The following is a 54,391-nucleotide window of genomic DNA, read 5'->3' on the forward strand; positions in this document are numbered from 1 at the left end:
GGGCAAAGATCATCGTCCATGGTTATGATATTACATCTGTACCAACTAAAACCGCTGTTCCTTCACGTGAACATCGCGAATGATCTTTGCATCTTTCGTACTCTCAAGGGTGAAATGTGTTAGCATCGGAAGTAGCGTTGCCAGAAAGCAAATCAGCATTGAATAAAAATAAAATCAATAGTTTCGTGTGATACTTTAGCTTATGCACTGTGTTTGTGTACAGAGACGTGCCTAGAAAGTGAAACCGTGAAAATTCGAAACAGATTTGTTTGTTTATTTAACGCATCCAAACTGGTGTAAGTGTATTCGTATTCGGAGTAGCTACGCAAATGGCTTTGGTGTGATCCAGAAACTAGTGTCAAATAACTGTGCAAAGCAAAATGTGTAAAACGGGAAAATCATCAACCAAAAAAGCAACTATGATGGCCGCTGGCATTGACAGTAGCCACAGTTGGATTATTTTTCTTTGGATTGCTACATTCATCCTCGGCACGGCCAGTAGCACCAGTGTGTTGGGTGTTGCACTAGGACAAGGAATTCCGACTTGGATGTAAGTGAAACAGTCCAGAGTAGGTTTATTATTTTCGAAAGTTTTCACGCGACCGAGAATTTTAAGCTGGCTCCATTCTTAACCACCGCCCACTACGTGTTCAAGTATGTGGAACTATTTACAGAAACATTGTTCAAGCAGTACAAGTTGTGACTAAATTTCTTCTGTTTTATAAACTACCCGTGCAGTCCAGCTAGATGCAATGAAACAGTTGAACGGACATAATTGTTTATTGTTTAGTTGTTTGGACAATCCACTTACAAATGAACTTTCAAAATAATCTACATATTGATTGCAATACAATTGTTTGCGTATGCACGTATGGTTTACGAATAAACGCAAAAAGTAGCAATATCCAAAAATAATTAATCTGTATGTGTATGAGCAGTTGTATTTGGAAATATTAATATTTTAATTTACTTTGCAGTCCTTAAGAGCAATTTTTGTCTAGTTGATAAGCAAAGAGAATCAATTCAATATAAAAAATATTAACATCGTTTATAGTAAGGTGCTATCTAATTTACAATGCATCCAAATCGTAACAAAAAGTAATGGTTTCACATGTTTGACACACAGAAATTTAAATTCAACTCCTTGACCAATACTTCAAAATCTTAATTTACAACAAGAGTTATCATTGCCGTAGCAATACGGCCTGGTCGTTCTTGAAGAAATAAAAAAAATATATCATTACCGTAATGTTGTCCAAATAAAAAGTTGTGCAAGATATTAAACTAGATACATTTAAATTGCATTTGTAAAACGATACAATGAACCTATGTTGAACCATTGAACCTATGAACCATTCTAATAGTTAATAAAACAGTAAATATTGACCATTTTTTCTGTTTAATTAATTAATGCTATCATATTTTGATGTTCTTAACTGTATGGTTCGTTTGTACGACTCTTTACTGCTTTAGTTTAATAGCCACTTTAAGTTCATCTAAAGACGATTTGTAAAATTTTTGTGAATCATGGACAATGTCCATGGGAGGATGTTGTGACGATTACACATGCATTTTCAACATTCCGAGTTCGTGCTATGCCTTGATGATTGTATGGCAGATTTGGCTTAAAAAGTGCAGAGGTGTTAGAAGTGCGCTTCCTGATCTTCTCTGTCTCTAAGCGCAACAGTAAGACGAATGAAGAAAGTGATATAAATTGGGTGTAAAGAATGGCTCGCACACGATAAATGAAGTTAATTTAATCCACCGTGCGGAATAGCAACGACTTGACAAAGTTTCTTTCCGACGACAACGGCAAACGTAAACGTTCTTTACGCCATAAGATACTGTATAAAGTTAGGTTTGAATGCGTTTACAATCATTTATTTCGTCAAGTCGTTTCAAAAACATTACAATTATTCAACGTGCGATCTCTAAAAAATCCCGAATCGCTTTGCAAAACAATGCGCAATGGTTTCCAAGCAAAACAACAACGACAAAATTCATATAACGCCAATAATTATCTGCTATTAAGGATTAGCTTACCTCACGGGATACGTGGTACGGCAAGCAGCGTGCTTAGTGTGTGAATGTAGCCACGTACAATCCTTACATTGTTGACTTCTTCCCCTAGTCGAGAGACCCAGAGTGCCGAAGCGTAGTAATATTTTCGGCAAGGCAGGAAGGAGTGGCTCGTTACAGCCATCAGTTTCACTCGGCAATATGATATCGGTAATCCGCTTTCTTTGGCTTGATACAGACAAAAGGCTTCTGAAAGCAACCCTGGCAACAGCTGGCGAGATGACGATATTCCGGGTGGATTTAAATCAGCTTCGCACGAAAACCTTTTTACGGGTCGACTGCTTTTTCTCAAGCGCTTCCGTAAGTTTGTATGGTAAAATCGTGATACAATGCGTTCTGCAACGGGTTGATGATGAATCCCTACATCCCTACGATGGAATAGGTTCTACGTATACGGCGATAGGCGAGCCCTTAAGTTACAAAAAGGGGTTCCATCAAATTGTACACTGCACTATTAACAAATACACAACAACACAACAATATCAAATAATATATGCGCATTTAGAGAGCAAGGAATTAAAAATACACACTAACATCAAGAAACAACAAGAGTGGTAACAACGACAGAAACTATCTTCCCAGATGATATGAAAATATCATAATCGATCAATGTATGGTGTGAATAACAACCGAATCACGAACAAAATTGTCCAGAAGAAAACGACAAAATAAATTTAATAACTCTTCGTATTGTTCATCATTTTAATTGTAATGAGGTGTAAACACAACGGCAAGATACTCCAGCGAGTGGGTTGTAATTCATTTAAATAATTTATTTCAAATATGCACAACGTGGATAATTTTTATTTGCTATACGTAAATTGGAGGAAACCTAAGAAACCGAAATAACACAAAAAATAATCTAATTTAATCCTATTTTGCATCCTTTGGCGAAATGCCAGAAGCAGTAAACAACCCACTGTAATATTGTTACGAAAAACAATATCTGGTAGATTTGCAGAGAGAAAATAACCAATTAAAATTGAATTTGTGTTACATACTGATAGGTTCTCCTATAGGCTGAATAGAATGTAAAAAGGAATATTTTATGATATTTTTTATGAACATATTTCTGTTAAGTATTTCAATAGATTCACAATTATGCATTTACGCAAGCAGATCTTGTTTAGGATCGTAGCAATATACTATGGTTTAATTGTGGAAACTAATACGTTTTTAATATCTTAGTATCCATAAAACTAGATAAAAAACCTATGGGATAAAGATTTTTGTTCTATTAGATCATCGTTAAATGTGGTATATTTTATATTATTTGCACGCCAGCACAGCCACAAACCTATATTGCGCAACTCGATGAAATTGATACCGTACATTTTAACGAAATGGCATAAATTCCGCTTACGGGGAGAAACTTACTATTAATAGGTATAATTTTATTTCAATTTTCAATTAAAATGTGGTTTTATCTACTGTTTTTTCAGATCCTTGGGAATCAAGTCTCCTTTTATTGTATTCCGAACGGAACAGGAGGTGCTATCCAACAATAGCGTGCTGTTGAATCTTACAGACATACGGAACAAGCTTAAATCCGTACATAACCTCGATCACTTCATCCGACCGATCGACGGTAATGCTGATAATAAAAACACAAAGAAAGATACGTTCGCACCCAAAGGGGCCGGTGGTAGGATAGGTACTGTCGGCAGCACTAACTCACCACCTGCTGCGCCACCAGTCTTCAGCGCCGAGAGTGCGTTCAGCAGTGGCAACGTTTCAATAACCTTCCTCACCACCGTAGCCCCGTCGTTTGTGAACCACTTTGAGAAAAGCAACGGCAATGACGGTGAGCACGGAGCTCGACCCATATTGTCCATGAGGAACAAACCTCACATACCGAGTGTGCTAGGTTCTGGAGATCATATGATTTCGGACGATGATGGAGGCGGAGGAAATGGTAAAAAAGAGCGCAAGTACATCATTCCACTAGCACTGAAAACGTCCACGAACGAAAAGGAGAAAACTTCATCCGTATTCCATGGTTCGTCCACCAATATCGACGATCTGAAGCGGCATATATTGATGTTACAAAATCTGACTCAATCCGATAAAAACTTCCAAAGCAAATTTGTAGTATTTCCCTCGCTGCAGAAAAACGGAACCGAACGAACCGGACAGACGACAGCAACCACTACGCCGGCAACAGTTTCACCGCATCATTTATCGATGGCAGCAGCTGGATCTTCCCCAAAGGACGTGAAGGAGTATCGAAACTTTGCACCGTCGTTGCGCGGCCAAAGCACGAAAGGGGACACAAATGCCACAAACAATCGATCGTTGGTCCGGCCGCAGATCTCCTCCTCGATCAATGTGCCAAAGAAAGCATTCCCGGACTCGCACGACATAATGTCGGACAAAAAAGAGGAGGCCCTACAGGCGTTCAAGGCGGAAAAAATCACTATAGTGCCGCAAGTATTTTTGCAAAACGATCAAACAAGTGAAGCTGTCACCGATAAGGAGAACAACTTGAACGAATCTGCCAATCGTGCTGCTGCTGCCGATAGCGCTAAGATGACGGCTATATCGCAGGTCGAGAATGGTCCACCGTTTTCCCGAATGCGCGAAACGAGGGAAAAAAATGTTGTTAGAAAGTTTGGACATAAATCAACGACATCTGGTAGCAGCAAGAGCGGGCCTAACCCGGAGGGTGGCATACTGGGCAATGCTAGAAACAATCAAACGGTTCTTACAACTCCGCATGTGAAAACAAGCAGCTCGACGAATATAGGAAAAGGATTCCCAAACCGTGCTGCATCGGTCGAGATCGAAGCGCAGCGGTGGAATATGAATGGACCGAAGTTAAACGGAACGTCATCAGCTAAACCGACCGCAGCGAAGCGGGATGGGAAAAAGAAACAACGTAAAAATGGTAAGCGTCGAGGAGGGAAGCAAACCATCAAACTCAATGGGTCAAAAGAACAGCCAAAAACGGTAATATTGAACGACGACGCTACGGTACTACAAATGTATGATATCGAGCGTACCAGCAGTAGTGACGCGCACCGACAAGAGATGGGTGGTATGCGACCCACCAAGCCAGGACGTTCCACCGGAAGCCGGAAGCGGTCTCCTTCATCCTCTCGCGTGCGGCGCAACGAGAACGGTGGGGTATTGCAGCAGGCAGCCAGCAAACAACAACAACTGTACGCTTCCACCGGACGACTGCATGGCCAGATTGGCCGGGATGGACGGTACGAGAGCCGTATGGTGGCGGCCGCAGGTTCGATGGAGTCGTTAGCCGGCACAATGGACCAGCTCACGAGTGAAGGATCCGGTGAGAACAGCAACAATAGAAGTCACAATTACCGTAATCGGACTTTATCAGCGGATGGCAATGAGAAAGATATTTTGGATTTGAATCCGGATCTATGCTACACGCTCAGCGCGCTAAGTGGCGGACAACAGAAACTGTGCGCTCAGCACACGAGCATTATGCCAGCAATCAGTCGTGGAGCACGGGCAGCCATACAGGTGAGCATTTGAGCTGGGTATCTCCGAAGAAAAAGGAATGCAGTTTGAAAACGAATGCCGATCCTTTACCTTCCACGACGCGACTGTGTGTGTGTGTGTGTGTGTGTGTGTATTTAAGGGAAGCAAAAGATGATGAAAATGCTGTGAAAGTGGTTAGCTTAAGAATGCATCAGTGTAGAGCGTAGATTGTAGATGGGCTTGTTGCAATTTGCTATCTTGTTCTGTACTCTAACCGTGCTCAACCCGTTTTTCGCTATCGTTGAAGGAATGCAAACATCAGTTCCGGAACCGAAGGTGGAATTGCAGCATCGTGAATGATGATACCGTATTTGGACCCATATCAAATATAGGTAAGTCACAAACAACAGTACAACGTTTAAGCTTAGGCAATCGATTTCTGGTTCGGCACACAATAACTGTTCGTTCGTGTGCAACAAAAGCGCAATGAAAAGGAAAGTAATTGAAACAAAACGTACCACGGATGAGGTAACATTAGCGTTTACACAAGGTCTGCAATCCGACAGCAAAAGGAACCCACAGATTCCTATAGAACACCTGCGTAGAAGTGTTTCAGTCTTATTGAACATGGATGGCCATGGTGTGATGAAGATGAAAAGCAAATAGCACTGCTGCTGAAATTCATTTCATCGATTTTTTTTTAATCGCAAAGAGCAATTGTAAGATATCCTTATCCTAGTCAGGTATGCAGCGTGGTACTGGCTAGGCAGTTGTGTGCAACTAGAATGACTGTCTCCAGGAACGGGGCATGAGTGCTGCTGTTTCCTTAACTATTAGCTTTGATTTATGTCCTTTCTGCATTTTTAAGCCTTCATTTGTAGTATCAGTAAAACCAGCTCAAAAGAAGACAGCATTCGAAGCAAGGTGGAATATAAACCGAGAATCTAAACTGCATATTAAATTTACTTAAGTTAGGCCCACATTTAAATGGCATAGACTTCGCTTCATCGTGCACCACATCATTATCTCACGAAAGTTAAGCATTGTCCGTGTACGTGTGTGTATTATTATTTAATGTTGCAGATGTATTGTTTCATCGAGTAATGTTTGTAGTATTTTATTATCTTTAATATAACATATTGCATGGTCTGGCTATAAACTAAAATCATTTGTTGATGCAATGGCTATCAAAATGCGTGTACAAAAGAACAAAACATATACCGGCGATTGCTGGTGGTCCACGACCACCCATGAGGGAGAGAAAAAACACAACACCAAAGTTACCACTAAGTACGACGAACCTACATGGATGTTACGCTACATTACCAGAAGAAAACTACCCAGGAAAAATATGAACATGGGACACCCGGTGTCCCATTTGTTCGTTTCTAGAACAAGTCCGTAACCAATTTCCAATTTTCTACGCATGAAATGGCGTGACCAGGGCCTAAAGTTGCAATGCCTTGCCGCCTGTTGTTGCCTGTCCATGACCACGGGCATAGCCTGGATGTTCTAGGTAACGGACTAGCGGTGCAAAATTAGGGACACCCTTCGTTGTTGTAAGCAATTGATAACACAGTAAAAATGATTCTGCAGTGCCCCATGTGCCGTGTCGTACATGCGTGCGGTAGGCACAAAGCCATTGTTAGTGTTTTGTGTCTAAAAATGATCCGGCGAAAAAAGGGTGCATGCATAACTGATGTGACGTTTTAAGCTGCGGCAGCACTCGCTGCACTGGCGTTTTGTTCGCTTGGTGTGTTGTGCGAAGGAGGCGTTGTAATGTAAAATGTTTTTTGTTCGCAGCGAATCACATTCGTACAAATGTTTCACGTACATTTCACTAACTGTTCCTTGATCGTATGTCTCGTTGTTTCGTTTACATCTAAAGTGTACAGACGATAGAAAGCAATATCTCGTATCCTTCGGATGTAAGATGTACACAAAGAGTACGTACGATACAGGTTCGAGCCATTGCAACAGGTGGTCAATTAGTAACGAAATCACGTTGTCATGAGCATTCAGTGTCCGTTTCCATTCCCCAAAGGGATGCAGCCTGTGATTCGTTGTGATTCAAACGATATTGAAGTGTAAAGGCTTCTGGTAATTGTGCGGGTTTTTACAAAGTTATTTTTCTTCATTTTTGATGATATTTCACCTTCAGCGCAGAAGAAAGGAAACGCCCCTATTAGCTTCGTCTACCCTTGGATAAGGCAGATACAGATGCCGCCGGTTTTGTATATTTAAATTTACTTGTGGAATGATGAAGAAAGTTCGTCTTTCGCTAGCTTATGCTTAACCCAACCACCTGTTTTCCTGATGGTTGTTTTTTCGGCTCTTGTAATCTTCTGCGGCTTTGCACTAGACGCAGACTTGTTCTTGGTTCGGAGATTCATTACAAATTTTAATGAGGTCTGGGTTAGATACTATAATATTCAATTAATAAGATACGAGCCACAGAGAACCCCCCGAACGCAAGGTATGAAAAGGTTTTTGGTTGTACAATAAAGCCCTGTGCATGAGTTTTTTTTACTGAAAAAGTTCAATGTTTAATTGGATCCAAATGAATTTTAAATTCTTTTAATTTGGAAAAACACATATAATTTTACGATGGCAAAAGTAAACATTGTGCAGTTTCTAATGTGAGTCTAAGTGTTTGAAAATGTTTGAAATGTGGTTTGTTTTGCAACAGTTCAACAATATACTGCTCTCGTATCGAAAAGCATATAACGTGTTTTGTTTTGCTTATTTACTTCAATATGTGGCTAACATTATGGCAAATGCCAATTGAGACGCCCATACACAAAGTACGGTTAATAAAGAAGCATCATTGCTATTTCATAGAATAATGCAAATTTAATGAATTCCTTGGAAGACCGCGCTTCGGCCACCACGGACCGTTTCATTCCTCCAAGCCCACCCACCCCATTGTGGTGCGTTCTCGTACAAGGATAATATTGTGGAAAAGCAAAAGAATGATGCGACTGAACGCAAAAGGCAAAAGCTCGGGGCTGCGGTAGAAACAAACAATGTAAAGGAAAGAAAATCCGAACCATGGCATATCACTCCAAGCAGCCAACCATCCAACCGGAAAACGGCTCCCGTTCGTTACGAAAATGAGATGAACTTCATTACGCTTACAAAAGATTTACTCACAAATATTACAATAACAGTTGACTTGCTTGGGTTCGCTTACGAAATTCATAGTGTTTTGGAGAGGTTGATGAAGTTCTGCTTAAAGGAGCAAGGATGAAAGTCGACTACCCTTCTGTTTTTAGAATTTGATTTGAATTTCCGTAGTACCGCTTGTCCCTGCTCGCGCGAGTTTAGTGTTAATCAGATTTGGCTCAGTACCGAGGTTTGTGTATCATGTTTTAACAAATCAAATAGAGCATTACAATTTGATTAGCACCCGATGATGGTAAGAACATTTATGATAAATGTGTTGAAATCAAGACAAAATGATGTGCTCATAAAAATGTGATGGATATTACAAATTGCGCAGTCATAAATAGGATTGAGATGATTGTGAGAAACGTGTAGTCAGGTGAATCTTTTACATTCACACAACACAGCGGCAACACAACATTCTGATGTTTTGTATCGTTTTTTATTGCATAATATCTATGTTTGCAACCACATTCCAGGCGGGCAATAAAGCCAATGATCTATAAAATGTAAAGCTAAATGTTATCAGCTACATTTGAACCCGGGGAAAACATAAGGGTTTTGAAGACGACCTGAAATGAGCTTTTTTTGTGTGGAGTGTATGCGGAGAAGGATCACAAAGGAAGACCAACGATAACGCACGTATTAGCAGTTTAATGAACGGTTTAATTGTCTATTAATTTAAAATTAATTTAAATGACATCCAGCTGATAACGGTGAAATGAACAATGATTATATACTGTACACAGATGTTACGTAGAGTCACACTGCAACTTCAGCCGTTCTTTCTCTTTTTGACTTGACGATCTACTAGCTTGGTTTATGGTTTACTATATATAATTATTCTACTTTCCTAACCCATTCGTCCATTCTCAGGGAGACCCGAATAAATTATAATCGTATTATTCCTTTTTGGGATTGGAAGTTTAGTAACGTATATACGAAATTGGTTCAATAACCTTTACTTTGTAGTTCTAAGATTAGTAGAAGGAAAGATATTGTTTTACAAAGTGTTTAATATGTACATTGAATAGTTAAAAGAGATACTGAAGTTAATATTATTTTAGAAACATTTTTAATAAGATCAAATTACAGGATTTGTCTTCTTATGTTATTTGTTATAGTAAAAAAAATAGTAAGTTCTCTTTGAGACCGTAAAAATATTATGAATGTACGATATATGTAACATCGATTTTAATTTTTTTTTATGCTACCTCTCACCAATTGAGAAATGTGTTAAAACTGACCTTTAAAGCATTGTGGTTTACAAAATGTGGATGACAAGTAAAAATGGTAACCATTTTCCATCCATGTGATATACCATTTTTCAGGATCTCCAGAGATGGCGTTCGTGTATGCAATGGCCGCGGCTGCAGCGTCTAGTTTTATTGCACGGGCTTGCCGTGATGGCCAACTAGCTTCCTGTGGATGTTCCCGAAGCAGCCGACCCTCTAAGCTCAACGAAGACTGGACCTGGGGCGGATGTGGCGATGATATGGAATATGGTTACAAGTGAGTACAAGCTAAATGTACAAATCGCACGGATCTGTTCTTGGCACTGGGGCAGTGCGAACTCGACGAGAGTGGTTATTATGCATGTAATATTCTCATGCAAGAGGTGCACGTTTAGTCGTTATTTTGTAACACCCTTGCTGTAGGCCTGCGAAAGATCTGAAATCGAGGAACACCCAGTTTGGTTTATGCTTATGACGCACCATATTTCAAAAACACACGATGACACTCGACGTCGAAAACAGCAGCGTGTGTGCATATGTGCCTGTATTATCTTTTTGGCAGGGATTTACATATGCTTGTCATAATGATAGTGTACGAGAGGTTTGATCTTGTGAAACGTGTTTCTAAACACCGCTCTGGGTGTTTTTCTTCATGCTCGTGACCACTTCGCAGAACAACTGGGATGAGTTGTTGCTAATTGTGGGCGATTAAGGTCAATTTTTGGCAGCTGGTCAACAGGGAAGTCTTTTAAGGGCTAGGGTAATCTGTGCCGCATGGAATCCGTTCAGCACTTTGAACATTCAGTCGGATCTATTCAAAGGGGCTACTTCTCATATAGCAATTTTCTCAAATGTAATAACTATGAAAGTTCATGTGACAGTACTACTAAATACTACTCCATGGTTTTAGTAGTAATACTACTAAATAGTGCGGATCAAATTTGATTATTATTTTATACTTGATATAACCTCATTTAGTTACGTATTTTACTGTAAACATTGTTTTTCTTCCCTAGCAAAGTGACAACACACATTGCTTGCAAAACACGTTTCTCACGTACACGTTTTGGCCGTAGAATAAAAATTAGGTGCATTTATCGTCGAGATTTGTCAAGTTAAACATAATCGGCTCTGATTTATTCGATAACAACAACAACAAAAGAAACCCAATCATTTCCATTACGCTACAGTACACATTTAGGATATTTTTCACCGTAAGTGGCGTACATAGTTTTTAAGCGAGAACTTGCGCCTTGCTGATTCCCGACTGGTAAGGCGTACAGTAGCATTACAAATTGCAATTCATCTGTCATTTTGCGAACGCTCCAGTTTCTTCGCCAGAGTAGCTGTATTATTTGACGCTAATGGTATGCTTTCTTGTTTTCCCTTATCAAATTCTGACTCATTACGCGCGTTAGATTTACGCAAACTTTCATCGACATTCGTGAGAAGGAGAAAAAACGGGGCACACGTGGCCTGGTATCCATTCCGGCCAAGTATCCGAAAATAATCGAACGTCTGTTGGACGCACTAAACGATACCACCAAAGCGGGCGTAATGCTGAACGAGACGGACACGATTCTTCGACCGGAGGACCTAGAAAAGCTGCAGGACAAAATAGCGAAAGAGATCGCCAACTCGAATCTTAATCCGAAGGAAATCAGCGACCTACAGGTAAAAGCATATATAGGTGCTAAGAGTTTGCTTATCTCGCAATAAAGCAGAGTTAGCTTCCCACACTCCGATGATGCTGTGGAGGTTTTTGGCCATGGCCCTTGTTGAGCGATAGCACTGTCGTTCATTCCATTCCACTGTGGTGATGTGCCAGGGCCAACCGGGTCCGGGTGGTGTTTGAAGATCTCATGCATTTCTCATGGTTTGTTTTCCTCTTTTCTTCTCATCTTTTGTGATTATGATTAGGAACGGATTAACAAGGAAATCACCAACTCCGAGGTATTCAACCTGAAAAACGTCAACATTTATGATAAATTGAAAAAGATATTCCGAAAACCCGAGAAAACGCTCAACGGCGTACAGTTTAGTGCGTCAGCCAAGGCACGAGCCCTGATGAATTTGCATAATAATGAAGCTGGTCGTAGGGTAAGCAAAACACAAATGGACTTCCCTTATATTGGCTACACAGTTAACGGCTTGGAAGGGGTGTGTGTGTCTGTGTGTGTGTGTGAGAGTGTGAAAGGATACGTTGGTTATTCAACTAGAAATAGGGCCCGTAGCTCGTAGCACTAAACTAATACGATTTATTCCGATCCCACAAAAAGAATGGAGCCGGCAACATGATTACAAATTTGGTTGTTCACTATTTTCTTGTGCTCAAAAAAATGTGATATAATTTGAAAGGGATTAGAAAAAGAAGAAGATAACATTACCCTTATCCTATTGATGCGGTGTGATCGTTGTGGGGATTGTCGATTGACTTTAAACTGTAGAAATGTAATATTGTGATTTTTTTGTCCATCATTGTCTAGGCCGTTATTAAAAAATCACGCATCATCTGCAAATGTCATGGAGTGTCGGGTTCATGCAGTTTGATCACCTGTTGGCAGCAGCTAACATCGATCAGAGAAATAGGTAGGTTGCAATCGAATATTATTGATCTCTTTTATGTTAAGATGCAATAAATAAAACAATAAAATAATTCGTTGAATGAAATAGTAATAATAAAAATTAATCTTACACACTTCAAATAAATGACTTTTTCGGACAACATTCCACAGTGAACGCAAGGAGAGATATTTTTTTTTCACTTTCAATCTTTGAAGCATTTTTTTAAAGTAGATGCATAAACATTGTGGTAACCAAAACTGAGGTATCGTATCATCCGAGACTCGAAAAAATAAATTGTTCAATTGAAAAAAATATGTTTCCAAGCCCATATAATTTGCAACTGAAAAAAACATGTTGGAACAATAATTTTTCCTATAGTTGCGATTTCAACGAAGCGAGTTTTCAAGCTAGTTGTTTATTAGGTTTTTTCAAATGTTTTAGAGAGAGCTATGTCACAAACAACAAACGTGGTCATTGTCAAGATCAGGGTTTGACCAGGATAATCTTATATGAATAAGTGAAATAACCTTATTTCGAAACTCGCTATTATTGTAGATTATGTTATATGTTATATTATCTTATATTTTATGTTTTATGTTTTACCCTCCATGTTGAAATGCTAATCTTGTTACGAGTTTAAAATATCGTAACATTCAGTCCATATTCACATATCGTAGCCTCTTTTCACTATTGCTGTAAATATTGATTTACTCGTAGTTGTCAGTGAAATGATGCCAATAATGTATCGTTATTTTTATTTCTTAAAAGGCGACTTTTTGAGGGAAAAGTACGACGAAGCAACGCAGGTTAAAGTAAACAAACGTGGTCGATTGCAGGTAAAAGATCCACGCTACAAAATACCATCTGCTTTAGATCTCATCTATCTCGACGAGAGTCCAGATTGGTGTCGGGTCAATCGACAGCTCATGTGGCAAGGTAAATAGTTTTAATATAGTATTATCATTATATAGCTGCCATTCGGTCATAATCCATTATATCATTTCGTAATGAGCTGTATAATGTTTCTTTATATATTTCATATCATAGGAACACATGGTCGGGTGTGTAATAAGACTTCCTCTGGGCTGGATGGATGCTCCATACTATGCTGCGGCAGAGGTTATAACACAAAGAAGATTATCGTGAAGGAACGCTGTAATTGTAAATTTCAGTGGTGTTGCCAGGTAAAATGTGAAGTCTGCACAAGAAGCATCGAAGAATACACGTGTAAATAATAGAATAAAACAAAAAAACACGAATGCGAAATTTGCAGAAGCTCTAGTGTGAAATGAATCGAAGGTTATGGATCATTCGCGCAGAACAAAAGTATACTCGTTATTCAGGTATATAAATCCTCTCCATGTAGGTTTTATCGTTAGATTAGTACAATCGAACCGTGAAAAGTTTGATAACAGGTCACCGGAACACAATAGAGACAAATTGTCTCAGACTGACTACACAAAGCCGACAATATTATTTGCATTCCTACATTCCGTGAGGCTTGTTACACGTTTCTTACCACACATGCTTCAAACTGAACGACAGTGAGTAACCCAGTCCCGATTCATTCTCCATTAGCTACTGCCGGTGCATGATAGTCAGTTGTAAATATCAGTTATTTCAGTGCGTGTTAAGAATATTTCTAAAGCAAAAACAAACACACAGTATTATTAGGTACAGTTTTACTTAATGCATTAATTTAATATGCTAAGGTAAGATTCTCGATGGAATTGGTATTGATATTATGAGCAGCGCAACATTTGGCAATAACTAACTCATGAACTTGCAGAACGATGATCCATCGACACTTGATAATTTTCTTCTATTTCGTGTCTCGTCAACATGTAACAAATTCTACTGTAGATATTAAAGTTTTAGTAGCAGAGATTGAAGCTCGAGCACGGTCAAACTAGCTTTTTAACATTTAATCTATTTAAGCAACAACTGTCGTGTAGATTTCACAGATTTTGTAAAACTTGAGGCCCGCTATGGGATAGATTTTCCGGAAGCGCGAAAGTGGAGTAGCTGCTCGGAGGTTCTTATTTCTTCAGTATTTGCTTGCTTGAAGATTCGCAGGCGTGTGCTGGATACTCTTATTAGCTACGAATGAATGAATAACCTGCCTATTTAAGTGATATAAGCAAAGGAGCACTTTTAATGAATTATTATTGTACTTTTCATTCCAAACATGTTACAGCCGTAAGCATGAGCAAAGAAGCAATAAAAATCATAATACGGAAAAATCTTCGGAAAATCTACTTGTAACCTTAATGTTAAATATTGAAATATGACAATATGGTGTATAGTTTAATGAAAACTTCTATATTCAAAACGAAGCTGTTGCGAAGAACAGCATAGACATAAACTTTGTCCGAAACTGATGAAACCCTCTTAGCGGCGTATGAGCGGAAGAGGCGCACAATGTTTTTAGACCCGCTACAATGACGATCTCAGGAGCCGCTACAATGACGATCTCTACGAGTTGTTCGACAAACTCACTGTCATACAGCGGATTAGACCCGTCAAGCTACGGTGTTCTGTTTATGTCATGAGAATGACACCGGACATCCCAGCTCATAAATTCCTTTTTGGTCGTCCACAAGGATAGAGAAGGCGTGGTAGGGCCAAATTGAAATGGAGTGATGGCGTTGATGTGTCCGCCACAAAGAGCGGGATAATGGATTGGCTAATGACGACGCTCGACCGTAAGCGGTTTATAGAATTTCTATAAAGCAATTCTATTTCTAATTTATAGCAAGAAGAGAGTAATAGGTTGTAGCGCCGGTATGTAAGAAAGTAGACAATATCATACAGTTATTGACAACACAGTAACGTTACATGATAGCAAGAGAACATTAGGGCCATCACATTTGCTAGTGTTTTATTGACGAACGACAATAGTAATCCTAGTAATCCTGGAAGCCAGACCATTCCAGCAGTTTTCTGGCGGGATTCTTCGTATTAAATAACAAAACAGTAAACCTTGTTACTAATATACACTCCATTTCATTTAGTAGGCTGATAGAAGTCTGGGTTTGTCACATTGTATTCTACACTTGATTGTATTCGTCTCTTTAATTACAATACCTTCTGCTGCTACCTCTGCTTTTTTCTCTGAACCAAATGTAATAACTATGGCTATAATAATATATCCTACATATTAGTAGTAATATATTCAACATCTATCCATCACTAATCTATCCTTTAGTATCCACTAACCCAGCTCATCACATATGATCTCTGCAGACTCAAATCAAAAGGTTCGACGCACATCACTTTTAAGTAATTCAGTTCAGTTCAGAAGAGATCAGTTTTATTTAGCAATGGCGTATCGGGAACAGTTTCGTTGAAGAGATTCTAATCTATTCACCCATGTCGCTGTATCAGGGCACCAAATGATCGAACAAAACTGAAGGATGTTCCTAACTAGACTACAGTATGGCGTTTTTACATTTAGTCTTAGGCCATTTAAAATTTTTTTAACTATCGTACTTTTAGTCACATTAACCATTGAGAATTGGAAAAGGAAATATTAGTACAATGATGAGACAATGTTTAATTCGTAAGTAATGGTTACGATTAAGTTTCAAGTAAAAGACATGATACCAAAGTGTGTTGTTAAATACGCCAACCTTATTCTCCTCCATCCCTCTCTAAGTTCCCAACTGATCTATCCATTCCCGAGTTTCATTTATTCTTCCTATGTGCCGCACGCTTTATGATAGTGATGAATCCTGTTTATTAGCTTGAGCCTTTTTTATAATTTTGCTGACCTATTTGATTTCACCTTTTCACTTTCTTCCTTTTGTTCCCTGTGTCTACTCCTACGCCCTAGAAATTTATGCTCGGATGCTTTGTACTCCTGATTTAGCTTTAGTATCTAAGATTAGTTTAGTCCTAAGTTTGCATTTGCATAACTAGCAAGGCAAACAATAATAAGAATAAATAACAAATTAATACTTTGCCGAATAGGAAAGAGAGTAGTATCGATTAAATCGTTATTGGGATTTAAATGTTCGGATGCTTATAAAATTATGTCAAGACACCATGTAATACAACGTGTATATTCTGGGTACATGAACAATCATTCCACCTAGACAAAATTTATTTTAAAAAACAATCAGCGTGTTTGCGCTCACTGATAAACGATATCCATTAGTAACAACTATTTTACGGTTTAATATATACGTTTCTTTTGCGTATAACATTCGACCAAAATTTGGACATCCAACTTGAAAGTCGGATTTAGTAAGTTATATTTCTTTTTGCAGTTTTTGCTTTCATGAAACTTTTCTGTTTTGTTTTTTTTATGCACATCAAACAGTAAAAGCACATATACACATACACACATTATTATATTTTATGCAATGTTTTACATTTTCAACTCTACTCATTTGTGAAAGCACATTGTGTGTCTCCTTTCCAGTGTTATCGGTTCTGCGTCATATTTAAAATATGTTTAAAATCACCCATTTAAAATTAAAATCCTGCCTGATGAACTGACAACCGTACGAGGAATAGAACTTCCTTGTTAACCTTTCATTGTAATGGCATTATCCGCAGCAGCCTGTTGTATATGTTTTTGTTATTGTTGCATTTTCTACAATTACGTCGAAAGTTGTTATTTTTTTCTATTAACATACTGATATAGCTTAAAACAACTTCTTGAATGTAATTCAATTATTCAACATTTCTCCTACCATACAGTGAACATGGAGGAGGTTTCCATTTCATTATATTCGATGTAAAGCAAAAGTGGAATACGTTTACGACAATGTTTGCTTTTTAATAGATCCTCTATACCTCACCGATTACGGCTGGCCGTACATATTCTTTGGGGAAAAATCCAACCTTAAATAAAATTAACTTGGAAAATATAGTAACCATATATTGTAATTAAAAAACAGTTTAATGCAACTGTATATTACCTTTTCCAAAGTTTTGCCGCGCCACCAACCTTTGCTGTCTCCTTCTTTGCCGATTACAATTACCTGGCAACCTTGTCGCATTGGTAACTGGTTCAGCTCATTGGGGGCAAAATCATAAACAGCAATTACTATCTCTTCTTTGAAAGGCCATTGCAGGAGTTGATTTAAGCTGAAATTGACGATAAACAATACAGTTAAACACCATCTACAAGGAAATACTGGAAATAGCTATTTACCCAGCAAAGTTTTCTCCCAAGTCATTTCGTTCGTAAAATGAAACCAGCTCGATTATGGTTTTGAAATATCTCCTTGTCGATAGATAATAAAACACGTTTTGGGGTTCTTTCTTCTGATAAATTTTCATGTGTTTAATTATTTTCTTGTCAGTTCTGTAAAATAGTAACAAAACCACATTCGTAAAACGAAATAACGATCGTTTTAATAAAAACAACAATGAACAACTGCAAAAGCAAATGATAAAGATGGGAGTTACTTACTTCAGACTAAGCGCATATATGGTTTCACTTTCATGGGAGGCACCTTGCGGACGGACGCGTAGCAGATAGGTTCCAATCTTTTTGTTTTCTAGCCGCTGTGTAGCTGAATCCCGATTCATGGTACCCACGAACCAATTGAATTCCGAAAGCAAACGATCACATACCGGGGGCGGTGTTTGTTGCAATTGTTTGCATCGACCAGTTGATGAAATGCAACCTCGGTGTACTATTATTTCGCATACCTTGCAACGATAACCTTGGTGTATTTTTCCTTTCAGGAACTTGGAGCAATGGCGGCAGATGACGGGTGTATCAAAGGTGTGTATTAAAAATTTGTGATCCGTATTCTTACATCCCACGGGTTCTAATGTTTCCCTGCGTTTTCGAATATACATAAATGTGGAAAAGTAATATGTTCATTAAATCGTAGCTTACACTTAACATTTGTACATTAGGGCTATATCTCACATTGCTGTTTCGAAAGCTCTTTTCCATTTTTCACGTTCTTCTTCAGTTTTCATATAGAGTGTAAAAGCAGTCGCTTGGGTTTTGCGTGCTAACAGCAGTGAATATTTTAAACGTCCATCGCGACCCAAAGTACGACGAGAGTTTAGTATCTCTATCCTATAATCGAGCAAATTGTGTGCTTCTCGAAAAGAATACTGGGCTTCCTGTAAAGAAAAGCAGCATTAGATGGACATTATCCTTGCGTGCGGCGTATGGCTACAGTAAAATCTTACCCCAATCTTAGTATTAGAATTTTTCACAAGTATCATCACTTTTTCGAACACGAAAGCATATCGATGTTTCATTTTTTGATCTTCATGTGCTTTTATATTAAGATCTCCATCGAGAAGTAATCGACCGTACTGTTCGAGATTGTTGCCATTTGGTAAGTTCAGATCTGAAATACTTTCCTGTATTGTTTGAATTAAACCAAACGAAAAGCAATACATTTTTAAACACGTCCCTTTCCATTCACTTTTATATTAGGGCATGGCATACAAACCTTAACTTTTTGTATTACTATAAGATGTTCCGAGTCTCGCTTCACTTCATTGGAATACTGTGCAACATCTACCATTGCTTCTTTGGCCCTTTCTAATCCACGAAAATCGTCATGTGTCTAAAAAAGGTCATAATTAAGCAATTGAGCAACATCATTCGTAAATATGGCTTATATGCGATAAACTCACTGGCACTGTTTCTTGTACAAGTTTATCTAACAATAAATGATACTTTAAAATCCGTTGCATCGGAACAGACAATATATCTCGAAGCTGCAATCTTCCATCGCTATGTTCTTTTTGGCTTTGCTAAAAGAAATAATTATACAATGTACAAACATTTGATTAAAGAAACGTTTTAAACAATACTAATAAACAAATGAATGCATAAACTGTTTTGCTATGTTTTGTAGTACAAGTGTTTTGTAGTAGCAATTAATTCCAAATGTGTTTGACTTGTGTTTTGAAATAATTCGCTTATTAGGTTGCCAGTAGGTTTTCTTTCTTATCGCTTATTTTCATATTTAAGCTACGATATTAACTCTAAGAAAAACAATGAAGAACGGAATCTACTTACCAAAACGGTCTGCTCGACAGTGTTAGATTTTTTACACACTTCTCGTAATGTTTCGACCGCGCTGGTCATACTGGAACAGTATTCGCCGTAAATTAAAAATGGTTCTCTGAATTCCAGGAACGTTGTGCTGAGCTTGAGCTTGGAACCCGGGCAGACAGCCTCATGCAGTCGATCTAGAAATTTGTTATGAATTTCTACCAGCTCCCTTATGCAAGGGAAAATTGCACGTATCTCTTCTTTGGAGAGTAGTTTCTCGAGGGGCTGCATAAAAACGTATTTTAATGCGTTCAAAGCTTCCAGATAATTTTTCTCCGTATCGAGCAATTCCTTGATTACGAAATCACGTTGCTCCAAGTTGTTAGTCGATGAAGCTAACTGTTGCAAGTTAAATAAAATTAAAAATTATTACACACACTTCCAGTCTAGTTAAATTTCAACGTGTTACATATTACTACACTTATCATTAGAAGATATAACAAAAAAGGTTAAGTTTGTTTCCTTTATCAATTAATGTATCAAAACAATTTTAAAACGAAAAAAAACCGTACCTGATTTCGCGTAGCATTCTGTATCGAGCATAAATCCTGGTAGACTTCTTCTACTTTCATATCATGCTCATCGTGACTGCAATATTCTACTGGATTGGATGTACTACGTGTTGTCGATGCGGAATGCAACGCATGGTACAATAAGCGCACAATAATAGAAAGATAAAATAACAAAACAAGTATGACAATAATTTGCGAACCAAAGTAATAGAAAATAATGTCTAATCAACTATTTTATAAGATGATAAAATCAGATGTCTGGTTGTGTATATCATTAATGCTTTTCAAACATATTTTATTTGAATAGGTTGAATAGATAAAATGCATTTTCGCATCGTTTATAACAAACAAAGCTCAATATAACAAAAACTACGATCGCAATCGGTAACACTATTGTTTGATGTGCAACAACATTGAGATTAAGGTATAACAATACGTTCCGTTCATAACAAGCCAAAAGGATTTTATACGACAAAATGTAAATACACAGACTTTTGTCAATTTCTGTTTGGCGAGAAAATCTTTTGCGGTTGGTCATAATTTTATTTCTATTAAAAATCCCTTGGACTTGCCACAATCACTTGGACTTATGTCAAGATAAACATTTAAAAATGAAAAAAATAAAAATAAAAAAAACGGTACATGGGCACACAGCTGTGTGGTTACAGTGCTACCGGTCATAGTATTGTATCAAAACGTACTACAGTATCATATATTTCTTTGCTAACCTGTGGCAAAGTTGACGAAAATGTTACATAGCAAAGATCTTCGTAAATTTTTTCCTCGTCGTGCGCACAACAATCCGGATAATTCGTTAATTCGTTGTAATGATCGTAGAACGTACTTTCTGTTGCATTACAGTTTCCAAAAGTAGATGTTTTACAGGGGTAAATAAAATGAAAATAGTTATTATTTTACTAAATTAAATTTTATCACATCTCCATATGTTTCAAACCTTGATAGCAGCAAGGAAGCGAACCATTAATTAACACGACCTCTTTATTATCACATCCTAGTTCCGAATCCAACAAATTTTGGCTAATGTTGTATGAAAACAAAGAAACGGACAAAACATTAATGTGCTAACTTTGGATGGAAAACAATCTGCTACGATAAAAATATAGGTTACTAGAGTATGTATGACCTTACGTAGGCCAAATATATATATATAACCACTATATGTAATACGCAGTTCACATATCTTGTTTGTTTCATAAACCGTAGACATTAATATATTTGTGGAAGGTAGTGGTGTCCATTTTTCACACGATAGGACCGGTACCAAATCACATACTCCTTGCCCCGTAACAAATTCCGAATATATGAGAATCCGGCTGCGTGATAAACAATTACATCTAGTTGTGACCAGTTATGATTAGACATAACCATTCGTCATGCCAAGCTTAGCACAAGCTTTGCAATCAATTTGATATAATTTTATTGTTATATTACACATGCATGTGTAATGGAAAGTAAGTTTAACGAGTTTTCTACCTACCTTGCATGCAAATCTTTGTAGATATCATCGTCTAAACTGGTTCTTTCTGTCTGTACCGAGTGCGCAGCGAAACCACTGGAAAGCAAATCAAATATATGTGATAAATTTAGTTAAATGTCTTGAAGTTGCATATAATATATTGTTGGTCTGTATAGTCCTTGCTGATTGCGTTGCTGACACAATAATGTTATCAAAAGTATCACACATAGATTATGCATGTACGCAAACGAATACAGACAGTTCCTGCAATACGCGGATTCGGAGACACGCGGTTTTTGGAAATTTGTCAGCTGAGTTAGTTTATAGCACAACATCTGAGCAAAAAGGTGAAAAATTGGTCGAAAATACCTTTGTCATATAAAACATTTGTTTTTATTTGATCTTAATGTATTCCTTAAAAAGGTTGCCGAATTTTTTGATTAAATTAAGTGTAGAGAAGGAAGTTGACTCTGTGATTTTGAAGTATTGACGGAATTGCTCCACGATTCGACTTACGTGGATTTTACCGGGTTATAGTGGTTCGCTATAACAGCGTATCTCGCTCAGGACTGCCTGTGCATTTTAAATCAGTCACTCAGTACGAAATTTGGTCTAAATTATTACATAGACCATTGCTAATACTAGCATTGGGAATTGGTATAGACTTACGATATGCTGTGTGTAGTTTGCACTTTTCTGCATGTAGACAATTTCGAGAGAGTTAAGAGCACCCGATGAAAGTTGGTTAGGTCATATAACATCGTTGGTTCGAACAAATCAGATTCCTTCAGCCCGAAGTTTGTTTTACATGCTTCCAGGAAAAGTTTTATGTTTTGTATGCAAAGAAACTAAAAAAAATGGTTTGTATATTTATGTATATACACTTGCAATGGAATATATTTACAGAAAATATGCATTTTGAGTTGAGTATGCAAATATATCTTCATTATAAGGCTGGAACAATACATACGTGAGCCATCTGGGGCTTCCTATTAAAATCTTTTCTGTCGAATGACGATGGATCAAACAGATTGGCTAAATTACACAGCAGCACCCCATCGCGGAGAATGGTGGCGAGAACCTTGATATCCGAATCCGGATGATTAGCACGGTGGTCATTGGGAATGATGTTGCAGCGGGTTAGCCAGGCCGCGCAATCACGCCACAACTCATCGGCCATGGTGTTAGATGCGACGGTAACTGTGGCCATCACTGGAGGAAAAGAAGCACCGTAATTTTTTTTCGCCCACGCCCAGATATGTTAGGATATCAAGGCTGAGCACTTTCACAGCGCTGTTGAAATACCCGACGGGGAAGAAGATTGTGTAAGGAAAACTCAACAAAATGTAAACAACGCACTACTTTAGATGTAGATTAGTAAAATCCATAATGTTATGGATGGGAGAGCGATATGGTTCACATTCCCATTTGTTTCTGCTTGTTTTTTGCGATCTTCTTCTTGATGGCTGCGTTTTGTTGTTTTGCTTTGCACACAAGAGCAGCCATCGGCCATGTATGATGATAGATAACATTCGGATCTACGCAGACAAAATATTTTGTGAAAGAAATCACTGTTTTTTTGAACTGTTTTCTTTTGATTTTCCAAAACATTAAAAAATCATGGTGTTTCCTATTTTTCACCTTTGTAATGAAATATGGTGCACAGCGCTGCTGATATATGAATTTGAGAGTGGAAAATAGCTTTAGGCAAGATTGTTTGGCAACCAAGTCAAACTGACATTTCGTTGAAGTTTCAGCATTTCGCTGCATCAGCTGAGGAAAAATAATAACAAATCTTCTTATCACAGATCCCAGTGTTGTCACACTAGTTCCGCAAAAAGTATGTTGAGAAAAATCATTAGTAACATATATTTAAAACAAATTGAAAGTTCCTTCGTAAACGTAAGCAACAACTGAGTTCCACCCATTGCTCAGAGTGCGAAGAGTGGTTCTAACACACCGGAATCGTAGACGTGTTTAACACGTCGTCCAAGTTCCATGAAGTTCGACAGTCCTGAAGCATCTAGGATTCTAGGTGCGGTGTATATAAATACAAAGTAATCAAGCAGCCTAATTCGCATTCAGTTTTGGTGGAGTAGTCCTGCTAAATTAATCGCGACCTGTTTACAGCTGTGTGTTTGTGGTGCGTGTGTATGTATTTTCGTAGCGGGGATAGTGCGAGAGTATAAAGTAAGTCGAAATAAACATAAAAATTGGCCACAGAAGCAGAGGATGGCAGTATTTGAAGAAGGAGGGGACGAATACAATTTTGATGTCTAAATACAATATAATATCAAATTAACCAAGCTACGAAACGACGAGTCCAATATGATCCCAGCTTATTGATGATATTCCGATTGAGAGAATAATTGTTATATAAGAATGCCGCATATCATGTCCAAGCGAATGCAAATCAAGTGGTTTGATGCACGACAAGTATATCGATTATACTGAGGAAACAGTTTCAACTGATCATCGTGAAATGCAGTGTGCGATTAGACTAGTAGAGTTAAACACTAAATTTAAACGGTGTCTCCTACAGGACCGGGGTTAGCAACAGCTTGAGCAACAGCTGATCATAAAAATCAGCATCAATAATGATTCTTATTCCTATTAGGCTGTGTTTATTTATATTTTCAATTCATACGGATCGATGATATTTAGTGCTTGATTGTTAATCGTCTCGTTTCGAATCCATATTTGCCATCCTCTGCAGAGTATTTAGAATAGCACATGAGCTGAATGTTTGTTATAAAAGAAGTTTATCCAGTTTTCAGGTGTCAGGTCTTCCACTATGGCTAGCAACGGCAACAAGACAACTTCTGTTACCCCCAGCGGAACAAAACAGTTTGCGTAAGTAATTTGCATTATCAGTATCAAACGTATGTTACAAAACGGTGAATGATATTTACCAGGCACTATTGTAGTCAAACATCGATAGCAGCATCTTGTTGTAGCTGATAATTCGAGTAAGATTATTGTTGAAGTAAGCAGTCTGACATCAAAATCAGTCAGTAATAAAATAGAAGGAACAGATAAAGTGAGTTCGACGATGAATTGAAATTCCAGGGCCTTCGCGACAACCCACTTGTCTATCGATGCTGTTTGATAACCCAATAAGTATATTGATATATGTTGATAACGATACAGACGATAACGATATAATGAAGCATACATTATGGAGCAATATGTTGGACTGAATTAATTTATGCCGGAAATTATGTACTAATTACGTTCGGTTATCAAAAAGTAGCTAAGCATTAACATACGTAATCGTTGTTATTTATTTTGTAGTATTTCTATTCCATTTTATTTTTCAAGTTGAGAATTAATAATGTGTTCATAGATCGACTTAATTCATATCAATCAAAGGCATAGTGCAGACAGACGATACAAACGAACAGAAGACAAAATGTTTTACTATGATGCCGGTTTATTACGTTAGTCCTCTCAAGCAAAATTATCGTCCAGGAAAGTCAGTTGAAGTTTGAACAGCTGCTAATTTGCAAAGTTGGTTCGAATAAAATCTAACGTATGAATGACCGATATTTTAATGAAAGCCGTTAGAGTTGAATGCATTGAATAAATTATGTAGTAGTGTATGGTAAGTTTTGAACCTTTCCTAGGACGCCTTCGGAATACATTTACCATACGCCGTTTGTACTAAAAACTATGCTGGATTGTACTGATTCAATAACATAACGATAACATCTCGTATACTGGTTAGACAAAATTGGAGTAAAATGTACACAATTTTGATAAGTAAGTGAAATAATCTTTACACTAGTTTATATATCTGCTAATATATTAAAAGTTGTAATTATTTTGCAAAATAATTACTTACATTGCCTTTGTTACATCAACTACGTGACTTCTTGTTATAATCATATTTCATAAGTAATCATATTTATACTACTAAAAAGCTAACAAAAATTTATTTTTCATTTGCTCTTTTACAGATTATTACCAAAAATCGTCAATGGCGGCATTGCTGGCATAATCGGTGTATCGTGCGTTTTTCCTTTGGATCTTGTTAAGACCCGCTTGCAAAATCAACAAGTTGGACCAAATGGAGAGAAAATGTACAATTCTATGTAAGTGATTACGATTTACGTCATTCATTTCAAGGATAAAACAAGTCTTCATTCAACAAGTTGTTCATTGATTTTGCATTATATAAGGCCTACAGTTCACATGTATTAAGAATTTCAGTAATAGAGAGTGTTCTTTGTTTAGCATTCATTCATTTTATATTATTAAATGTTCAGTCCATCTGCCCATATCAATAGGCTTGTATAAAAATTACTACGGTATTATGTTATTACGTTAGGCAAAGGTTTAGTTCAATCAAAAATAGTAAAAAAAAAACTTTTTAAGCTAAACGTGAACTGTTTTATATTTAGAGTACAGTATGGTTTGGTTACACTAATTATATCATTTATTATAAGTGAACGTATATGCAGGTGATTGTTGCTTTGATATGAGTCACGGTTATTTCTTTGGGGATCTTTTACGATGTTTCGGTACTCGCCTCGTCGGTTAACACTTGCGGGTCTATTCCGCTACATTCCAAAATTCTGTCTTATATCTGTTTATTATGTCCCTTATTATGTTTACTGTGTTGTTCTGCTATTTGTTTCGTTTTTGTTTTTTTATTGTTTTAAGTTTGTTTTATTTAGTTTTTGTTTTTTGATCATTTTTTGTGAAAGCATGATGCCATATTGACTTTGTGTGATTAAAATGTAACTTGCTTGTTTACTATAAGTCTAAATGTTTTCCGACCTGTCCTTATCGATGTTGTTTGAGTTTTAGTAAATAAACTTCTACAAAAATAAGAAGTCCATAACATGAGATACATGTTTAATGATCAGTACCTAAATTATGTTATATTTTAGGCTAGACTGTTTTAAGAAAACATATCGCGCAGAAGGATATTTCGGTATGTATCGTGGGTCAGCGGTAAATATTTTGCTCATTACTCCAGAGAAAGCTATAAAATTAGCAGCTAATGACTTTTTCCGACATCATCTAACCACATCAAATGGGTAAGTAATAGTAGCTTCTTCTGTAATTACATGGCTAAGAGTTAAACCAACGGAACTATATTTTGGTACTACATATTCTTTAGAACTCTACCAATAACTCGCCAGATGGCAGCAGGTGGGTTGGCTGGTTTGTGTCAAATTGTAATCACAACTCCCATGGAACTTCTGAAAATTCAAATGCAAGATGCCGGTCGTGTTGCTGCACAGGTAAGTTCAATAAACGTAACATGTTCTCTCATGACAGGTGCAAATCGTGCAGCAATTGTATGAATGGTTATTTTGATTTACTTTTCTCCTCTATATTATTTTAGGCTAAAGCAGTAGGAAAGACTATGCCGAAAGTTTCCGCAACTTCCATTGCAATGGAACTTATCCGTACGAAGGGAATCACAGGATTGTATAAGGGGACTGGAGCAACGATGCTCCGAGATGTTTCGTTTTCTATTGTATATTTTCCGTTGTTTGCCACACTGAATGCACTTGGTCCACGACGTGACGATGGCAGCAACGAAGCCGTATTCTGGTAAATGAATTGTAGTAATTCAGAATAACAGGAGACTAATCATTGCTCTTATCATAGGTGTTCATTTTTGAGTGGTTGTGCTGCTGGTTCCATGGCCGCTCTGGCTGTAAACCCGTTCGACGTAGTCAAAACGCGTCTTCAAGCTCTAAAGAAAGTAGAAGGTGAAATGCAATTCAACGGTGTTGCAGATTGTATTGGGTATGTTGTTAAAGTGGACCAATTTCAACGCGCACTTCAATTAAATGTTTTGTGTGGATCTTTCCGCATATTTACAGCAAAACTTTGAAGCATGAAGGAATAACTGCATTTTTCAAGGGAGGATTGTGTCGTATGATTGTCATTGCACCTCTATTTGGTATAGCACAAATGGTATACTTCTTGGGCGTCGCAGAAGCCATTCTTGGTATTAAATCTGGTAATAAGTAAAGCTGTAATTAACGTCATATAGTGTCACCGTCATGTTTATGCTGTGTATTAATCTGTATCGATTTGATGCAATACTCAAAGTTTTGGTTGATATCCCGTGAACAGAACATTCAATTACAAACGGCATTACAACAAAATTCAACAATAATGCAATATCGATACCTAACTTAACTACTATTCACGCCCTAATCTGTTTCTTAACTCAACATTGAAATGGATGTTTGTTTTTAGCTAAAGGATTTAGTTTTATGTTTAAACAATTCTTGTTTTCAGTATGTACATTACTTTTTGTGTAAATTACTTTACATATTCCATTATTTTTTGTAATTGAAATAGTTGTTCGTTGTTTTGAAACGATTGCTATAATTTTATATGTTTTGCAGTGAGCATGAACTTTGTTCTAATACTTGACAAAGTCAATTAATCGTTATAATGCAGAACCAGAGCTTTGGTTCCAAAAGTAGTTCAAGTTTAACAAACGAATGAAGCAGACTATAGATAGTTGTATTCCGCTACAATACCATGTAGAAGGAATAATTTTGCGAAAATAATGTTATAGAGAAGCTCTGCAATTGTGTAAAAGCTTATAAATGTGTTCAATGCATATAATCGCTAAGCTGTGGTGAACCGAATGGTCCTGCTGAAGGTGTTTGTTCTAAAAGTTGATCGTTCAAATGCATGTTATTTTGTTCTATACTGGACCTTGTGCTCTAGTTATGTAAATTATTAGTTAACAATTATAAACTGCAGTAACTAAAAAAGTTTAAATTCAAAGAGAACGATCTGAAAATACATCGATTGAACTAGGCATTCAATAAAAGAATGAATTGGCACACTAACTAGCTGTTAATAATTGTGGTATACTTGCTATCTATTGTGAGATACATAGCTGATGACCCATCGAATAGTGAACTTTGCAATAATTGTGGATTTTAGCAAAAAAGAGCATTATGTGTGTATGATCAGTAACTAAATTAGTAATGAGCGACATTAGCGATTTTATTTACATTTGATAAACATGCACTTCAAGATATCTTCACGCAAAGCCTAAATCCACATATCGTTAGCGGCAAGCGTAGACATCGAGATAGAAAGAGAGTAAGGGAAATGCTTTAAAAGAAACTGATGACAATAACCATAAGTAGGAAAAATGTGTGCTTAAATGATGTAAATTGATTTAAAAAGGTGAAGAATTAAATATGATACGGTATGTAACCTGAAGCATGGATTAATGCATGAATGTCAATACCATATAACAATTATCATTCAATTACATTACTCCGTCTAACATAGCACCAAAATAGCCAACCAAAGCTTGTTTTACTGGACGTGTATAATGACTTTTCATGTAACAATAAAAATATGACTAAATATGACACTACAAATTATGACAGTATGTACACACCTTCTTTGATTGAAGAACTTTTTTACTGGTAATGGACAATATTTCTCTGTTTTTGTCATCAAACAGCTCATGTGGATCTGTTCATTTGCTTGGAATTTTGCGTATTGATGATTTGTTCCTAGTCTGAATATTAGCCTTGGGTCAAGATTAAAATCGGATTGAACAAGTTTATTTACTATCGTTAGATCTAGGTGATCGACTTACTTATTCGGCATATTTTTATTGCTGTGAATATTTATGTCCGATCTGCCGTTGATTCACGGATTTCAATTAACGTAATAAAAATAATAGCAAACATTGTTAACCAATTTTTGCGTAAACATAAGATTAAAAAACAGTTAAAAACTCAAATTTCGTCCGCTGGGCAGTAATAGATCCAATTAAGTTAGTTGAAAATGTTTTAAATTTTGGGATGTCGATATTTTTTACTTATTCTGTCAAACTGTATCGCGAACTGGGATTTTCCCAGATTAAATGAGATTAAAATCGGATTGAACAAGTTTATTAACTATCGTTAGATCTAGGGGATCGACTTACTTATTCGGCAGATTTTTATTGATGTGAATGTTTATATCCGATCTGCCGTTGATTCACGGATTTCAATTAACGTAATAAAAATAATAGCAAACATTGTTAACCAATTTTTGCGTAAACATAAGATGCGTAACAGTAAAAAACTCAAATTTCGTCTGCGGGGCAGTAATAGATCCAAATAAGTTTGTTGAAAATGTTTTAAATTTTGGGATGTCGATATTTTTTACTTACTCTGTCAATCTGTATCGCGAACTGGGATTTTGCTATAGCACTGAAGCACTAAACAAAAGCATTTTTAGGATGCATCTTATCCCGGGTGTGCTCGGTAGACATTGTTCTCTTCTTTCGGGATCTCAAAGTTTTCTCCCTATTACCGCTATTTTTCGACCGTCGAAACATACCTAGGTGAAACCTAGACAATAGCATTAGAAAATATAACCAGAATGATAACAAAAATACTGGACAAACATCTGCAACAAGAACTGAACAAAAGGAAAAACAAACAAGAACAAACGATAGTGCGTACTACCTATATGATGGGGAAAGGGAGGGAATCATAGAGTGATTTTGATCTCTTTGGTCAAGGCTAACAGAATCCGTGCGTACACGTAATCCTTCTGACCCAGAATGTCGCGCATAGGTGCAGCAGGGGATCTTCATGATGCCCGAACGGCTGCTAGAAACCCTTGCGGCATCGAATTCCCCACATGGTCAGAGGCTGTGGTCGATGCCATGGAATTCAACGCTTCGTGTACAAACCTTGGAGTCGGACATGCTAAGATGCGCATTAAATGCATAATGGTACGACATAAGTCTAGACATCATACGAATAAACACACCTATCGGGAGTCTGTGAAACCAAGGACGCAGGGAAATTCGTAAGGGGAAATCGACCTCTCAAAAAAGCTGCCTTCAGAGGCACCTCGTTTGGCTAATAGATCTGCCTTTTCATTTCCGAGGAAACCGCAATAAGCAGGGAGTCAGATAAGCGATATTCGAAACGCATAGTTAAACAGAGGGCTTAGTATATCCAAGATTTTTCGGATAAAGTAATCAGAGCTCTTTATAGCTTCAACTGATTTAAGTGCTTCGACAGCCCTGAGACTGTTTGTGAATATGAAATACTGATCCGGATGACTCGTACTTATTAGTAATAGAGCGTAAATAATAGCAGCCTTCTCAGCTACAAAGATTGAGCATGGCTGTCTAAGTTTGTGGTGGTGCAATGTATGAAATACACCAAAACCAGCATCCATATCATATCTCGTTTGTACCAACCTTCAAACGAATTCTGTCCAAATTTGACAGCACTCGGGCCACAACCTAATGAGCTAGAGCATTTTGTATAACGCAACTTTTGTGCTTTGAGTAATCATGGAAAAGAAGGAATTTCGCGTGATGATAAAATATTAGTTTTTGAAGGGGAAACATATAGTTAAAGCCAAAAATTGGCTTGATGAAGAGTCTGTGGACACTGCTCTACCAAAATCAACCATCAGATATTAATATGCTAAATTTAAAAGTGGTAAAATGAACCCTAAGGACGGTGAACACAGTGGAAGCCCAAAAGAGGTGGTTACAGTAGATAACATTAAAAAAAATCACAAAATTATTAAGAACACCCATAATGTAAGCTGATCGAGATAGCTGACACCCTAAAGATGTCTAAGGAACGTGTTGGACATATCTTTCACGAGTATTTGGATATGCGATAGCTCTGTGCAAAATGGCTGCCGCGCGAGCTCACATTTGAACAAAAACAACAACAAGTTGATGATTCGGAGCAGAGTTTGGAGCTGTTTGAGCGAAATAAATCAGAGTTTTTGCATCAGTTTGGAATCATGGATGAGTCTTGGCTTCTCCACTTCACTCCAAAGTCCAATAGACAGTCATCCGAGTGGATTGGACACGATGCCACGATGCGAACCTGCTCCAAATCAAAGGAAAACGCAACAATCAGTTGGCAAGGTTATGGCGTCAGGTTTTTGGGATTCGCAAGGAATAATCTTCATCGATTGTCTTGAGAAAGGAAAAACCATTAACAGCGACTATTATATCAAGTTATTGGAGCGTTTTAAGGACGAAATCGCCAAAAAACGACCACATTTGAAGAAAAAAAAGTTTTGTTTCATCAAGACAGCGCACCGTTCCATAAATCAGTGAAAACAATAGCAAAAAATCATGAATTAGGCCACGAAATTCTTCGCCACCCACCGTACTTTGTAGAACTGGCTACCAGTGACTAACTCCATTTCTCAGACCCCAAAAGGATGTCCTCTGAGAAGAAATTTTCCTCGGATAAAGAGGTGATCGCCGAAATAAAGACGTTTTTTGAGGCAAGGGACAAATACTACTACAAAAAGGGTATCGAAAAATTTAAAGACCGCTAAAATCGGTGTATCGCCCTTGAAGGGACGTATGTTGAATACAAAAAAAAACTGGCAAAAAAAAAAGTGTTTTACTGTCATAGGCCAAACAATTATCAGCCCACCTGTTATTGCAACCCTCCATCAATCGCACTAGCTTCCTAGAGAATCTGTACTCTTGCTTAGTGTCCTACAGTTCCGTATGATATATGGTCGCTTTAAAGTCGATAGATAATGTGTGGGTTCCTGATACTCATAGCATTGCTATTAGCATTGTCAACATTTATTCGTTGATGGCTTTTCCTTCAACAAATCTAGTTTTACACTGTGTGAAGGTGTGCAAATCTGCAGTACAGGATTTTGTAGTCGGTATTTGTTGCATTGAAACATTTCATGACAGTACAATCAACGCTGGTGGCAAACTGGATTTTTTTCATCCATGTTTCACGGGTTTTTGAACGGATTTCTAAAAGAAAATTTCGTTGGGCGTTTACGAATATAGCATAAGCGGTTTCTATAATTATCCTCGAAGTTTTTAATAGTTTTGTTAAGGGGTTACAACACGTTTTGAACATCCGCAGTTTTCCATTGGTCAGCACTATTCAATGATGATTTACTTAGTTTTCATGTAGATATTTAGGGATTTTTTCTAAGTTTTTACGAGTTTCTTGTGTTTATCCAGGTTTTATAGCAGGCTCTGTTTTAGAAATAAATACGTTGACACACACATACAACTTTTTGGTCATTTTGTTGGTCGGTTTGTAGTTTTTCAAGTGAATTTTCTCCAAGTTGTAAACAATATTTCTTAGGGTTTTCCCAAAATTATATGCAGCTAGTCTCGCAGTTATATTCAGGGTTTCCAAAGTTTTTAACTCGCTTTACAGAGGGTTTCATTGAACTTTCGAATAATATTGCTTACATTTTTAAAAAGTTGTATACAGAATTTCCTGCCGCTTCTACAGGGTGTTCAAAATTTTTCATGGGCTTTCAAGTAAATGTGTCTACTAGTTCCATATGTATTTTCCGTAGCTTTCCAATATTTTCTTCTTGAAATTTCGAAATTCAGCAGAACTTATCTTGTTTTTGGCACCTGTCTTCCTGACACGACAGGATCGAAATCCCATCCGGACCACTCTCCTGTATCTAGGAATGACTATCCGGCTTACCTAATTATTTATCATGCGCTACAAACCGCTCACGGTCAAGAACCGTCGTCAGCCAACCCGTGACCCCGGTTGTGCAAAAAACTTTTTATTCGAATATCGGTATTTTCGGTTATCGGTATTTTATGCGTGGAGCTGATTTTTTTATTTAATTTATATTATGACGGCAGTGCCGTATTTTCAACGTGGAGCTGATGTTGCTTTAAAAAAATTAATCCTACCCCCAGTGTTCAATACGCTACTAACCCATGTCCAGTTTAGTTCGTTCTGTGCTTTGTCGACGATATAGTTTTCGCAACTTTTGCCTTATTTGGCCATATCAAATCAATCGACAGCCGAGCATCGATCGTTGACCCTTATGCCGAACATAGTTCTGCTCCTAGTGCTACCAAGAGTGCGGTCCGCTAAACTAAATCGCTGTGTTCAGCAACACGTATGGTTAGCAAATTGTGCCAACATCGATCTTTCTGGCGGATGCATCAATGCCATCACTCCATTTTGGCCCTACCATACCACCTCTGTCCACAGAGGACCTCCTCTGACCACATATGTGGCCAAACATCCTTCTGAACATCTTTCTAAGATCGAACGTTGCTAAGAGGGTTTCGTCAGTTGATTTGAGTACAAAAGTTTCCTCAGACTATAGAAAACCCGGTTGGCAGCCAGCATCCTAGTGCGTATTTCAACATCTGACTTTTTAGATAGGATAGGTGAAATTTTGGACGACTTTGAAAGTGCGCTCACCTATTTCTATGTTATGTACGTGGTGTCACCATGAACTTGGCCTTGAGATATGGTCTCTGCTCAAAACTGAAGAAAAAGATGCTCAGAAGGATTTTTAACCTCGTGTGTGTTTTGTTGATGTATAGTAGAGGAACCGCTACAAGGACGAGTTCTACAAACTGTACGACGAACCCACTTTCGTATAGCAAATTAGACTCGGGCAGGCTCCGATGTCATGTACAAGCAGTCCTCGAGATACGCTATTATAGCGAACCGCTATAACCCGGAAACAATCCGCGTAAGTTGAATCCTGGTGCAACTTCGTTTATACTTCAAAATTGCAGATTCTTCTTCCTTCCTTCTTCTTCCTTGCAGAACTTCTTTCTTTGCACTCATGTTATTCAGCAAATCAGGCGACTTTTTGAAAAATGAAAACAAAATTGAAAAAAAAGTTTTATATGAGAAAGGAAGATATTTTCGACCAATCTTTCACCTTTATGCGTAAATTTTGTGCTATAAACTAACTCAGCTGTCATATTTCCAAATATCGCGTTTTTGCGAATCCGCGTATCGCGGTGACTGCCAGTAATTAACTGGGGCGGGACATGCTATTAGATCGACATCGCACAACTCAGTCCAGTATCTTCCTTTTAGAACGCCCATTGCACAGATGATACGTACATACCATGGAAGGCCTAAGTTGAGATGAATTGATGATGTGGATGCGTCCGCCAGAAAGACCGGAATGTTAGATTGAATCATGCAGCAGGCCAAGACCATAAAGCTGTTGTACCGCTGGATAAGTATGTAAATAAGACCCTTGGTTCTTTAGTATGGTTCAGCTGAACCATGTTGAACATTGGAGTGATCTAACTTTGTATCTTATAAGCTGTTGTAAGTTTCATAAACCTAAATCGATTATTAACCAGACGCAAATATTAATTACACCATTAAACCGCATTAAATCTATGAATACGCTTCCCACGTACGTTCCACCTGGTTCTTTCAAAATTTTCAATCGCTATAAATAAGTAATGTTTTGTTGCGCGTCGCAATATAATATTTTATATCTAAATACTATAAAGGAGTATGTAGTAGTAATATATCTATACAAGTAAAATCAAATCAAAATACCAAATCAAATCAAAATGATTACAAAGCACTCTTGATATAGCAAACAGTTGGAGACCATTTTCAGACAAATTTATTTATTTTATTTCTTTTATTTATTTTATTTATTGAATTAAGGACTTCGTCCAACTTTCAGTCTATATTTATAAAGGGAATTTTGTTTTACACTGCATTTTGTGGGATATATTGTAAAGGTTTTGTATTACTGCAAATATTGCAATAACAGTTGTTATTCAACCAGCGACCAGCTCAACTATTTGATTACACGAAGCACTTATGAAATAGCAAATACAGGCAGTCCCCGAGATACGAGGTTCCACTTATACGCGGATTCAGAAATACGCGGTTTTTGAAAATTTGACTAGCGCATCAGTTTATAGCACAAAATCTAAGCAAAAAGGTGAAAAAGGTCCCATAAAACATTTCTTTCTAACTTATTTTAATGTGTTCTTTCTAAAAATCGCCTGATTCGCTGCATAAATTAAGTGCAGAGAAGGAAATCGACTCTGTGACTTTGAAGTATAAACGAAATCGCACCAGGATTCGACTTACGCGGAAATTTGAGTTACGCGGATTATTCCCGAGGTATAGCGTTTCGCTATAATAGCGTATCTCGGGGATTGCCTGTAGTTTGAGACCATTTTGAGACGAATTTAGATAACATTCAATCCGGAATAAATAGTTTACTACAGCATTTTTTTCCTTTTAATAAATCTAAATATTAACAATATAAATGATGGTTCTACAAAAATTAACAAGATACCAGACGAGGTACTAGACAAGGGAACGCGACAGAACCAGAGCATGCACCATGTGTTTTGTTGTATAATTCATTAACTAATTTTTCTAGACACGTTAAATTGCTCTTCATACGTTTCCCATAGCTTGGAAAAGAAAATCATTTCTGTTGTTCCCTTTTAACCTCGTGACTAGTTAGTATTACCGGTCAACGAACTAAAGTTAACAGAATAAAAAAAAAACAACATCGTGCACACCAAAAGGGAATGTTAAGCCTAAAGATATAGCTCCATTGTGAGAATTGTTATTTGCAATTCTCAACATTCTTTTCTCGGTAATTACAGTTAAGGTACAGTTAGAAGTGTTCTTGCATATTTTTCTGCTTCTGCATTTGCACGCATCATCCAGCACATAGTCATAAACAATCAATTAGCTCGTTTGGTTTGGAATGTTTTTTTTATTCTATAAGTAATATATTTCATTCTACAAGTAAACGGACCGAGCCATGCCAGCACGACGTGCGTAACTGTAAGCGGGCCAAGAAGAAGAAGTAATATTTGTCTGATTTTACAAAAAATATATTCTTTATGTAGCATAAATCATTAGTTTCTCTTGATTAGAGCTTTATAACAAATAAAGTACATTTATGTTTATATTGCTGTTGATCGGAAGATATTATTAGTTCTCTGTAATTTGTAAACGTTTATGGACATGCAATTATTTATGTTTAATTTATGAAAAGAAACATAATTTTTCATAAAACTTCATTCAACATTAACCTTTGCATACTAAAATATGCGCTTGCATACGTACAAGCCAACGAAAACATATTTGTAGGAAGAAAAGGAAATATTTGTTAAGCTCATAGGCCACTTTTGATTCACCGATAATTACTTGCAAATTAGATTCAATTAGTGATAGGTCAGATCGGTTTTAAACTGTACAATTTTTAGAGTGTCTAGAGCCTTCATTCGCCACACGACCGTGCAGCTGTTATTATGTTCGCTTACCCGTAACGTATGTGCTACTCTCGGGTAACATCCAGCGGTTCAGAAAAAATGGAACGAGAAATATCAATTATGGTACAAGCGAGGAAAGCTACTGGGAGATCGTTTCTTATTCTTTCGAAGATCTTCGTCCCCATTTGGAGCTATGGTGATTTTGCACGGGTTCTTATGGAACTATGCTCAAGTACTCAAAACTCAAATTGAAACAAACCAAAAATACAGTTGTTTCGTGAGAGCTTCACTTCAGTTCTGAGCAATGATCCCTCGCGTCAAACAGCACCCGTGAGCTATGATTGTCCGTCTTGGCTAAATAGAATGTTTTCAGCATAACAACATACAGAAACATACAGATGCAACATAATTTCTAATAAACCCTTAAGCTGTAATTTTGCACTTTGCAATATGTGTATATGAGCGTTACAGGAAATAGCCCAGGAAAAGAGGTAGTACTGGTTGGGATTACCTGGATGCATAGTTGAATAATTTAGCCGGCTTCGGAATGGTCGGTGGACGGGTGGATTAACAGTAGGGAATTGAGATCAATCAGTTTACTTTTACGTACGTTCTTCTTTTCTTGCTCGCTTTGATGCATCTTCATCGTTATCTATCTATCTGGTTTCAAACATGCTGGTATATGTGTGCCATTATCCATGTGTACGTAAATGTGTGTGCATTTTCCAAGCTTCTTCGTACACGCATTTTTTTTCTCCTGCGCGCTCTCGCTTTCTCTCTCCAGTTTTATGCGCATTCTTCGATCCGTGTGGATCGCAGTATTAACGTTGCTGTTGATGCTGTTGTTGCCGTTGATGAGAGGTCGAGCGCCTTGGTAACTGTAAACACGCCAAGAAAGAAGAAAGAAGAAAGCAAACCAAAGAAGTGGGTCATGTTATAAAAAGGCAAGTTCAAGGCAATGCGTCTCTTAGACGTGCTGTGAAGTTCGCGTTGAAAAGAACCAACATTGGTGGTGCATAAAACGACAGTGCATCGTGCTATTATTGCGATCTAAGGAAGCGATCGTATTGCCGAAAACAAAAAGAAAATAAAAGGTTTGTTCTTACTTCGACCCAGAATTGCTAAAGTGTGCGTTGTCATTAGTAATTAGTACGTAATGTGTATCCAAACGTCTGCTATACGGTTTTCCATGACTAGGAGAAAGTTTTTCGAAAGCATCTTGTGTTGAATAGTGCGCATTGAACGTAGGGTCGTAAAGACGACTTCGGATTCGGACATGCAGTGAAATTGATAGGAAATATTTTTAGTTTAATGTGGATTTGTGTTGTTTTGTTGAAATTAACCTCACCTCTCTATACCCCATGGGTTTGTTTGTTGCTCAGTATTCCATGTTACTACCAAGGTCCTTTACCGGATTTGCATCAAACATGTGTGATCAACCGTGCTGTGTGTGACGAACCGAACAGTTTTTTTTCTTAGGTCCACGTGGTAATTGTGAAATGCTTTGATAGCGACTTTACATTCTAGACACTGGAATAAGTTTCACACATCAAATTCGGTAAAAACGTGTATGAATCCTAAACCGATAGCCGTCTACAGTTATGGGAACACGGGAAAGCCGTTTACAGTTATCTCTTATTTAGGTTATAGAACGGGGTTTCCAAGCATGGCATTCATTCAAGTTGCTGCTCGCAGCTTTATCCGAAACGAAAAATGCAAAATTGCTACTGGAACGGTGTTAATGTAATCTTTCATTTATTTAGTGTAAATCAGTTGGTTAAGTAAAACAAAAAAAAACATTCAAGCGCATGCGAAGAAAACTGTATAAACAGTGAGTGGAATTTGTTAACCGAATGGGATCCTGACCCTTTTTTCTTTTGCGGAAATTACGGTGGTCATAGATTGAAACTTTCTCTTTTGCTGGCAGTGATATTTTGTCTGTTTCTTTTGATTCGTTCGTATATTCGTCATGCATCAAAGATCCACGTTATTGTGGAACAGCGTCAGCCTCCAAAAATCACACATGGCTTTTAAGGTGTATAACTTATGCTGTCCAAGAATTCAGTTTACCAGTGGGATCCTGTTGAGCCTGTTGATGTTGATGCTTGATTTTAAAAACATTTATTTTATAGTTAAATGAGCATTGTGAAAAATTGTAGCTTTATATCCAATAGGTTAGTGTTAATGGTAATTGGTAATGTTTCCAGTAATTTTTCCTTTGCCATTAACATAATTATTACTTGGTTAAAAAATATTAAACATCAGTTCTATCTTATCGGTGTAATAGATAAAAAATAATGCAATAATAACTCTTTTAAATCTTCACTCGATCACTGTTCTGCGCTAGGGGTTACAAAAATTCGACCCAAAAATAAAAGAGTTCAACAGGGTGCTAACAAGCCCCAGGAATTTTCTGGGGCACCGGGTTTCATGATAATTTCTAGGTCGTGTCCATTCTAAACCTTTGACACTATGCAACAAGTAATGAGGTTCAACTGCCCGAATGGGATGTTCGAAATTATTTTAGTGATTTAACATTTTAGATAATATACTTAAATTCATCGATCAGCTACATTGGGTATAGTAGAATGATTGTACGAAAACAATCGGGATTAACACATACCTTGCTGATCGTTCGATTGTGGTGCTTCCGAAAAGAGAAAGTTTTACTTATGGATATTATATCATGCTCGTCGTTTTGTTCGTTGTTGTTGTTTCTGATTTTTTAGTGTCACGGAAGTGAATGTGCTTTTTAGGGACTCGTTTATGTGCCGTGACGTAGTTTTATATTTTATGGGTTTTATTTGCTTTGCCATTTTTTTTTACAAAACGAAAACATTAAGTACAAGTACTGTCCGTAAGCTAAACTAACTTCACGCTGACTTACATCTATGATAAATTCACATCAATTCAAAAAAAAATTAAGTAACACGACTAAGAAGCCCCTCGAGAAATTGCAAAAATGAATGGAATGTAACGAAATGAAATATGGAATATATACTAGTAACAACAATGACGAATCACTTTTTTCTTTCTTTGGTTTTCAGAAAGATGAATCACAAAATGGGACTCAACATGCTTCTTTTGGGGCTCGTGTTAAGTAATTTGGTGATCTGTACCTGGGCATATCCGCAACAGTACCAACAGCACACGGTGGAACAGAGAAAGTTTGCGGAAAAACCGAACGCCATTAAGAAAGTTGCTCTCGACGATATCGATGAGATACAGACCAACCAGATACAAGAAGGTGGCTTTTCGTGGTCCAACATGCTTGGACTGCTGATGCAAATGATTTTCAACGGGGGAGGTGGTGGCGGCGGAAATGTTCCGACCAAATCTGACGACATTGACAACGGTGTGTCATCGTTCGGCCAGTCACCATGGGCGAATGTGATTTCAGTTGGTTTGAAGATTATCACTACCCTGCTTGGCGGTGGCGGTGCTGGCGATGGTATTGATAAAGTGGACAATGGTGGATCTCCGATGCAGGTAAGCTAATGAATGTTGTTCAGGAAACAATATTACAACAGAGGTGATGGATGATATTGATAGTGTGATTAAGCTCAATTACCATTTACATACATCGTATAAAAAGGCCAATAATCCCTTACCCTTACGCTTTACTAATACATTTTCTGCGCTTCGTATATCCATCACAGTATAGTAATGACAACATATTTTGTTCATACAAATTTATGCTAAATTTCCTAGGATAGCTTCTAAATGATGATTTTATTTGCTTTTGCAAGCAGACACTATTTTGTACAAAGCATCTTGTAAGGTGTGCTATTTCATATGGCAAAAGAATCAACTAATTAACCGTTAAAGTGGAGGACCCAGAAACTGTATCTAGTTTAAGGGCACCGTTAACTTTTTAAGCGCATCTTCCAATTCATTGATCATTGTTATGTCATTGAAGTTGTTCATAAATATGTCTTCATGCCAAAGCATGTTCTTCATCTTGATCTAAAAATATTCTCCCCATATTATAATTATGAAGTTATTCATTACAAGTGAAAATTTTGTTTTTTTTTTAATTTTGTTGTGACTGTTCCTATATCATATCATGTGCTTTGTAAATAAAAAGCACTAACGGTGCTTTTTTTAATGTGATGATCCACTGTATTCATTAACGTAGCGCATAAATTTATTATTCATTCTCGTAATAATTTATCGTTTTTCCATTTTAAATTTGATTTTGTAAAATTTGATATCCGATTCAATCATATGTTTTATACATATACTGTGCTCTAATATTGTTTATCTACATATACTGTGCTCTAATTTGTAATTGAATATTGAATTCATCACATTCACATCTATCACATTAGTCATTGTAGTTGCATTATCATGTTTTTTTTTTGTATCATTCGCTTGCCAATTTTCTTGCGTAGTAAGTTCAGTTTTCGGAAAGTGTAGTTTAATTTAAATTGTTTCCTCTGAACATTTAGAACGTTCTAGCTGCAGTATTCACAGCCATGTTTGGCGCCAAAGATCCGGACCAAGTAAATACGATGGCAAAACAGGCTGGAGAGGTATGTATTTGTACATTACGTAGTGTTTTATACCGCATAGTACATTGTAATGCTCATTTGTACAAACGAATCCTTTTTTCTGTAAAAAAATATTACTGTAATTTAACTTACTTGGAAACATCGGTAATGATCTTGAAAAGCTTCAAATAGTGTAAATCATCGCTCACTAATACTAATTTTTCGATTATAGTTATTGGGAAAGGGGAGGAGGGTTGGGGTTGTAAAAACAGCACTTTTGAGTGGTTGAATATTTTGAGGTGGAATTATGTAAGTTCATTAAAGTCATCAGTATTGTCAGAATCTTCGACAACTAATGATATTGCAACTTGACAGCTTTTGCTTCAATAGTTTCTTCTTTATGCTTGTCATTTGATTATGTAGTGGAATTATGTTAATCAATACAGAATCAAGACATCTAAATCAAAACAAACAAACTGAAGCTATTTGCATTGAACCCCATCTGGCTAATGAATATACACTTTGTTCGAAATGTACATCACAATATAATGCGTTCAAAGTACACACTTTTAAACTCGCTCGAAATCATTTACTCAATAGTGTGGGTCTTTGGGAAATTGTTACTGCAGTGGAATTCAGTAAATTTGATGTGGCTTAAATGTTTTTTTGTTGTTGTTACAGTTCATTAACATCGTCGTAAATCTGTTGGATGCTCTGAAGACGTCATTTTCGCATCGCTCGTTAACCGCACGGAATCTAGGAAAGAAGGACGTGATCAGCGATGCCACAGTGGCCAGCTTGAGCATGATGAAGGGCTACGTACGCAGCACACGCAACGCCGACGATCGTTGCATGCAAAAGTTTCTCTGTGAAGCAAATATTGACTGCATGGGAGCGATTGGCGGCTCAAGCATATTCTGTCAACTAGGCTCGTGAGTTTTGTTCACTATTTACATTTAACATGAGTGAAATACGCGTAGTGTTACTCACACCGTCACCATATTCTGTTTCAGCTATGCTACCAGCTACATTCTAGAGCGACAGACAGGTAAATCGTTCGAAAGCTTTTATGAGGCTGGACGGAATGGACGCTCCGGTTTCGATTGCCGACAGCTGTATCTGGAGTGCAACGAAGTATAAAGTAATGTGACTTGCTCGAGGACTGTTAGTAAAAAAGACAATCACTAGGTGAACGAGGAACATACACACTTGTTTTTGATCTACACTCATAATTAGACAAAACTTCAATTGTCTGAGATCGATGGCAAACACATATTACGTGGATGCATACCGTTGAACTCGATAAGCCAACACGTAGCTTTTAACTTTATATAATATGTAGTGTTAATGTGAAATTTTTGTGTCCGTATTATTTATACTTATTTATATTTTCTGTCTTATTTATTTGGCTACCAAGCAACTGAGTATTCAAGGTTTTTTTTTGTATTTTCAATTTCAATCACTTTCCTTGTCAAACTGTCATGTATGTCAAACTTTGTTGTGCCGAGGCACGGGTAAAGTGCGATTACTAACTTAGCATTCGTTAATTCGTTACTTCATATACAGGAATGCTGATAAGTGATAAAAGTATGATTTAAAAATGGATTAATTCACACGTACATTTATCCATCCGTCACAAGACCCTATCAGAAACAAAGCGACACTTTACTGTACCACTTTAACCTGACGAAATGTACTGTAGAAGGAATGGCAAATGTGTCTTTAACATGCAAACAAACATGATTAGACTGTGCTACAATGGAAACGAATTCCTGCAAAATAAAGACACACCAAGAAGATTGAATCAAAAGACTTTTACTTTCAACTGAATCCGAAATCATAACTCGTTGTTCATTCGAGAGATATACATTGGAACGCCGATTGTTCGGATACCTGCTGGGAAATAATATGTGTTTTTGAATTGTAGGTAAAAATATTGATTCTTAAATAAAATAATGACGACTATTAACGCGGCATACAATTTAACTATTGTTGTATTTTTGGTATACAAATAATACTTTTATTACACATTACAAAAACACATTAATAGTACAAACGTAAAATAGTACAACGCTAAAAGGACGGATACCCGCTCGACGTCCGCTCGTTCCTGGTTTGACAACTATTCAACTCATTTAAGTTTCCAAGGTATTTTATAAGATGTAGAATATGTAATAAACTACAGTGCCTTCGCGTTGGCCACTACACCGTACAACACTACGGTCTATCGCAACAAAGTACAGTCTATCATCCAGGTGATCGGTGAGGTATCTTTTACTATTTGCGTTGGAGGCATAAAGACATTCTCTAGGTTAGGAGGACACTCAAAGCTCTTGAGATGAGATGTTTTCCCATCCTACCTTCATTTTGTTCTTGGAGTAAAGCAATTTTTAAAGCAAAGTGCCCACTGCTTGATTTTTTTACGTTGTTGCCATTGTTGCTAGAAGAAATTTTTTTTAATGTTACTCTTAACGTACCCTATCGAATTCATGAACTAAATATAAGATTATTGTTTTATTTTTTCTGACAAACCTGTTTAAAATAGTGCCAACTTTATTATAGGTTACAATATATATTTATTACACCAATAACAAAAATTAACTATTTATTTATTTATTTATTTATTTATGGAAAAAAAATAATTTGTCCGCCCATAAGGCTTAACAAAAGTAATCTTATAGTCTAATCTTAAGTCTAATAACATATCAGAGGAGGAGGAGGAAACAGACTAAACATACAGGATTACAAGGAGTCATTCATTAGTCGAGTTCGAAAAGTAGATACCGAGATGTTATAATCGAAATGATAAAAAACGCAGTTAAAAGATTTCATAGCTCGCAGAAAAGGATCATTTTGGCCGAAAGAGGTAAGGCGAGCCGGGATGAATAAAGGAGGACGGGAACGGAGACGACGACAAGGAACATATAGGTTAAGCTTGGATAGTAAGGATGGGGCATCAATATTATTGAGGAGAATCTTAGCGATGAGGAGAATCTTAGCGATGATAATATTTTATACGGTCCTTTGGCTTTCAGAACCTGCTGAAGTCGGTTCGGCATACTTTCAATGATTTTTTTTAGATGTTGTTGTTTTTTAGAGTCGAGGTTCTCCCCGACGTGTTCGAGGGTTTTAAAATACCGTATTTTAGAGTGTATAACGACCCCCCGTGTATAACGACCCCCTAGATGAATTATCCAAGATTTTTGAAAAAAAAAGAATGTATTTCTATTTTTAAAACAATTCTAACATTTTTTTTTAATATCGTTAGAACGGCCGGGCCGTATATCTTATAAACTACACTTAATATCTAGTAGTTCACAAATAGGGGGTGGGACATTTCCTTCTCTCACCATTGCGATGCACCTTATCCCGGGTGAACTCGGTAAGAGTATCAGCATCGTTTTGGAGTACCTCGTGTACTCCTTTTTCTGTGGTTTTTAGCTCGTTTGTGGTTTCAGCTCGTTCCGACATTCAGACAGGCCGTCCGCGGTGTCCTTTGGTCGGAGATGAGCTCCAGTGGTCATATGATCGACGTCGTGACCAGCTTGCCAGTCAGCATCTTGGGGGCCTTTCATTTGTTGATTTCGGTGAGGGCTGATGTCCCAGATAAATATTATTTGTATTTGTAATCGGCTTGCCAGACTGCGTCGTGGTAGCGTCTGTCCCAACCTATGAAGGTTCGACTGTCAAAGCCCCCCCAATGTATCCTCGACAACAGCAGTAGAACATATAACAGTAATGGCAACATAAATGAGGGACAAACATCTGTAACAAGGACTGAACAAAAGGAAGAACAAATAAGAACAAACGATAGTGCGTACTACCTACAGGATGGGGAAGGCAGGGAATCATAGGGTGATTCCGATCTCTTTGGCTAAGTCGAACAGAATCCGTGCGTACACGTAGTCCTTCTGACCCAGAACGTCGCGAATTGGCACAGCAGCGGATCTTCCTGATGCCCGAACGGCTGCTAGAAGACCGGGTCTTGCGGCGTCGAATTCACCACATGACCAGAGGATGTGATCGATGTCATGGAATCCAACACTACAGCTACAAACCTTGGAGTCGGACATACCTATACGTTGAAGGTGCGCATTCATTGCATAATGGTTCGACATGAGCCTAGACATCATACGAATGAACGCACGACCTACCGGGAGCCTGTGAAACCAAGGACCCAGGGATACCTGAGGTGAGATTGAATACAAGAACCTCCCGAGCTCATCGTTATCCCACTCGCTCTGCCAGCGAGCCATGAATAGCTGCTGTGGGTTGCGAAGAAACTCGTGAGGGAGAATCGACCTTTTAAAAAAAGTTGCCCTCACAGGCACCTCGTTTGGCCAAAAGATCTGCCTTTTCATTTCCGGGGATACCGTAATGAGCAGGCAACCAGATAAGCGATATTCGGAACGCTTTGTTGTACAGAGAGCTTAGTATATCCAAGGTTTTTCGTAAAAAGTAGAGCTCTTTATAGCCTCAACGGATTTCAGTGCTTCGACAGGCCTGAGGCTGTCTGTGAATATAAAATACTCGCACTCGCACTTAATAGTAACAAGGCGTAAAAATAGCTGCCAGCTCAGCTACATAGATTGAGCATGGCTGACTTAGTTTGTGGAAGATTTCGGTGTATGTGTTGAATACACTAAAGCCCACCTCCGATGAGGATCCATCAGTGAAATACTGGTTATTATAGGGTTGGCCATACTTATCCACAAAAATGCTGGGAATTGCCCTCCAGCGAAGTTCATTTGGGATGTTCTTCGTTTCCTCCCTCATCGAGGTGTCGATTACTAGACGGGAATTGTAGGACTCCGGTAAACTGGCGCAGTTAATTGCTCTTATGGCGCTAGGGTTTGCCTGTAAAGATACAAAATCACGATATACATCCATGATTTTGCATTTCGAACCTGCCTCTTGTACCGTTTTGAAATTATCAATCACTAGAGGATTAGATACTGTGGAACGTAGTAGAAGGCGAAGCGATAGCTGCAAAAATCACAGTTTCAGCGACATCACTCAGGACATCACTTCTAAGGACATTGTATGAGTGGACTTCATACTGCCCAGCGCAATTGTAAGACAACGATATTGAATACGTTCTAGTTTAAATATATGCGACTTGGCTGCCCAATGGAAGCAGATGCATCCGTATTCCAAGACGGATAAGATCGTTGTCTTGTACAGCCGCAGGAGATCTAATGGGTGTGCACCCCACCAGAAGCCTGTGACTGTTCGGAGAAAGTTGATTCTTTTGGCACACTTAATTGCCAGTTGATCTACATGTGATCTCCACACATTTTTGTAATCAAACCAAACACCTAGGTATCTAAAAGTTTGGGCGATGGTGATCTTTTTTCCATATAAATATATGTCAAAATTAGGTTTGTACACGTTGGGAAGCCTATTTGTCAGTGTGTCGTAATGAAACGAAAAAACAGGCATTTCAGTCTTCTCTGGTAAAAACTCGATACCTAGGTTGTTTGCCCACAACTGTAAATTGTCAAGCGTGGTTTGCAAAGGGCTTTGGAGACCTACGATGCTGTGCTAGCGACTGAGACAACACAGTCATCTGCCAATTGCCTTAAGCTGCAATTTGGCTCCAGGCAAGAATCTATGTCATTGACATAAAAATTGTACAAAATGGGGCTCAAACAGGACCCTTGTGGGAGTCCGAAGAAACTGATTCGTCTTGTTTGAAACAGACCATTATCGAAATTCATTGCCTTTACGGAAAGGAGGTTGCAAAGGTAAGTGTTCAACTTTGGACTTAACCCCGCGTTTTGAAGTTTTTGACCCAATATATTTATAGATACTGAGTCAAAAGCCCCCTTGATATCCAGAAATACAGAGGCCAACATCTCTTTACGAGTATGTACCAACTCTATTTCTGTAACCAGAAGCGCTAAGCCATCGTTTGTACCCATACCCTTGCGAAAGCCAAACTGGGTACGGGACAACAGTCCGTTGGATTCCAACCAGTTGTCCAGACGAAAAAGAATTATCCTCTCGAGTAGCTTGCGCAAGCACGAAAGCAAAGATATAGGTCTGTATGACCCGTGCTCTGATGCCGGTTTGCCAGGCTTCTAAATTGCGACTACTTTTACTGCTCTCCATTCTTGCGGGACGACATTAAGTTCCAACTTCTTGTTGAAGATACTCAATAATCGTTTCTTCGCCAAGTCTGACATGTTTTGAAGCAATTTGCTTGTGACATTGTCCAGACCTGGAGTAGAGTTTTTGCAAAAAAGTAGAGCATACTGAACCATACTGACAACCCCGACCATACTGAAGGGCGAGTCCATGATAGGATCATTGCATGGCGCATGTTGTTCAAATTTTTGCGCAGGAACTCAATCTGGACATACTCTACCGGCAAATTGATAGAGCCAATTTCCCGAAAATTTCTCGCTCTCGTTGGTGAATTTGCTATTTCGCATCCTTTTACCCATGTTCCACAACGAACGGAGCGAAGTGGAAGGCGGCGACGTATTTCCGCCAAAAGCCTCGTTTTCTTGCTTTTAGCAGATTTCTACATGTTCGTTCCAATGCTTTATACTGTTCGTATATGTTGCAGCCTGACGTTGCAGCCGCGACACAGCTTATCCGCACGCTCGATGTTGTCTTGGAACTGACAGCATCCGATGCGTAGCGGATATAGTCGTCTCTGTCGCTAGCTGTGGTTTAGCTCTCTCCCTACCGGTACAATTACGTCCTGTGATGCGGCGGGAGAAGATTCGGTTCGTGATCGACAGGCTGCAAGGACGTGGATCTAGCGCGCGGCACAATCGTTGTATTCGTTTTTGATAAGTGTTTTTATGTACGGATTTGTTTAGTGTTAATAAATAAGTTTTATCCACAAAAAGACACAAAAGTGGCGACGAGGTTTAGTGAAAACGTGCAACGAAAAGCAGTGAAACGCCGCAGAATGTCCAGCCCTGAAGAGACGCAAATCATCGAAGAGCAACGCCGTCTCTCTCAAAATGGGGTCCTGAACGCCGGGTTCATCCACCTCCAGCCAACGGACGCTCCGTCGACGCTGCAACAAACGCTGCAGCTTTTGCAACAGCAATTGGCACAGCAACAGCAACTACTATCGCAGCTCGTGCAACAGCATCAACAGCAGCCGCAGCCACCGAACCCTGATCAGCAACTAGTTCCGAAACCGAGCAATCCGGAGCTAATACTGGAAGCCCTTGCGGGCAATATAAGTGAATTCCGTTACGATCCAGAAGCAGGATTGACCTTCGAATCGTGGTACGCACGGTACATTGACCTGTTCCAGGAGGATGCATCACGTTTAGACGACGCCGCCAAGGTTCGGCTCCTGGGACGCAAACTGGGAACCGCCGAACACGCCCGGTTTAGTAACTTCATTTTGCCTCGTGTACCGCGTGATTTCAGTTTTAGCGAAATGGTGGAAAAGTTAACTGTCCTTTTCGGCAAAATGGAATCCGTGTTAAGTAAGCGCTTCAAATGCTTTAATATTTCAAAAACGCGCACCGAGGACCTGCTAGCATTTACATGCCGTGTTAACAAAGCGTGCGTCGAAGCGGAATTTTCTTCGATGACGGAGGAAGATTTCAAATGTCTCATCCTTGTATGTGGGTTGAAGGACGAAAGCGTACGGGACATACGAATGAAATTGCTAGCCGCCATCGAAGACAAGAAATACGCCACCCTAGAGCAGCTAGCAGTGGAATGTCAACGGTTAGTGCGTGTGAAAGCTGATAGTGCCATGATCGCCACGGATACCAGTGAACGAGTGCATGCAATGCACGCCAGAAGCAGCCGCCAGTGGCACCGGAACAACAACGGCAACGAGCGCCATACCAAGTCAGCCCCCCGAAGTGAAGCCTCCAAACCACATACTCCGTGCTGGCTTTGTGGTGCCCTGCATTGGACCCGTGACTGCACTTATAAAACCAACAAGTGTCGAGATTGTGGACGTATGGGTCATCGAGAGGGTTTCTGCAACTCGTCTCAGCGACGCAAAGGACGACCGCGGTTCGATCATCGTCGTGCAGTAGCATCTCGAGTAGTACGAGTCAACGTGTGTAGCATACAACAGAAGCGGAAGTTTGTCAACATTTTTATCGAAGGGAAGCCGGCTCGACTACAACTTGACACCGGGTCAGACATCACTGTGATCAGCCAGCGGTTATGGAAGCAGCTGAGTAAGCCTCATCTTAACCCACCGAAGGTAAGAGCGAAAGCAGCTTCCGGCGAAGTTTTCGGCCGTGTAGGTGAGTTTGAAGCCAACGTGCGTATGCATAATATCACCAAGCAGACGACAATTCGCGTTTCAAAGGCGGATCTGTCATTATTCGGGGCAGACTCCATACATCTTTTCGGCTTGGGGACGATCCCAATGGATAACTTTTGTAACCACATAGGAACAGCGGAAACATGTTCCTGGGAAGAGAAATTTCCAACGGTTTTTAGCGGAACGGGCCTGTGCACCAAGGCACAAATACATCTACAGCTGCGACAGGAAAGCAGACCAGTTTTTCGACCGAAACGTCCGGTCGCATACGCCATGGAAGATGCTGTCAACAACGAATTAGATCGACTTGAAAAGCTGGGGATCATTACTCCCTGCGACTATTCGGATTGGGCAGCACCAGTCGTAGTAGTGCGCAAAGCGAACGGCAAAATACGACTATGCGGAGACTATAGCACCGGACTCAACGCAGCATTACATCCACATGAGTATCCGCTCCCGTTACCGCAAGACATTTTTTCGAAACTAGCCCGTTGCGTCACATTTACACAAATTGATCTGTCCGATGCATTTTTGCAGGTGGAAATAGAAGAAAAGAGCCGACCCCTGCTTACCATCAACACGCATCGAGGCCTTTACTATTATAACAGGCTACCTCCAGGTATCAAAGTAGCCCCTGGTTCTTTTCAACAGATCATGGATAAAATGCTCGCCGGTGTAAATGGAGTCTCCGCCTACATGGATGATGTGATTGTCGGCGGAAAGACGCAGGAAGAGCACGATGCCGCCCTAAAAGAAACCCTGCAGCGAATAAAGGACTATGGGTTTACCATCCGCAAAGAAAAGTGCTCATTCAACAAGCCGGAGATTCGATACCTAGGGCATATCATCGACAGCCGAGGCCTACGACCCGACCCTGCCAAGATCGACGCCATCAAGAAGTTACCTTCTCCAACAGATGTCACAGGCGTTCGATCGTTCATCGGTGCTATAAACTTTTATGCGAAGTTCATTCCTAACATGCGTAAATTACGCTACCCGCTGGATAAGTTGCTACTAACCGGAAGTGCGTTCCAGTGGACTACCGAATGCCAAAAAGTCTTCGAACAATTTAAAGCCCTATTATCCACGGAACTGTTACTCACGCATTACGACCCAAAGCGCGACATAGTTGTGTCTGCCGATGCATCTTCGGTTGGTTTAGGAGCAACGCTATGCCACAAGTATCCGGACGGATCTATGAAAGTGGTTCAGCACGCATCCAGAGCGCTCAGCAAAGCAGAATTTGGTTACAGCCAAATCGATAGGGAAGGGCTAGCAATAATTTTTGCTGTAACAAAATTTCACCGCATGATTTACGGTCGTCATTTCACGCTGCAGACTGACCACCGACCACTAGTCCGCATATTCGGCAGTAAGAAGGGTATTCCTACATACACAGCAAATCGGCTGCAAAGGTTTGCGCTAACCCTTCAGCTGTACGACATGGACATTGAGTACGTACCAACTGGCTCATTCGGAAATGCCGATGTATTATCTCGTCTGATACAACACCACGCGAAACCTGAAGCCGAATACGTGATCGCCAGCTTGGAGCTAGAGGAGGATTTAAGGTCAGTTACTGTTAACGCGCTGAGCTCATTTCCAATTTGTTTCAGAGACGTTGAAACAGCTACGCAGGCTGACCCCTTGCTCCGGAAGGTCCATAAGTACGTGCAAAACGGATGGCCTCATGACGGTACCTTCGGAGCAGATTTGGCACGGTACCACAATAGGAAGGAATCTCTCTCAACCGTTGAGGGTTGCATACTTTTCGGGGAGAGAGTGGTCATCCCGGAGAAGCTGCGTTCCCGTTGTTTGCTCCAGCTGCACAAGGGACATCCGGGAATGCAGAGAATGAAGGCAATCGCGCGTAGCTACTTGTACTGGCCGATGATCGACGACGACATTGTACACTACGTGGCCTCTTGTGGATCCTGTTCGGCAGCCGCAAAAGCACCCCCTCGAGCTACGCCAGCGGCATGGCCAACACCTACGGGCGTCTGGCGTAGAGTTCACATCGACTACGCTGGGCCATTTGAAGGGTTTTATTTTTTAGTCGTGGTTGACGCTTTTTCCAAGTGGCCGGAAGTCTACAAATCATCAGGTACAACCACTTCTGCCACCATCGCCATGCTGCGTAATATATTTGCCCGCTTCGGTATGCCGGAAACACTGGTTAGTGACAATGGTCCCCAATTTACAAGTAGCCTCTTTGCGGAATTCTGCAACAGTTACGGGATCGAGCACATTACCACAGCACCATTCCATCCGCAATCGAACGGACAGGCAGAGCGTTTCGTTGATACGCTGAAACGAGCACTGCGGAAGATCCAGAGTGATGAAACATCCCTTGATGAGGCGCTGGAGCTTTTCCTAATATCGTACCGATCGACTCCAAATGCTCAGTTGAGCCAGCAGAAAACTCCAGCAGAGGAAATGTTCGGTCGCCCCATCAGGACAGCATTGGAGCTGTTGCGGCCCCCTTCATCACACTCACTATCTTCTTCCTCATCAATTTTAGTTCGAAGCTTTCAGCCAGGCGAGCCAGTTTCAACAAAATCCTTCCACGGTAACTCGTGGAAGTGGATACCCGGAAGGATCGTTCGCAGCCGCGGACGAGTTATGTACGACGTGATTGCACAAGATGGACGTACACTCAGGCGCCATGTAAACCAAATTCGGCGACGTGTGGTTGACCGCGCATGTGAAAGACATCAGCTGCCGCTCGATCTGTTGTTAGAGGATTGGTCCTCGGGTTTCCCTCCAGAGCCAACCCAGCCGATTCCGGAACCCAGCACAAGTGAACCAGCAGCACATCCACCATCATTGCCCGATCGTTCATCGCCAACAGCGAGTGCCCGGAACGACATTCCGGTGGCGAAATCGGTACATCCTTATGTTAGTACTAACCGTCATGATGGTAGCACCACCCAGAGCCTGATGGATTTGCCACGCAGGTCTTCTCGTGTAAGAAGACTCCCGCGTCGGCTCGGATCCTATCAGCTCAATTAGCCGGGGGAGATGTTGCAGCCTGACGTTGCAGCCGCGACACAGCTTATCCGCACGCTCGATGTTGTCTTGGAACTGACAGTATCCGATGCGTAGCGGATATAGTCGTCTCTGTCGCTAGCTGTGGTTTAGCTCTCTCCCTACCGGTACAATTACGTCCTGTGATGCGGCGGGAGAAGATTCGGTTCGTGATCGACAGGCTGCAAGGACGTGGATCTAGCGCGCGGCACAATCGTTGTATTCGTTTTTGATAAGTGTTTTTATGTACGGATTTGTTTAGTGTTAATAAATAAGTTTTATCCACAAAAAGACACAAAAGTATAGAACATAGGAACCATGGCGTCTATATTGGCCAAATGCCTTCCACTTCGCTACAAATGCAGCTTGACAGTCTCTGTCCCACCAAGGAGTAGGAGGTTTGCTAAAGGACCTTGCTTGGTGGGGTCCCCTTGTTTGGGCTGCAAGGGCACACTCGTTTATACATTCTACGAGTTTTTTATATTCCACGAGATGATCAAAACTGGAGTTTATAGATGGCAGCGAAGCTGACATTAGTTCGCTGTATCTTGCCCAGTTGATATTCCTTGTCAGGTCGCATTTGACAGGAGCCTTATCAACCTGACGATTCCTACCAGTGAAGACCATTTCAATCAGTAAGTGATCGCTGCCATTGGGGTCCTGGATAACCTTTCACGAAGTATCCAGAGCAAGCGACACTGAACATAGAGACAGGTCTATTGCACTTTCACGCGCCAAAGGCCCTGATACCCTAGTAGCTTCACCGGAGTTTAATATTGTCAAGCTATGTTTGTCGTAAAAGTCCCTGATGACTGGAGCACGAAAGTCGTCTTTGGTGCATCCCCAGTCGTGTCCATGGGAGTTAAAATCTTCCAGGATAAAAATGGGCGTTTTTACTGCCGTTGCTATATTTTCAAGATCCCTTGTGATCGTTTCTATTTCAATCCCGGCTTCCGGAGGGATATAGACAGATGCAAAAGATAATTCATGATCGCCTAGCTTTGCTTGTATTGCGACACATTCAATAACTTGTAGTGAGGGGAGGGGTATCCGAAAAAAGGGTAAATTTTTCCGGACACCAATCAACACACCGCCACCACGACTATCCCTACCTGCAGTAATTCGATCTTGACGGATGATGTTATATCCGTGGAAGGTTATACTTTTATCAGGGGTAAGCCAGGTTTCAGAGACGGCAAACACATCTGTTTTGTGCTTGCCGACCAGGGTTTTAAAAAGATCTATTTTTCCAAGAAAACTTCTAAAATTCCATTGGAGTATGTTAGCCATTGGAACTTTAGTTGTCCAATTGAACTAACGTACTCAGTGCGGGCCATTGCCCAAGCCACTGCTTTAGAGCGCCTTGTATTAAAGGACGCGCCATGGTAATAATGCTTTTCAGTGGCTCTGGTATGCCCAGTACTGAAATAAGCGAATTGATCGGTCCTGATAATGGGACCGATTCTTGTAGGGACTGACGACGAGCCCTCAGCTTTTGCTGTAGCTTGGGTCGGGAGTTGGATGCTGGGGATAGGATGGGACTGAAAGGAAGCGTCTCGTCTTGCCGGGGTTTCACCGGGATATGTTGACGAGGGGCACTTGCTAGACGAGGGGTTGCCGAGGAGGGAGAATTTTTCTTGCCTTTTGCAAAGGCAGATTTTTTCTCCGTGGGAGGTGTAGCCTTCTTTGGGGCCTTCCTGCGACGACGAGTCACTTTCCTCTTCACTCTCACAACCACCCCCGGGACAGTTGGGCGCAGAGTCTCCGTACTGGAGGGGATTGTCTCCTCCTTCAGGAGACGGAAAGCGTTTTCGCTTGAAGTGCCACCCACCAGAAGTGAAGCGTAGGGGCCACGTGCCAGCTGATATTGAGCTTTTTTAAGCTCAGCTTGTGTCCTCTTGTACACCGGGCACGATTTTAGTTCGTGCCAGTGCTGATTGCACTGAGCGCATTTGAATGGCGCTGCGGTGTATTCCGAGGACAAGTGCTGACCTTGGCACTTGACACACTTGACCCTGTTGCTGCAAAACTCTTTTGAGTGACCGATCTGGCTACATTTCTCGCAGGTGG

At 39.2% G+C, this 54,391-nt stretch overlaps 5 protein-coding genes across 8 annotated transcripts; 4 read left to right on the forward strand and 1 right to left on the reverse strand.

Annotated features, from left to right (window-relative positions):
- The first annotated feature begins 368 nt into the window (after positions 1-368).
- LOC128300688 (protein Wnt-5) lies at positions 369-14,716 on the forward strand. Its single transcript, XM_053036843.1, has 9 exons — positions 369-550; positions 3,522-5,568; positions 5,834-5,918; positions 10,023-10,203; positions 11,345-11,600; positions 11,847-12,026; positions 12,413-12,515; positions 13,260-13,427; positions 13,539-14,716. The coding sequence occupies exons 1-9, from the start codon at positions 381-383 to the stop codon at positions 13,724-13,726; spliced, it is 3,378 nt and encodes a 1,125-aa protein (XP_052892803.1). The 5' UTR covers positions 369-380; the 3' UTR covers positions 13,727-14,716.
- A 1,823-nt stretch (positions 14,717-16,539) lies between these two features.
- LOC128300641 (protein vav) lies at positions 16,540-22,950 on the reverse strand. Its single transcript, XM_053036769.1, has 13 exons — positions 22,496-22,950; positions 22,195-22,373; positions 21,547-21,621; positions 20,049-20,151; positions 19,501-19,875; positions 19,113-19,232; positions 18,926-19,042; positions 18,657-18,833; positions 18,385-18,587; positions 17,917-18,291; positions 17,656-17,808; positions 17,420-17,588; positions 16,540-17,342 (listed from the first exon to the last, which is right to left on the reverse strand). The coding sequence occupies exons 1-13, from the start codon at positions 22,733-22,735 to the stop codon at positions 17,289-17,291; spliced, it is 2,340 nt and encodes a 779-aa protein (XP_052892729.1). The 5' UTR covers positions 22,736-22,950; the 3' UTR covers positions 16,540-17,288.
- Positions 22,951-23,619: 669 nt separating this feature from the next.
- LOC128301010 (mitochondrial glutamate carrier 1-like) lies at positions 23,620-39,627 on the forward strand. 4 transcript variants are annotated; one of them, XM_053037300.1, is made up of 9 exons: positions 23,620-23,715; positions 24,296-24,378; positions 25,485-25,619; positions 26,421-26,570; positions 26,654-26,777; positions 26,882-27,093; positions 27,151-27,291; positions 27,369-27,508; positions 39,586-39,627. In XM_053037300.1, the coding sequence occupies exons 2-9, from the start codon at positions 24,320-24,322 to the stop codon at positions 39,591-39,593; spliced, it is 969 nt and encodes a 322-aa protein (XP_052893260.1). In that variant the 5' UTR covers positions 23,620-23,715; positions 24,296-24,319; the 3' UTR covers positions 39,594-39,627. The 4 variants fall into 4 exon arrangements, with proteins under 4 accessions (XP_052893260.1, XP_052893257.1, XP_052893259.1 ...); XM_053037297.1 differs by lacking the exon at positions 39,586-39,627 and having other exon boundaries at positions 27,369-28,890; XM_053037299.1 differs by lacking the exon at positions 39,586-39,627 and having other exon boundaries at positions 23,676-23,715; positions 24,287-24,378; positions 27,369-28,890.
- Positions 39,602-42,171, forward strand: LOC128302756 (uncharacterized). The gene is made up of 4 exons (XM_053039615.1): positions 39,602-40,027; positions 40,990-41,073; positions 41,713-41,963; positions 42,045-42,171. The coding sequence occupies exons 1-4, from the start codon at positions 39,602-39,604 to the stop codon at positions 42,169-42,171; spliced, it is 888 nt and encodes a 295-aa protein (XP_052895575.1).
- Positions 42,172-47,956: 5,785 nt separating this feature from the next.
- LOC128302757 (uncharacterized protein K02A2.6-like) lies at positions 47,957-52,306 on the forward strand. Its single transcript, XM_053039616.1, has one exon. The coding sequence runs from the start codon at positions 47,957-47,959 to the stop codon at positions 52,304-52,306; it is 4,350 nt and encodes a 1,449-aa protein (XP_052895576.1).
- Positions 52,307-54,391: the final 2,085 nt, after the last annotated feature.

Source organism: Anopheles moucheti, chromosome 3, assembly GCF_943734755.1.
Source record: "Anopheles moucheti chromosome 3, idAnoMoucSN_F20_07, whole genome shotgun sequence".
NCBI lineage: Eukaryota > Metazoa > Arthropoda > Insecta > Diptera > Culicidae > Anopheles > Anopheles moucheti.

Excerpts from the sequence above, each read along its gene's own strand:
- LOC128302757 (XM_053039616.1), top strand. The coding sequence starts at position 47,957 with ATGTCCAGCCCTGAAGAGACGCAAATCATCGAAGAGCAACGCCGTCTC.
- LOC128300688 (XM_053036843.1), top strand. The coding sequence starts at position 381 with ATGTGTAAAACGGGAAAATCATCAACCAAAAAAGCAACTATGATGGCC. Across the intron at positions 11,601-11,846 it reads AGGAAATCAGCGACCTACAG|GAACGGATTAACAAGGAAAT; the intron begins GTAAAAGCATAT and ends GATTATGATTAG. Across the intron at positions 12,027-12,412 it reads ATAATGAAGCTGGTCGTAGG|GCCGTTATTAAAAAATCACG; the intron begins GTAAGCAAAACA and ends ATCATTGTCTAG.
- LOC128302756 (XM_053039615.1), top strand. The coding sequence starts at position 39,602 with ATGGGACTCAACATGCTTCTTTTGGGGCTCGTGTTAAGTAATTTGGTG. Across the intron at positions 40,028-40,989 it reads ATGGTGGATCTCCGATGCAG|AACGTTCTAGCTGCAGTATT; the intron begins GTAAGCTAATGA and ends CTGAACATTTAG. Across the intron at positions 41,964-42,044 it reads ATATTCTGTCAACTAGGCTC|CTATGCTACCAGCTACATTC; the intron begins GTGAGTTTTGTT and ends ATTCTGTTTCAG.
- LOC128300641 (XM_053036769.1), bottom strand. The coding sequence starts at position 22,735 with ATGGCCACAGTTACCGTCGCATCTAACACCATGGCCGATGAGTTGTGG. Across the intron at positions 20,152-21,546 it reads TACAAAGATTTGCATGCAAG|TACATCCAATCCAGTAGAAT; the intron begins GTAGGTAGAAAA and ends GACAACACGTAG. Across the intron at positions 17,343-17,419 it reads GCGGCAAAACTTTGGAAAAG|GTTGGATTTTTCCCCAAAGA; the intron begins GTAATATACAGT and ends ATTTTATTTAAG.
- LOC128301010 (XM_053037297.1), top strand. The coding sequence starts at position 24,320 with ATGGCTAGCAACGGCAACAAGACAACTTCTGTTACCCCCAGCGGAACA. Across the intron at positions 24,379-25,484 it reads AGCGGAACAAAACAGTTTGC|ATTATTACCAAAAATCGTCA; the intron begins GTAAGTAATTTG and ends GCTCTTTTACAG. Across the intron at positions 27,094-27,150 it reads AGCAACGAAGCCGTATTCTG|GTGTTCATTTTTGAGTGGTT; the intron begins GTAAATGAATTG and ends CTCTTATCATAG.